Source organism: Macrobrachium nipponense, chromosome 24, assembly GCF_015104395.2.
Source record: "Macrobrachium nipponense isolate FS-2020 chromosome 24, ASM1510439v2, whole genome shotgun sequence".
NCBI lineage: Eukaryota > Metazoa > Arthropoda > Malacostraca > Decapoda > Palaemonidae > Macrobrachium > Macrobrachium nipponense.
The window spans coordinates 64,115,177-64,184,510 of NC_061091.1; the positions used below are offsets into that span (position 1 = coordinate 64,115,177).

General features: G+C 46.1%; 1 protein-coding gene across 1 annotated transcript; it reads left to right on the forward strand.

Moving 5' to 3' along the window:
* Positions 1-23,514: 23,514 nt before the first annotated feature.
* LOC135203241 (VPS35 endosomal protein-sorting factor-like) lies at positions 23,515-58,649 on the forward strand. Its single transcript, XM_064233016.1, has 8 exons — positions 23,515-23,679; positions 24,643-24,814; positions 25,298-25,432; positions 55,206-55,347; positions 55,477-55,658; positions 57,923-58,075; positions 58,196-58,199; positions 58,597-58,649. The coding sequence occupies exons 2-8, from the start codon at positions 24,677-24,679 to the stop codon at positions 58,647-58,649; spliced, it is 807 nt and encodes a 268-aa protein (XP_064089086.1). The 5' UTR covers positions 23,515-23,679; positions 24,643-24,676.
* The last annotated feature ends 10,685 nt before the right edge of the window (positions 58,650-69,334 follow it).

A 69,334-nucleotide genomic window follows, 5' to 3' on the forward strand; every position in this document is an offset into this window, starting at 1 on the left:
CTTCAGGACGCTTACTTTCATGTGCCGATCCATCCTTCTTCACGGAAGTATCTACGATTCATGATGGGAGGAAACATCTTCCAATTCAAGGCCTTGTGCTTCGGGCCTATCGACTGCACCCCAAGTTTTCACAGGGTTAATGAAAAATGTGGCGCAGTGGCTACATTTGGAGGGAGTGAGGGTGTCGCTTTATCTCGACGACTGGCTAATCAGAGCAGAGTCTCAAGAAAGATGTCTGGAGGACCTTCAAAAGACCCTTACATTGGCAAGTTCTCTGGGACTTCTGGTGAACTTCCAGAAGTCTCAATTAATCCCCAGTCAAGAGCGGATCTATCTGGGGATTTGGATAGCTCTCTGGCTTTTCGGGCTTTTCCGTCGCCAGAGAGGATAGCTCGTTGCTACGAGAAAATAACGACCTTCCTAGAGAAAGATGCATGCACAGCGAGGGAGTGGATGAGTCTGCTGGGACACTCTTCTCGTTGGAGCAATTCGTTTTCTCTAGGAAGGTTGCATCTCAGGCCTCTACAGTTCTTCCTATACCAGAAAACTGGAGGCGTCTCTCCCTAGATCTGGAGTTCTCCTTCAAGATCTCAAGGGGAATCAAGAGAGACCTTCGGTGGTGGAACAACCCACTTCGTTTTGAATGGAAGGAATGTCTCTTTACATGCCGAACCCCAACCATGTGTTGTTTTTTCCGACGCATCGGAAGCAGGTTGGGGAGCGGACGCTCGGGACAAGAGAAGTGTCAGGCACCTGGAAGGGGGATCAGGTGTCCTGGCACATCAACAAGAAAGAGTTGATGGCAGTCCTGGATGGCATTGAAAGCCTTCGAGCCCCACGTCCGAAATGCAGTAGTGCAGGTCAATTCGGACAACACAAACAGCCTTGGCGTACATAAAAAAACAGGGGGGGACGCACTTCCTTCTCCTGTACGAAAACAGCAAGGGATCTTCTGCTGTGGTCTCAAACAAGGAAGATCAGTCTTCCTCACACCAGATTCGTACAGGGAGAAAGGAACGTCAGGGCGGATCCGATCCTGAGCAGGAAGAATCAACTCCTGCCTTCCGAGTGGACCCTCCACTCAGAGGTATGCCAAGACCTGTGGAGGAAGATGGGCAGACCTCACATCGATCTCTTTGCAACAGCAAGGAACGCAAGAATCGAACTTTACTGCTCCCCGATCTCAGACCCAGGAGCAGTATCAGTGGATGCGTTTCTCCTAGATTGGACAGGTCTTGACGTTCTACGTTCCTTTCCCCCCTTCAAAGTACTGGGACAAACCCTCAAGAAAATTTGCTATCTCGGAGATGACAAGGAATGACGCTAGTAGCTCCGTTCTGGCCCGCCCAAGATTGGTTCACAGAGGTACTGGAATGGTTGGTGGACTTTCCAAGAGCACTTCCACAAAGACAAGATTTGCTCAACAAACCCACTTCGACAGGTATCACAGAAACCTCCCCGCTCTCAATCTGACTGGCTTCGACTGTCAAAAGTCTTGTCAGAGCGAAGGGGTTTTCGACAAAAGCTGCTAAGGCTATCGCCTCAGCTAGAAGACCTTCGACCCTTAAAGTCTACCAGTCGAAGTGGGACGTCTTTCGCCGGTGGGTGCAGGAACCAGAAGTTTTTCCTCCTTCCAGTACCTCTGTGACTCAGATCAGCAGATTTCCTAGTTTTCCTCAGAGAAAAATGCGGTTTGGCAGTATCTACTATCAAAGGATACCGGAGCATGCTGGCTGCTGTGTTCAGACATAGGAATTTAGATCTTTCGAATAACAAAGATCTTCATGATCTATTAAGATCTTTTGAAAAAAAACTTCCAAGAAAACTTCGAACGAAGTTCCAAGTTGGAATCTGGAACGTGGTTCTTCGTTTCCTGAGGTCCTCTAGGTTTGGAACCACCACATTTAGCCTCCTTCAAAGATCTTACGAGGAAAGCTCTCTTTCTCATGCTTTAGCATCCGCTAAAAGGGTTAGTGAGATTCATGCCCTAGAAGGAAGGGTAGGTTTCAAAGGAGATTCCGTGGTTTGTTCCTTCCTTCCTTCGTTTTTAGCAAAGAATGAGAACCCCTCAAATCCTTGGCCAAGGAACTTTGAGGTTCGTGGATTATCTGCCCTAGTAGGGGAAGAACCTGAAAGAAACTCTTTGCCCTGTTAGGAGTTTAAAATACTACCTTCAGAAGAAGAAAACCCTTAAGGGCATTGAGGACAGACTATGGTGCTCTGTAAAGGACCCCAGCAGACCATTGTCGAAAAATGCGCTGTCTTTCTTCATTAGAAGTCTTGTGAAAGAAGCACATAGATCTTGTAATGAAGAACATTTCAAGCTCCTAAAAGTCAAGGCTCATGAAGTAAGAGCAATTGCCACTTCCTTGGCCTTTAATAAGAATATGTCTCTTCAGAATCTGATGAAAACTACATTCTGGAGATGTAATTCAGTATTCGCCAACATACCTAAAAGACGTCAGTATTACGTATGACGAGTGCTTCGCTTTAGGCCCGTACGTATCGGCGGATTCGGTGCTAGGGCAGGGAGCTGGAACATATCCTTAGTAGTTTTTTCCTTGTTTTGTAATTGAGTTCATAGGTTGTATGAAAAATGATGCAGGTAGGCATCTTTTTTCGTTTCGTAATACAATAATAACTTTAGTTTGGTTAGGTGATCGGATTTGGTTTGAAGCTCCCTGCGTTGGTAGTGGACAGGTTCTGTCATAGAAGAGGGCGAACCCCCATTGACATGATCCGACTTGGATTCTACTAAGTAAGCGGATATCAAGTCCCGTTAGTAGACCCAAAGAGTCTTTTCAGCTGTAGGTCACGCCCTCGCTGTAGCTCTTATGCTATGCAGACTAATAGACAGTATCTATGAAGTCTTCAGCCTAAACAGGTAAGAACAAGGTTATTTTTTATCCTACAACAGGTTTTGTTTACCTTTTCTTGTTATTTTCTGTCTTGTACCCTCCACCAAGGGTGTCAATCAGCTAAGTATATGTCTGACAGGAAAGTTCATGTACAAAAATGATATTGTTATTTTACAATAAAGTTTTTGTACATACTTACCTGGCAGACATATACGATTGATGGCCCGCCCAGCTCCCTCTAGAGACAGGTATAAGAGAGAAAAAATCTGGCAAGAAAGGTATGTTGGTTCTTACACCCGCTTCCCAGTGGCGGGTAAGGTAGATCACCTGACCTACCTGTCGCGTTAGCCGCGAGTTTTGAATTCTGTCGTGACGTCAGAGACGTAAGCTAAGTATATGTCTGCCAGGTAAGTATGTACAAAACTTTATTGTAAAATAACAATATCATTTTCCTCAATAACATTAGATAGTTACATGAATCGTTGTCAGTATCTGAAGCCAGTTTGAGAACGTCATTCAAGAACCATGAAACTGAACTAGGCCTTTCTGAAAGTCTGAGCCTAGCACAGGCTTTAGGAATAGACGTAAAGTAGGAGTCTGTTAAGTCTATCTTAAAGCCAAACTGGAAGATTTTCTTTAAAGCTGACTTATTAGTGGTAATAGTACTAGCTGCTAGACCCTTTTCAAACAGAGATCTGAAAAAGGATATAGCTAAATTAACTGTCATGGTTCGGGTGTTTGTTTCCTTCAGGAAATTTGCCAGTTTCTTAACAGCAGCATCGTACTGGTGTAAAGTTGACTCCCTCTTATCCGATTCTAAGAAAAGGATATTCTGGGGATCAATATTTGCATCTCTCTTAGCCGCAAACTTCATGAAGTCCATAAAGTTAGGGTTTTGAGAATTCCTGAGGAAGCGAACACAGTCCTCATTTGTACTGACTGAGATAGTCTGGGATTGGGAATCCGTCGAGGTCGGAGACCCAATTCCAGGAGGAGAGGATACCAGTTGCTCTTGGGCCAATCCGGGGCTACTAGAGCTACTTGTCCCTTGAATGTCCTGAGTTTGCTCAGGACTTTCAATAGAAGATTCACTGGAGGAAAGATGTATATCTTCCTCCACTGATTCCAATCTATGGACATGGCGTCTATGGCATAAGCCAGAGGGTCCAGGTTGGGGGCCACATAGCATTGCTAGAGAGAAAATGGCTATCATGACATGGTTCACATGCTTTGACTTGGATCCTCCCCTGTTGATGCAGTGTACCACTACTGCGCTGTCCAAAACCAGCTTTATATGGGAATTCTTGGCTGGTAGAAGCCTCTTCAGAGTGAGGAATACTGCCATGGCTTCCAATACGTTTATGTGAAGCCGGCGGAACTGAGGCGACCAAGTCCCTTGAACTTTCTTGAATTGGGAGTATCCTCCCCACCCGCTTAGAGAGGCGTCCGTATGGATAACCAACGCCGGAGGAGGGAACTGGAGAGGAACTGATTTGGACAGATTCTTGGACTCCGCCCAGGGGCAGAAACGTTTGCGAAGAATCGGCAGAATTACTGACAACTTGTCTCGAGATTTGACATTTGCTCTTGAGTGCCAAACTCGATTTATATCCTTCAATTTTGCTTTCAACAGAACGTCTGTGACTGACGCAAACTGGAGGGAACCTAGGATCCTTTCCTGGTTTCTCCTTGACGTTTGTTTGCATTTGAGGAATTGTCTTACTGACTTGGCTATTTCTTTCCTTTTTACCCATGGAATTGACAGAGTGTGGGAGTTCAGGTCCCACTGAAAACGAGACTCCGGTGTTAGCCTGGATTTGGTCTTGTTTATTTGGAACCCCAGATGTTCCAGAAACTGAATTACTTTGTCTGTGGCTTTGAGGCATTCCTCGACGGTTGTTGCCCAAATGAGCCAATCGTCGAGGTACGCTACTACCATTATCCCTTGTGATCTCAGTTGTTTTGACCACTGATTTCGCTATTTTCGTGAACACCCTGGGGGCTACGTTCAGCCCGAAGGGCATCACTTTAAAGAAAGAGAATGCCTGGTCTCCTAGCCTGAAGCCTAGATATGGGCGGAAGTGTCTCGCGACTGGGATATGATAGTATGTGTCTGTAAGATCGATAGAGGTGGTGACAGCCAGACGGGGAAGTAAGGTCCGCACCTGCGAGATAGTCAGCATTTTGAACTTGTCGCAACGAATGAATAAGTTTAGACGGGACAAAGTCTAAGATTATTCTTCTTTTGTTGGAGCCTTTCTTTGGCACGCTGAACAAGCGTCCTTGAAACTTTAAATGTTTGACTCTTGATACTACCCCTTTCTGAAGGAGCTCCTGTGCATACTCTGTCAATTCCTTTGTTGGTATTTGAAGGAATGTTTTGGATGGAGGAGGACCCTTGATCCAACTCCATCCCAGCCCTTTGGACACAATGCTTTGTGCCCAATTGCTGAATCCCCACCGGTGTCGGAAGAGGAACAGCTTCCCTCCTACCTGAGGGTTCTCACTGGGTCTGTGCAGGGACGTGCTCCGCGCCCTCCACGGAAGTGTCTCCCCCTGTTGGGTGCCCTTCCGCCACCACTCTATCGAATGCACCCCTAGCTCTGCTTCCCCTTCCAAACCTATTTGATGGCTTGAACGCCTGGCCTTCGAACACCAGGGTTGAAGACTGGGGAAACAGCGTAGGGAGGTCGAGGGCTGGTATCTGGGACGTCAACAGGAGGATGGGCTGGCTCTGGTTCTTGGAAGTCAACGGTTGCACGGATTGTGATACCGGGACTGCTTGGACAAACTGTTGTTGCTGTTGTGCCTGGAAGGTTGAAAACTTCCTAGGTTTCTTTTAATTTCTTAGAACCAGAGGGGGTGCTTTCTGGTTTCCTTTTGCTAGAAAGTCCCCAGCGGACCCTAAGGCTCTGGTTGAGCCTGGTCGCTTCGTGATGGACCTCGTTTACAGCAACTCAGGGAAGAGGTCAGCTCCCCAGATCGAAGACGAGAGCAACTTGTTAGGCTCATGCCTTATGGTGGCTTCCTGCAGGACATGTTTCTTGCAGTTTCGCCTTGCAACTACGAAGTCGTACAGATCAGACTGTACGGTCTGCGTCTAAGCCTTAGCTAGAAGCTTAAACAGAGGCTCCGTACCATATGTCATGGCGGCAACCTCTGTCATTACTAAGGCATTAAGGGTCCTCCCTAACCTGATCCTTGCGTCGAACTCTGCTTGGATCAGGTTGTCCGGTAGTCTTGGGAGTCTCTCCCCGAACTGGATGGTTACTTCTGCAATTTTTGTGGTGAAGGGGAGTGGTGCCTCCTCCGCCACAAAGATTGTGAATGGGCTCTTGAATGCCTGAAGTTTGGTGTTGGTACAGTCCCATTCTTCAAGGCACCTTACCCATTCTCTCTGGGCTTGCTCCCAACTGTAAATTGCAGTCTCTTTCGGGATCTTGTCCTCTCTGTTCAGAGCTGCCTCCGTCAATCTAGCATACCCCATAAAAGGTGGTTGAAGATCGGTCGGGGTGAGAACTCGAACGTCCTCGATGCGACGAGTTCCACAGTCCGGAATCGAGATCATTCCATCCTTGAAGGGTGCGAAGGCTGCTACCCTCCAAGGATTACTCATGGTGAATGGGGGAAGAGAGTCGTAGTCCGGCATCGGGGCTACTCCGGCGCCTGCCAGAGGAAGAACTGCTGGGGGATGTTCCCTCAGGCCCGCCAGCAAGTTTTCCTGGTTCGTCAGCCGATCCGAAATGTTCTGGATCGACTGACCGGACTGTGCAAACGAGGTTGAGATTTGGGCAAGCATTTGATCCAGCCTGTCATTCATCATGGCCCCCACCATGTTCCCCACCTGTTGCATCACCCCTGCTGTAAAGGAGTCAGGATCGAAGGGGCCAGAGGTACTGGTCGCAGCAGGGGTCTTCGGACGAGCTCCGGTGGACGTTGAAGGTACTGGCTCAGCGGGAGCACGGACCTTCTCTTTAGAGGACTTGCCCCTAGACCCTTTAGAGTGCGAAGAAGAGGATGACTTCGCTTTCTCTGCTCCGGGATGGTGAGCCGGAGACTTATGAGTGGATGAGGCCAAAGTCTTCTGAGAAGACGACCTCTCAAGGGTTTTTTGCTCGCGTTGTCCTTTCACTTTAGGAACAACCGAGACGGAAGACGTCCTAGCCAGAATTTCCGATTCAGAAAAACCTTGGAAAGAAGTGGAAGAAGGGACAGGAGACGAAGATCCAGATGCGCCCGAGGGAAGCCCTTGAGTGCCCAGCAAACCTACCTCAACCATCAACTCACCTTCCCCTACCGTCATAGATTCCACATTAAGGTCCAGGGTGGCAACGTCCTCCGTGATCTCCGGGGCTCCCTCCTCCACCAAGGCCTGCGCCACTTGCAGTTGGATGGCAGCGATAGCCGGAGCTGCCGCTACAGGGTCGACGTAGCCGGTCGACTTGCCGCCTGGGAAGATGCGGACAGCCATATTCTTGTCTAAAATGTACGGCTGCCCCTTCGACACGTTCTTCCCAAAGCCACCTACCCAGGCTTTCAGGGTAGCCGACGCGGCGTCCTTCACGGCGGTAGCCTGAAATAAGGGGTCATTGTAGTCCTTACAACGAAGCCCCGAAGATATATCATTAACAATTATGACTATAAGTCACCTATATACAATTTTACACACAATTATCTGATATACCAAGAACAGAGACGATACCTACGCCGGTATATACTTACTCCGGTAGAAAACTGTTCCACTAACTCGTAGCAAATGGAGCAGGCTTCATGGTGCCACACGATCAAGTCACTATGGCGGGCAGCACAGGGAGCGTGGGTCTGGCAGACCTCATGACCGCAAGGGTCCTGCAGGACGGCGTTACATCCTGCCTCCTGACAGTTGGTAGCCTGTAAGTGAACAGATACATAAGTATCAGCAGATACTAACAGGGCTAACCCGTTAAGAGATATGAAGCTCCGCTGCATGCCGGAGTGAAATAATTTTTGGGCATAATCCTCTCCTGTAATCCGTGTGAGAGAGTCCGTAGGACTCTGTAAACTGGCTTGAAAACTCCGGTACACCGGAGCGAAGATTTCCGCCAAACCAGATACCTGCTCATACACATATAGTACACGAGGTGAGGTACAACACAGCGGAGAACGTGAGAAGATGATCCATAAAGTTAAACAAATAAAACTAAAAACAAAACAAATAACAATGTATGCGGAGCCTAGCTCTCCGCTGTAGAACCCTTCCGTCAACCCACGGAGCACACGGATGGTGAGCGGGTGCTCCGCCGGAAAACGAAAGAGACTACAACAATCATATACAGGGAGCATGTAAGGCTACTCTGTTACCCCCCCCAAAGAGCTGGCGGAGCCAGCTATACATGTAACGATGGGGAGGGAATAGGAGATCTAACCAGAGAGCGCCGGAGAAGACCTGATGCGAGCTGGTGGGGTGGCCAACCCGACCTGAACACACCGGGACCTCCCCGAAGCTCATAGGAAAACGTGACCGGTCCAACACAGGACCCCCCCAAGTCCGTGACTCCCGTATCCCCCCTGGTAGGGAGGAAGAGGGGAGGGGTGCCCGGATGGTTGCCATAGCGACCGTGAGCGAGCGAGGACTAACCCTCCCTCCACGTGGGAGGAAGGAGAGGTGGTGGAGGTGAACTGGGACGAAGGCGATCAGCTGGCCCGACGCGAGCGCAGGTGGACCACGAGGCGATCAATGCAACAAAACATAGCCTAGGCAAAACTGATCGCCCTTAACATGCAACCCAAAAATAATTACATCGTAATAAAATGAAAAGAAGGAAATCATCGAGTGGGGAGAAAAAGAAGGGACGTCCAGGAGAAGTAGGCTAGTCTCCCCGTAAGAAGGGAAGTGCTAACAACTCAGGAGCTGGCCTCAGCCGATACGTAAAACGGAGGGCGACGGCCAAGGATGGCTGGACTAAAGAGCAATATAGCAATAAAATAAATAAAAAAATAAAAGAGCCCACATGCCTAAACACCTAGACAAAGGGACATGCATGCATGAACACTAAGCTGAGGCACAGGCAAAGGATTTCCGAATAGTACGATGTAAAGCAATAGAATGGAAGCAGCAACGTTCCGTACACGTATAAAAAAATATCTCATGATAAAGGCATATACACACAAGAATAGTTACCACGGTATGGGAGGACCGAAGTAGCTAACCAAAACACACGAGGCGAGCCGGTAAGGCGAGCCAGGCGCCAGACAGGATGACCTATTATTGGACCTAAAAAATGGTTAAAACAGCTCCTGGCTGGCTAAAATTAGTATATAACCTTTCGGGGTACTTACTTAGCTGCGGCAATAGCTTGGAATTCCATCTTGATAGAAAAGGTAATCCAAAGTGCACAAAAACACAGAGCAATGGCAAACACGTGCGTACGGAAGTTCGCTAACGAAAAGGATGGCCACGAGAGGCGCTGCGGTTTGCGTGGGAGGTTGTGTAGTAGTAGTTGCTGGCGCAACCGTGTATCAGCTCTCTCAGGGAGAGGGGGTGTGAAGGAGTACTCTAAATGGCAGGAGGTTCGTGGTAGTGGTCTCACGCCCTAGTACCATACCAACACCCTATTTTTTTTTATTTTGGGTGAGCGAGTCAGTTACTCTGACATCCCCCTATTTTTGTTTTTTCTCTGGTAATGTTAGTATCATTTACCTAGAAATAATGAACTTAAGGGATTATTTCACGAAGCGACACGAACTGAGCCCAGAAATTGTATTTTTCCTAACTATACAAACCTGAGGTCCTTTACACATAGTCCCACCTCATGCCACGGACAAGCAGTTAACTACCGAACTCCCTTGTTCGAAGCTTACGACCGGTTCCAGCTGCCGCAAGTTACATTCCTATTGTAAAGAACCTCAGGTTTGTATAGTTAGGAAAAATACAATTTTCGACAAATTGTTATTTTGTCTTTGGAATTTATAAAGAAGCTCTTAGAGCAGAATGGATTTGCATCTAGAGGGCTACCTATATTTATGACATGAAAATTGGTACCATAGTTTAACCCTTTTAATAGCGGGGTTGAAAGTGAAACTCGTCAATAGCGAGCCTTACTCATAAGACCAGAAATTGACTTTTTACAGGATAAAGAAATTGATGGAGACGACTCATTCACAATGGTGATCCCATATAAAAAAAGGGATTTTGACAAAGGAAAAATCTATTTCTGGGTAGTGACCTGTGTCGCCCAGTGAAATGGTTCCTTTAGCACTCATTTCTAGGTATAAATATTGCTAAATATACCAGAGAAAAAAGCTATATGGTAATGCCAGAATATTTCGGGCTCGCTCACTTTATTTAAGGTGTCGGTATGGTATCTGGGGCGAGTGTAACCACTACCAGAGGTCCCTTGCCATTTAGTCTCTTCCTTTCTCAATATCCCTCGTCTACAGAGGAGCCGTTCTAGGCCCCCGCTACCCACTACTGCTACGGCTAGCGCTTTGTTTACCATTCCTGTAGATAGCACCCAAGCTTGGGCCAGATTAGGGTGTGGAAATTAGAGGGTTGGTTATTTCACTGGGCGACACCAGGTCACTGCCCACAATATAGATTTTTCCTTTGTCAAAAATCCCTTTTCTGGGCCTACCCTGTGTCGCTCCGTGAAATCGTACAGAGAATTGGCCCCACCAGCTTGGAAAGTTAGTGTAGATAAATTTACTGTAAGGAAATTGAAACCTGTATAATTATTAAATATTATTTATAATAGTTTTTAGCCAATCTACAATACTTAATAAATTTCCTTAATACTATGAGATTTTCTGGGCTCGTTCGTGTCGCTGCGTGAAATAATCCTTTAATCCATTATTTCTAAGGTAAATGATCTAACAACAAATACCAGAGAATAAACAAAATAAAGAAAAGGTCAGTATAACCGACTCGCTCACCCTCAAGGAGGGCGTCGGTATGAACAATAGGGCGAGTGAGACCACTACCACGAACTTCTTGCCAATTAGAAATCTCCTACAACAAAATCCCACAAGAGGAGAGCCGGACCCACAGAACCAGGGCAGCAACTACTACTACTACAACCCACACTTAGGTGACTGCCGCGCCTCTGGTGGCCATCCTTTTAAAGTTAGAGTCGCGAGACGCTGCATTTTTATTACTCTGTGTTATTTTTCGTTCCCTTTCTGGAGGATTTTGGATCGGAATATGAACGTTCAGCCATCGCATCAGCTAAGTTAAGTATTACGAAAGGTTCCTACTTAGTTTTTTCCTTCCTTGAGTCAGTATTTGCCGTTTTTTAGGTATAAATACGGATTCTCGGTCGGAAGCATGGCGGCATTGTTCTGCCTCGTGGCGGGTTCGTTCTCGGTCTCCCATACCTGGAACCTTCCCTTTATTTTATGCGTCTCTAGACCTGTTTATGACTATTATTCATTAAGGGGATCTAGCCTGCATGGTTTTATGTCATGCATGCACGTCTTTCTTTAACCTTGCTTAGGCATTCTCTCTTCCATCCAGGACCCTAGCCATAGCTCTTAGTATCGGCCCAGGCTAGCTTTGAGTGGTAGACTTTCTCTCGGGTTAGTCGTACACTCCTGGATTTTTTCTCTCACTATATTTATTTCCCCTACTTTATGTTAATTTTATTATCTGTTTGGTGTTGGTTAGCCTAGGGCGTCTGGTTTGTTATCTTAGCCTAGGTTTATAGTTTCATGGTCCCCATTAGTTTTGTTGCTTCCTTATTATCAGTTTTGTTGCATCAGCTGTTGCATCTTGCTGATTACTTGGTCGCATAAACCTAGGCTACCGTTTTCGTTGTTTATATCGTGTTATCGTATCGTGGTCACCCTGTGATCGCGGTACAGCCAGACGCCTGTCCCAGTCACCCTGCCTCCTCCCGCTCTCCCATAGAGTTGGGGGGAGGGAGGTCCGTCCTTGCTCGCTCCATCCGGGCCTGTCTCCCTCTCTCCCTACGCGGAGGGAGTAGGGGAGGCTGGACAGACATTGGACTGGGAGTGACCTTGTCTCTCTGCTTCACGGTGCTTCGTTGGGACAAGTGGGGGGGGGGGGGGGGGGTTAGGCCTCCCTCCCCTCCTTTGTTACTCCGTTGCTCCGCTGTAGGCTCGAGTTCTGTTTTCGCCCTCCCTCGCCCCCGCCCCCTCCCCGGTTGTCGGTGCTCTGTTTTCTTACCGGAGCTCCGTTCGATGCGAGGGAGGGAGCTAGTATCCCGCCTGCGGGCGACCTCAGGACGTACAGTTGGTCTCCTTTGCTTAACCACCCCGTCTCTCCGGCACATCGGCGGAGACGGATACCACCGCGATTCGGAATCGTCTTCCGGAATTTTGTGCTATTTTATGCTTAAGTTAATCATAAGTTTGTTTTAAGCTATCTTAAGCTGGGTCCCTCCCTTGCCCCCTGTTTTCTACTCCGGCTCACACCGGAGCTATAGCCTATTCAGGCGATAGGGGAGGGGTTATGCCCAAAAATTTGTTCACGTCTCCGGCATGACATCGGAGTTCTAAAGTAGCCCTGTAAGTGTTTGTCTTTGATGGTACTCATGTATCCTTCCACTTACAGACACCAACTGTGAGCATTCCAGGATGCAACGCCATGCTCCAGGACCCCTGCGGACATGAAGTCTGTAGGTCCCACGCTCCGTGCGCGACTCCGCATGGGAATCTGCAGGTCTGGTACCATGAGACCGTACGATCTGTTACGATCTGTGGGCAGTTTTGGACGGGGTAAGTATTTCCAGCTGTATATATAGACTGTAAATACTGTATTATATCTTAAGTTTAATTTTAATGGTATCTTTTAAGCTTAAGTTCCTCATATGTTGTGAAATACATCCCCAAATAGTGTAGGTTTAAGCTCTGTTTTAGTTTAAGGTTGAACTTCAACTTTAAACTTGAACTAATAGACGCCCTCTCTTGCAGGCTGCTGTTGTTAGAGAGACCGCCCTTGCAACCCTGAGGGCTTGGGTCGGCGGCTTCGGCAAGAACGCCGCCAAGGGGACAGCCCTACATTCTTGAGAAGAGGATGGCTGTCCTGCTGTTCCCCGGCGGCAAGTCGACGGGATACGTCGACCCGCGGAGGCAGCCCCGACTATGACAGCAATCCAGCAGCAGGCGTCGCTGCATCCATGAAGGAACAGGCCACGATACTCTGCCGAAGTCGCGACGTTGACCCTGAATGTGGAAACCGATGTTAGGTGTTGACGACCTGTTAGTCGAGGTAGATACGTGGACGGCCCAAGGGTTCTTCCCTTGGGCGCCACTGGATCTTCTTCTCCCGCTATTTCTCCTGCTTCCTTCAAGGCTTTACAGGAGCTGAGCTCCAGTACTCTACTTCCTAGTGGCTTTCGGTTAAACCCAAAGTCAAGGGGCAAAGAGTACAAAAAAACCCTAACGAAGACGTCGTCGTCGTCCAAAAAGACTTCGTCGGCGTCATCGTCTCGTAAGTCTTCGGCTGCAAATCCCGGAGCAGAGAAAGCTAACGCTCCGGCTTCTAGCTCTAGGTCCTCAAAGAGCAGGTCCTCCAAGGAGAGGCCCCGTACTCCGGCGGAGCCAACGGTCTCTCCTCTCCCTTTGGTACCTCTGCCGAGTTATCCTTCCACCTCCGCATCGGCTCCGGCTCTGGATCCCAACGCTGGGTTGATGCAACACATGGGGGACTTGGTAGGCTCTTTGAGGAATAGTATGGAGCAGATGTTCTCCCGTTATCCGAAGGATCACAACCCAGACAAACATAATAGCCGGGCTCAATCAGGCTCCTCTGGCTACTCCTCCGGCACTCGGTGCTGGCCTGGTACAGCTTCCTCCCTACGATTCTCTGCCTCCGTTCTCAATGAATAAACCCTGGAGAGTGGCTTCATACGCCCCTTTCCAGGACGGACTTATCTCCATCCCGGAGTGCGGCACTCGAAGGATTGAGGACTTCGAGTTCTATCCGGAGCACCTCCAACCGCCGTTCATTGGCTACGCCAGGCTAACGGAGGCAGCCATGACTAGGGAGGATAAGGTCCCGAGGGAGACAGTACTTTACTCCCGGGACCAGGCTCAAAGGGAGTGGCTCAGGTGTCTGGAAGAAATGGACTGCGCAAACACTAGAATTCAAGCCTTTAAGAGTCCCTTCACCATCTTTACGATGGATGAAGAAAAACCAACTGGCCTCTCCCCTTCTTAACGAAGATCGCCACGGTTACCATTCCGGATGGCCTGAAGGGAGAACCTTACCCCAGTTAAGGGAAGCAGATCCCACCTCTCCTTTGCTCCCTTCGCTTGGAGATTTGTGGACGAATCTGCCAATAATACCTTTCCTCGCAGGTAAGCTCAAGCCGGACTGCGCCATGGACCAGTTCGGCGAGAAGACTGCCTAGACTCCCTGATAGCCTCATTCAAGCAATCTGAGTTTGAGGCCAAGGTCTAGGCTTGCCAGGTCGATGAATAACATGGCAATGACGGAAGTAGCGGCTCTTTCCTATGCTTCAGAACCGCTCTTCAAGCTATTGACCAAGTCACAGACTCATACGGTCCAGTCGGACCTGTTCGAGTTTGTGACTGCCAGAGTCAATTGCCGGAAGCACGTCCTCCAGGAAGCAACTATTCGGCATGAACAGAATAAGCTGCTTTCCTCCAACATCTGGGGAGCAGACCTCTTTCCTGAAACCATGGTCAAGGAGGTCCAGAATGAGGCAACAAGGCTCAATCAGAGCCTTAAGGATCGTTGGGGACTCACGGCTAAGAGGCGCCAAGATCAATCTGCAGTAGGCAAGAGCAGAAGAAACTAAAACGTTACCAGCCTTACCAGAAAAAACAGCAACGTTTTAACCAAGCTGTGTCAGCTGTGCCGATTGTACAATCAGGCCAGCCTTCTACCTCGAAGACTCCGACTCAACCCATTTATGTGATTTCCCCTCAGGCTCAGCTTCCACCTACCTCACTGCTCTCCCCAGCCTTTAACCAAGTGTTCGAGGGCCAAGCCTTCCAACAATATGACGGTTCGGCAGTGGCGGTAGAGCTAGGGGATCCTTTCGTCATAGAGGATCAGGAAGGTCCCTCAACAGGGGAAAGCACTTCCGTGGGGGCCGCGGAGGTCACTCGACCCAGCAGCAGTGAGATCTCCAAGGTAGGAGGGAGCTGTTCTCTTCCGGCATCGGTGGGATTCAGCAATGGGCACAAAGCATTGTTTCGAAGGGCCTGGGTTGGAGTTGGATTGGAGATCCTCCTCCACCCAGACCATTCCTTCAACTTCCATCAAAAGAACTGACGGAGTATGCGGAGGAGCTCCTCCAGAAAGGAGCAATAGCGAGAGTCAACAGATTAAAATTTCTGGGTCGCTTGTTCAGCCTACCAAAGAAAGGCTCACTAAGAAGAAGGGTAATCTTAGACTTGTCCGCTTAACTTGGCCATTCGCTGCGACAAGTTCAAAATGCTGACTATCTCGCAGGTGCGGACCTTACTTCCCCGTGGGGCCGTCACCACCTCTATCGATCTTACAGACGCATACTATCATATCCTATTGCAAGACACTTTCGCCCTTACCTGGGCTTCAAGCTGGGAGATCAACCATTCTCCTTCAAGGTAGTTCCCTTCGGTCTGAATGTAGCACCCAGGGTATTCACAAAGTTGCGGAAGTAGTCGTCCAACAAACTGAGGTCTCAAGGGATAATGGTAGTTAGCGTATCTCGACGATTGGTTGATTTGGCTCCAACAGTCGAGGAATGTCGCAAAGCCACAATGAAAGTCATTCAATTCCTGGAGTATCTGGGGGTTCCAGATAAACAGAGCAAAGTCAAGACTCACTGTGGAGTCCATTTTCGATGGCTGGGCATCCAATGGAATCTATCCTCCCATACTCTGTCGATTCCATCAGCCAAGAGGAAAGAAATAACGAATTGTCAGTGAAAAACAATTCTAAAGTACAAATATGCTTCCAGGAGAAGCCAGGAAAGAATCCTGGGTCCCTCCAGTTTGACCTCAGTGACAAAACATCTTGATGAAAGCCAAACTGAAAGACTTGACCAGGATCTGGCGCTCGCGGGCAAATGTCAGATCCAGGGACAGGCTATCGGCAATACCACAGATTCTACGGAATCGTCTGGGCCCTTGGTCGAAGTTAAAGAACCTGTCCATATCAGTACCTCTTCAGTTTCCCCCTCCCGGAGTCACTATCCACACAGAACGCTTCACTGAGCGGTCTGGGGATGGGTATTCTCAATTCAAGAAAGTTCAGGGAACATGGTCAACCCCATTCCGCCAGCTTCACATAAATGTATTGGAAGCAATGGCAGTGTTCCTGACTCTGAAGAGGTTACGTCCGCCAAAGAACTCTCATATAAAATTAGTTCTGGACAGTGCAGTGGTAGTTCATTGTATAAACAGGGGAGGCTCCAAGTCAAGACACCTGAATCATGTCATGGTAGCCATCTTTTCCCTGGCGGACAAGTTCAGTTGGCATCTCTCCTCCACCCATCTAGCCGGAGTGAGAAACGTCATAGCAGATGCTCTATCCGTTCAGTTCCTCTGGAGTCGGAATTGGTCATGGACAACAGTTCGTTCCAATGGATTCTCCGGAGGGTACCGGGCCTGCAGGTAGATCGTTTGCATCTCAAACGAACACAAACTTCCTTGTTATGTGGCCCCCAACCTGGACCCTCTGGCCTATGCCACGGACGCCCTGTCCATAGATTGGAACAACTGGGAGAAGATTTATGTCTCCTCCGGTGAACCTTCTTCTGAAGGTCCTGAACAAACTCAGGACGTTCAAGGGTCAGATAGCTCTAGTAGCTCCGGACTGGCCGAAGAGCAACTGGTACCCTTGAGATCCTGGAATTGGGTCTTCGTCCTCTTCGAATTCCCAATTCCCAGGCTCTCCCAGTCAGTACAAATGAAGACTGTGTTCGCTTCCTCAGGAATTCTCAAAACCCTAACTTTATGGACTTCATGAAGTTTGCGGGTAAGAGGGATGCAAATATTGATCCACAAAATATCCTTTTCCTAGAATCGGATAAGAGAGATTCAACTTTGAGACAGTATGATGCTGCAGTTAAAAAGTTGGCATCCTTCCTGAGGGAAACAGACGTTAAAATCATGACAATCAATTCAGCTATTTCCTTTGCAGATCCTTATTTGAAAAAGGTCTTAGCAGCTAGTACTATTACGACAAACAAGTCAGCCTTGAAAAAAACTTTTTTTTTTCAAATTGGGTTTTAACATAGACTTAACAGATTCTTACTTTTCGTCTATTCCCAAGGCTTGTGCTAGACTTAGACCTTCAGTAAGGCCTACTTCAGTGTCATGGTTTTTAAATGATGTTCTAAAACTGGCTTCGAATACAAATAATACGACATGTTCATTTATAATGCTCTTAAGAAAAACATTATTTTTATTAAGCTTGGCTTCAGGAGCTAGAATTTCAGAACTGTCGGCGTTATCCAGAGACCCGGGGCATGTAGAATTTCTTCCCTCAGGAGAAGTTCTGGCTTTTCTCCGGATCGCAACTTTTTAGCAACGAATGAGGATCCTTTATTGAGGTGGGAACCGTGGAAGGTTGTACCCCTTCCCCAAGATCTTTCTCTTTGTCCAGTAACGACTTTACGAGCCTTTCTGTCCAGGACATCCTCATCCTCTTCGGGTCCTCTCTTTAGAAGAGAAAAAGGTGGTACTTTATCAATTAAAGGTATCAGGCAACAGATCCTATACTTTATTAAGCAAGCTAACCCTGAATCCTTCCCAAAAGCACACGATGTCAGGGCAGTAGCCACCTCAATCAATTATTTTCAACATATGAATTTTGATGATTTAAAGAAATATACTGGATGGAAATCGCCGACAGTATTTAAGCGTCACTACTTAAAGTCCTTGGAATCTATAAAGTTTTCAGCAGTTGCGGCGGGTAACAGTCTCTCCCGACTCTGCTCAGTAGTTTAGTTGAAGATCCAGATCTCCTTTCGAACCTATCTAAGCAGCCAAACAGTTTGTCTATGCCTACCATGTTCATCTACGTTTGCCCTTGAGTCTTAGCTGCTCTTGTGATGGTTTAGTGGGTGTCCCTTATTTTTTTGCTAGGGTCACCCACAATTGATTGTACATACTGATCTATGTGATGTGGTCCCCTTATTTTTATGCTAGGGTGCCACATCACCAATAACAATGGTTATTGTATTGTTTATTAATGTCTTTGATCTTGTTTAATTTGTCTTTACTTTAAGTTTGATCATGTCATACTTTTCTACATTATGGATATTGTTTATTGTACTGCTTAAAGTGTTTTGACTATGTTTATCATACACATGTTCAGTTCAACATATATCCCATGTAACCCCTTGTATATATGTTAACTATAAGATTACTTTTAAGTATTGTTCTTTATTTACCCTTTATGAACAATTGTGTATGTATATTTTCTTACAATTATAGTATGTAGTTGAATTTTAAGTTTTATTGAGACCTTCTTTATTTCAATCTTGTGCTAATTCTCTGGTACAATTTCGCGCAGCGACACGAACTGAGCCCAGAAAAAGGATTTTGACGTAGGAAAAATCTATTTCTGGGCGATTGGTTCGTGCGCCCAGCGAAATCCCACCTCTTCCCAACCCTTCGCTCAAGATTGATTGCTAACTTCAGGATGGCCACCAGGCGCGGCAGTCACCTAAGCGTGGGTTGTAGTAGTAGTAGTTACGCCCTGTTCTGTGGGTCGGCTCTCCTCTTGTGGGATTTTGTTGTAAGAGATTTCTGATTGGCAAGAAGTTCGTGGTAGTGGTCACTCGCCCCAGTGTTCATACCGACGCCCTCCTTGAGGGTGAGCGAGTCAGTTATACTGACCTTTTCTTTATTATGTTTATTCTCTGGTATTTGTTTGATCATTTACCTTAGAAATATGGATTAAAGGATTATTTCGCTGGGCGACACGAACCAATCGCCCAGATTTAATTTTTCCCTAAACGTCCACAAAATCCTTTTATTACTGCTTATATAGTGTGTAGGTGACAGATGAACTGCGTCTCAACAAAAAAATCACAAACCAGACAAGCGTAAACATGTAATAACTTCTACCCAAGTATAAAACCAGTTGCATAATCATTTACTGTATTTATTTATTTATTCACTTATTACATTTTAGCAAATCAAAGATATGAACACACCGATAAATGAAGGTAAAAAATAAAGCCTTATAGTATCTTTATATATAAAAAACCAAACCAGGGGGGAAAAAGCGAAAAAGCTATTTTTTCTGAGGACAAGAAACTTGAAAAATTAGTTTAGATACCCCTGATGCCCCTAAAGTTGTTTTCTGTGATGAAACTAATCTTAGAGAAAACTTTAGTAGATTTACATCGACCATTTTTGAAAGATATACGATAAAAATTTGCGATTTCCATATTATTGTCGGGGCTTTTCGCTTTGGTTTTTGCTCTTTTTTTTGTTATTACGTGCTTATTTACTGTTCTATTTTGATATACTTTATGTGCATGTTCCGGTGGATATACCAACATTCTGTAAGACCGAATTTCTATTCAAGACTGTAGTTTTCTCACCGACCACCAGTCCCTTGTACAAGGGACACTGAGTTTCACATTTTTTTTCATAAAATCATTTATTTTCCCTGTAGGATGATAAAACTAACAGAGAATATGCATTATTACAATGCTAATAATACCTGATAATTTCATTAGCATGTCTTGATTAGTGTATTTTTGGCAAATATTTTTACGATCGGCACCCCTCCAAACTGGAGTCACTACCGAGAGATTCAGTTTACATTCTGCTCACCCACCCGGTAAAGAAAGGGTTAAACTAAATATACTATCCTTAGTCCAGTATGAATCAAACATGATATAGTCCATCTGACGCTCATGTATCATTATCAAGAATGGTACATACCGGCTCGGAGGTGAGTTCATTCATGAGGCCATAGCAGACCTCACATCCCTCGTGGTGCCAAACCAACAGATCCCCGACCTTGACCGCACAACCAGCGTGGGTCCTGCACACCATGTGCCCACAGGGCTCTTGGAGGACGGCAGTACAACCCGTCTCCAAACACTGCAAGATGTGTAAGTCAAATGATACATGAGTATCACTATTTAGACCCACCGGAGGTGTGTCCGGTGGGGCATGCATTATTCTACAGTCATCGGAGGTGACTCCGGTGACAGAATATTTTTACCACTAGGGTATCATGCGTCCTTGTTCTCACCAGCTCCGGGGTGCAGCTCTTGTTCTTGTCATGCCTTAAGTATAGGGCTGGTGGAACGGGACAGGTTAAGTGAAAACCTGTCCTGACTCCGGTGGCGCCGGAGATGTAAAATCTAGTGAATTAGGATTGCGTCTCAAGCCCGTTCTCCATTCCTCTAGGGTGAGGGATGGAAAGATACAATCAAGACAAATGAACAAGGCCGATGGGCTAGTGTTAACAAGGTACCTCGGTTTGAAATACCCAGCGGAGTAATAAGTCCGCCGTAGTAAACAAACCGAAGTATAAGATAAGATATCTTATTGGATAAAACTAACAGTATATATGGGTATCTAATGTACATAACCACATGTGTACATATATATGTGTGCATGCATAACTAACTGATCCAACAGCAGTGGATCGTTACCTATTCCGTCTAAATAACACCTAGCTATCCCGATACTGGGTCCGGCTTCATGGAACAGAACAGGGGATTGGTAAAACCGAGCCATATCTGGTCAGTAAGGAATCAGAGCTATTTGCATAGCCAATACCTTGAAGCCGGGATCCCGGATCCGCCGGAGCGGGGGACAGGATTGGTGAAAGAAGACCGTGGAAAGGGATATGACAACGTGGGCTGGAGAGCGCACCGCCCGGTTGAGCCAGGTGGCCAGCCGAGGCTCGCCCAAGCAGGGCACCCTCCCCACCACTCATACAGAGCATGGTATGGTGAACCTACCCCCCGATCGCCACTCCCTGCCCCCCCCCCTTATAAGTGAGGGAACTCGGATCAGCTACGTGGCGTAGCGTGAGCGAGTCCTATACCCCACCGAGGTGGGTGCGAGGGGGAGGGGAGGGAGGTCGGCTAGTGGGATGGCTTGCATATGATCAGCTGGTAACCCTCGCAGCCAGGTGTACCACCACGCAGTAGGAAGGATCCAACTGATCGGAATAGAAGGCCTAGGCCTACTAACACCATGCTACTAATAAATATCCGTATACGGGTCTAAACATAAACACATATATATATATACATACTGTCCTAACGCGGGGGAGAAATGAAAAGAAATAATTATAGAGCGAGAGAGAAAGCAACGAGTCCTCTCGAACTGCTGGCCTAACCTTGACAAACCGCAAAGATCTGAACAGGTTGACCTGGCAGACTCTGAGCGGCCTGGCCTAGCTTGCCAAATCGAATTTATTCAACCGAAAGGCTAGAAGACCAGGGTGGCTCGAGGACCGTAATGTGAAGGCTACGGAAGAGCCAGGCTCTTCTGTACGCAGACAAGGGTGTCTTATAGTAGAACTAAAATATATAATATAGCCTATAATACACCTTGATTATAAATATAGGTTGGGATTGCCCACCTCAAGATGTAAATAAGGCTAACTGAACTAGGCTACGTCCTGAGAGTATACGGTAGGTCAGTAGGTTATCCCCCGCGATCGGACAAAATCTAGACGTCAGTCAATAATGAAAGCATCTAACAAACGAATGTGAACTGCTAAATGTTTGAAAATCGACTCCAATTAGGTATAGGGGGACTAATTGGGAATCTAAAGGAGCGTAAATATACGCGGGTAGCGAACCACGAAATGGCGGCGTGGGGATGGCAACGCGCAGAGGCTGCTGCTCCCTCATATATAATCAAATTAAAAATGTTTATATCGCCTATCGCTACCTTAAAACAAGATCAAACATTAATTGCAGTACTCAACTTATATGAAGCAGCAACTTGACGTTCCATGACGATGAGGAAAGAGATAATTCCAAATGGAAACACAGTACGAAAAAACACGTGCAACGTGGAGAGTGCTAACAAAAGGAATGGTAAACAAAGCACTAGCCGTAGCAGTAGTGGGTAGCGGGGTCCTAGAACGGCTCCTCTGTAGACGAGGGACATTGAGAAAGGAAGAGGACTAAATGGCAGGGGACTTTGGTAGTGGTTACACTCGCCCCAGATTCATACCGACACCTTAAATAAAGGGGTGAGAGAGCCAGAATATTCTGGCATTACCATATAGCTTTTTTCTCTGGTATATTTAGCAATATTTATACCTAGAAATGAGTGCTAAAGGAACCATTTCACGGAGCGACACAGGGTAGGCCCAGAAATGGGTTTAAGCTAGGAAGAAGAATGCTAGTTTTGTTTAATTTTCAATGTGAACAGTTTTACATGCTTATAGGATGTTAAAAAAAGGGAACATCAAAAGTAAGAAGTCAAAATCTTATACTACTGATATTTCATACTTTTATATAATCAGAAGCACATATACATGGCGGAAAAGCAATGGTGCACTTTTGTCATCAAAATCAGAAAGGATTAAATAAGTTTATGATATGAGTAGTTTGGTAATGTCACAGGCAATGTTCAGGATTGCAAGGTTTAATGAAGTAAAGGATTTTAATGCCAAGTATATATTTGAAAAGTTACTGGTGAAGAGATGGATAAGGCTGGTTATGCAGTGATGGACAGGCAGACTAGAAGGAGGATTGTTTCTGTTAACTTAGTGACATGCTGCATTGTGAGTCTGGCATTGGGAGGTATTGATGTAGAAAATAAAAAAAAAATGAGAAGGCTGGCGAAAAAGATTATGTATTCCTTTGGTAAATAGCATTGTAAACTTTTGGCAGAAGTGCGACCTGTGATCATGATGCAAGACTGACACTTTATGAACAAATAGAGACTGGAAAGATGTGACAGACTGCTGCTATTCATGACTGGAGTAGGCTAGGGGAAGATGTATTCCAGATGGGGAATTAGCAAAAATATGGACTGCTTAGAGGCATAAAAATCAGTTACGTACTCTCTCAGTTGTTAGAGTGATTTGGGTATGTGATGAGGATATATGAACAGTTAGTTAAGAAAAATAATATTAGATATATGGCAAGGGGTTAGCATGCTGGCTGGAGGACTCCAGAAAACTCAGGATTTATGTCATTACAACTGAATATCCTAGGACACGTTTGAGTTTCTTCTGAACGATTTGATCTTGAATGAGAGGCGAAAATTGAAGATGAGTATGGTGAATGGTACATCAATATATTGATTTTTTTTATAAAGTTTTATTTCACTGCAAATATCAACAGAGCAGACCAACTTTCTATATTTACCTTTCAGGTTTTTTCATTGTCTCGTCTGTTTTAGTTGTTTTGTTTGTAAATTTTGTATCCCCACAAAAGACTAGAAGTGATGGATGTAGCATGTAAAATTGGACACGTTTTTAGTTGTGGGTGCTTGCTCTGAAATCATCAGTTCCCTTCATTCAAGTTAACAATTAGAACTCGGCTAACCATTCTTACCAGGTGGATGTTCATGTATAAATGAAATAAGAATTTACGTAAAGAACATATTTTTTATTTGTTGATTTACAATTTACAGGCTGTACTGTGAGCAACTAGTGCAGAGTGTTGTTGTATTATATTATTTATAATTTATATAAAATATTTCAACACACTTAATAGTGTGTGTGATTGTCTACAAATATCTGTTGATATTCTGTTTAACTTGTTTGCAGTTCTACAAATGGTAGCAGTGACTATGGATTATTAGAAGCACAAGAAACAGCACGCAATTGGTTCTACAAGGTGGCATCAATAAGAGAGTTGCTTCCGAGGCTATACCTTGAAGCTTCTCTATTACCTTGTTATGCTCTTCTTAGTGTCCAGTAAGTGGATATTATATTATATTACAAGAGGGAGTTTGAGATTTTTTGTGAACTCAGAAAGGAGAAACCATAGATTAAGCAGATTTTGATATTGAGCTTATGAAGTTCTTGACATAAAAGTAGTTAAACTTGATGCTGTTTAGTAGTTATTTGTTAAGAGGTCTGAATAAGTAGTACATAGTATATAATTTTGGCCCAGCAAGTCAAGAGAAAGCTGGTACATTTCATGAGAAAATTATTACTAGGCAAAAGTTTTTTGTTTCTCAGTTGCTTGCGCAGAGAGAGGTAAACTTTGATTTGGCATTCATTAACTTGATACATATCCTGAGAGAACAGATGATGTCTCAATGAGTTTTTGGTCATTTTTGTAACTATTTCCCATCTTGCTTCTAATCATAATAGTTGGCCTAGCCTATCATAAGCTGGGCTTTTAATAGCATTCAGTGGAGAGGATAAGCAAAGTTTTATAGTATCCCTAATTGTAGCTATATATCATTCAGAAATGAAGGTTTAAATTAGATTGGGAAAGATACATATTTTCTGTTAGGATGAAGTTATGAAAACAAAGTATATTATTATTACAGTGAGCCACTACTTGTAGGCTGTCCCCATCACCCAAGTTTTTCAGTTATCCAATACCAAAGTCACAAGGCAGTTGGACTACTGGGGTGTGACTGTAATGTAGTCAGAACAAGTATCCTTATAAAAAATCTGGCATAGAAGATAACAAACATTTATACTATTATTGTAGGATATTTAATTAATTACTTCATATTCTCTTTTTTCTTGGAGTATTGTATTTGTGACATGTTGACCACAGTTGTGATTTGATTTTATATAATCAAAAGCCAAATCAGGTACTTTCTGAAATTTTTCTAGTATTTCCTTAAATTTAGCGTAATACTTAGCCTAAATTATGTTATTGTTATCCAAGTGTGGGTTTTTATAGCTTGACTTTTTCAGAGAGGGCGAAGAAGCTTTGTCTCGTCTGACTCGCATGATTAGAGGAATTGGGGATCCTTTAATTGCTTCCTATGCGCGAATGTTTCTATGCCGAATGGGGGTGGAGGTAGCTCCTCAGCTGACACAGTATATCACTGAGAACGTCGAAGATTTTTTGCAGACTTTGAAACAGGTATTGCTTAAGAGTCTCAATAGGAAATGCCTTATACGTATAGTGGTAACCGTTTAGCAGCCTGCTTCTCTAACTTTGGTTTTAAAAAAAATGTTTCATTCACATGAAAGTACGTACATAATTAACCTATATTGATCGAGATAAGGAATGTACTTTATTGTTAATAATGTTAGAACATTGTCTCAAATATATTTTTAAAGCTTTAACTGCACATTTGAACCAAACATATTTACATCTAATTTGTTGAGCATATGAATGTGTTTAGTAGTAAGTGGCTGTGCTGTATAGGGCTTAACTTTTCTTAACATTTGTACATAGTTCATTGAGATGTCATGTTTGCAATTCATTTCAATCTGTAAACCTAATTTTTGCAATTCATTTACATCCATAAACCTTCAAACTTCTAATATCAAAGTGTAAGAGTTCATAAAAGGATTATGTATCTGTCCTAATTGGTATCTGATAATGTCTGTCCTTTACTAGGGGTTGTGGCCTGAGGGGGAAGCTGATGTCAACATGGGAGAAGACAAGGATGCTCTGGCAGTACGCGTCTTGTCTCCTCCCCTCGAGTGGATGATGCAGTGTCTTGCCAGTCGAGCTCCTCATCATGTCCTGCAGGTTAGCTTTTTTCCATTATATTAACATATTACAAATCAAGAAATAGTCTTTTAACTGTGCAGAGTGCAACTTGGTACATGAAGCAAAGCATCGCCTTGAAGATATGCTACTGATATTCATTCTTCTGTGCTCCCTGAGACATGATGCCATTTTCTCCATGGCTTACCACCAGTGTTTCTGCCTACCATTGACAGGATTCTATTTTCAGTGCATATCCATATTCTTGTGTTATGTGATATAATATTGTGAGTTTTTTTAGTTACCTTTCAGCTTTCAATTATTATATTGCTGAGTCATTAATGTGTATAGCCTCTTACTCGTCTGTTTCATTTTTGGCAGTTTTTCCTCACTTAATGATGTCATTTCAGTGACATCATAGTTTATTCAATTGTGATGCTTTTGATGTTCATATAATTTTGATTTGGGGTGAATTTACCATGTTGCCAGTTATTGGTGTCAATTGTCCCCAGACTTGGTCCTAATTGGGGTTCATTGGTTGCACAGTGATGTTTGCTTAGGCCACTCACTTCTTGTTTGGCTTTCTCTGTTCCTCCATAGCTTATTGTGTGATACTGTATTTTGTTCATGAAACTTACCTGTCAGATATATATATAGCTGTATTTTCCGAAGTCCGACAGAATTTAAAAAACTTACGACACACGCAGTGGGAGTCAGGTGGTTAGTACCCATTCCCGCCGCTGGGAGGCGGGTATCAGGAACCATTCCCATTTTCTATTCATATATTTTTCTGTCGCCGGTACTGTAAACACCTGTTTTCAGTACCTCCGTCTTAGGATTTTGAAACTTCATTGCTGCTAAGTATCCTAATTGTCTTTTGATTTATTTACTTGGATTTGTGGTTAGGCATACGCTATCATAAATTGATTTGAATTTGATTCATTGTTCCGACACGGCATACAAAACCTTCGGTCCTTTTACAATAGGAAGGTACTAGCGGCAGCTGGATAGGTCGTAAGCTTTCGAACAAGGGTTCGGTAGTTAACTGCTTGTCCGACAGGCGCGCGCGCGCGACTGGGTGGGAGGTAAACAAATCACTTTTGCTTTCGGCCTCACAGCGAGTGGACGTGTGTGTTCGACGCTCTCTGCCCGCTTCTCGTCGTTTGCTTTCTGAGTATTTGGTTGTGTTGTGTATGAAAGAGTTCATTGTAAGTACAATCATTCTCTCTTTTCATATTAATTCAACTAAATTTGATAATGATGGAATCTCCTCGCCTCGCTACCCAGGAGACTATGCCTGGGTACCGAAGGGCGTAAATGCGGGAAGTTCCGCTCTTTCCCGGAGATAGACCCTCATATTTTGTGTGCTCGGTGTCGGGGCGCGAATGCACCCGAGCGAGCCTTGTGATGTTTGTAATGATTGGTCGGAGGCGCAGTGGACTTTGTATGAGGGCAGGAAGAAGCGAAGGCCTGCAAAGGAGTCGTCGGAAAGCTCTCCCGCGACTCCTTTTGGTGACGGGACACTTCGTCTTCTTTCCTGCCGCCCGCTCAACTTCCATGTCTCGCGCCTTCCCCTTCGGGGGGGTGTCTAGGTCCTTCTCTTCTCCTGACTTGTCGAGTGTGGAGGAGGGCGCTAGATACCCTGACGTCCAGTTGTACTCTGGGTCCTCTATCCGTTCGTCTTCGCGCGACGGGCTAGAGGATCCCCCTAATCACCGACTTTTGCCTCCTCAGGTGCGGTTGCCGCGAAGGATGACCTCGGACAGGTGTGGGCATCGTGGGGTTGCAGGGCGTGCCGAGTGTCCAGGGGCTGCTCTACCATCTCGCTGGCGCCGTGGCGGTCACCCATGCAACGGTCACGACCACCACCACGACCCTTACAACACCCGGCTACGCTTCACCTCCTCACCTGGTGTACACCCAGCACGCGGTCTCTGTGACACCCACTACATCGGTGCAGGGGCCAGTCGCCGTAACTCGGGGGAGTGTGATGCCGCCACCTGGGTTTTGCCGTGCTGCGCGACCGGACTTTGTTGTGCCCGAAGAGCTCGCCCCTGGACCTCCCACCGGTACCTAGGATGTCTGTGCCGCTGGTCCGCCCATCTGGACCGCCTACACAGTCTGCCGTACCTGCCGTGACCACTGCTGCCGTTCCTGTACCTGCTCCTGCTGTCTCTTCTGCCGTTCCTGTGATGCCTGCACCTGCTGATGTTGTTCCTGTTCCTGGCGCCGCTGCTCCCGATGCTGATCTGTTCGGACAGGTGCGTCCGGGCCCTGTTGCTTCGGCAACAGCAGCCCAGGCTCCGTCCTGGATGACAGATCTGACGTCGGTCCTGAGAAGGTTGACGAAGAAGAAGAAGAAGAGGAGGAAGGTGTCGTCGTCGTCTTCATCGTCTTCTTCGTCGTCGTCGTCGTCTGCGCCTCTTCCCCTTCTTCTTCTAGGCTCCCCCGCCGAAGAAGAAGAAGGTCGCCTCCCCCCCCCCTAAGAAGTCTCCTTCGGGAACTTCTAAGGGCCCGTCTCGCTCTGGTGAGACGGGGGGTTCTTCCGCTGGTCACCCTGCTCCTTCGGGGGCAGGACCCGTCTCTTCTTCGCAAGGAAGAAGACTACGGGGACCAGAGGAGTGCCGGCTAACACCGGCACTTCCTCACCTGCTGTCAGTGGTTCGGCCACAGCAGCAGGGTCCGTCTCGGCCCGCTCGTTCGCGAGAGGTACCGAGTGTACGGTCGCCTACCAGCGACCGTGCAGCCAGGAACCAGACCTCTGAGTCCGCTCAGCGTCAGGTTCACGGCACGGAGCGGAAGACTGGTGACAGCCGCTCACGCGACTCTCACCAGACCAGCTCTCGCTCTCGCGGCGAGCAGCTGGCTACCCGGGCGGACGTGACGGTCCATGACCGGCCACGGGCTGAGGCTGGGAAGAGGTCCCCCCGTTCGCCGGCACCAGCCACGGCTGGTACCAGCGAACTGACGCACCGTGAGGATACGCACCGATCTCACCGTGACGTGGAGCTCGCCGGTCGCCTGACCGTCACTCTCACAGAGAGCGATCGGGTACGGCGACCAGCACCAGCTCCTCTGACACACGAGACCGGGGCGCTGTTCTCGGTCCAGCCGTTCTCCACAGCGAGACGCTCGACTAGGTCTGCAGCTCGATCGCCACCGCGGGTTGGCGATCGCCTGCAGTCTTCCAAGCCCGCTGGTTCTGCCAGCGAGCGAGGAGGGAGCGTCAGGTCTTCCTCTCCCATACCTTCAACCTCCTCGGGTTACACCGGGAGGGGCGAGGTATTGAGGAGTGATCGTGAGGGGTGCGCCCTTCAGGATCCCACCACGTCGTCGTACGTACCAGGCTCGGTTCTCGGACCAGCCAGGTCGTACGCACAGGTGGTTGGAGGAGACCGAGAGGGGTCTGTCGCTGCTCCTCTCCTTGAGGGGGGGAGGCAGGGTCTGGGAGGTGCTCCTGTTTGAGGGACTGGACGGTCCGACTCCGCAGGACGCAGTCACTCCTGAGATCCAGAGGAACTTTGCCGAGGTTATTGCGCTGATTCGTCAGCACAACGACCTCGCGGAAGGATCGCCGCTCCCACCATCCGAGCCCACGTCCCGGCTCGAGTCGTTCTGGGGCCCGAAGAGGGAACCCAGACCGACGGTGGGTTTGCCGCGTTCTGAGCTTGCGGACTCAGTGCTGGACCAGGTTGAATCGCTTGTCTCCGGACAAGACGGTTCGCTCAGTCTGGCAGGTCGAGCAAGCTGCTTCCACTCCTCTGCTGCGGACAGCGGCGTTTTTACGTGCCATCTGAAGACCCGATGCCGCCCAAACAGGTGAACCCGGAGTTAGCCAGGCTAACTCCGGGTGTGTCTCTGCAGCAGCTCCTGTCCGAGAACCTGTGGTTCTCGCAGCAAGAGGCACTCGGCCTGGAATCTACCGCCATGGCAGCTTTCCAGGCCGTCTCCTGGCTAGATCTGTGGTCCCTCACAGTATCTAAGGTCGCAGCCAACTCCGGGGGAATTTCTCCCGAAGATGACTCGGCCTTCAGGAGACTTTGCCAGTCTGGGGGAAGAGCCATCTCCTTCCTTGCCCACCAGACGGTGAACCTGTGGGCCAACCTGGCTCTCCGACGAAGGGACCGCTGTCCATTACTCGGGTTTCCAGGGCGGCTGGGCGTGGAAGCGGCGTTGGGACTTCGCAACGGACCTTTACGGAGTTCCACGTCTCTCTTCCCAGGAGAGATGGTGGACGCTGCGGTGGACAGACGGCGCACTGACGACAGTGACCGGCTGGTTCACCAGGCGGTCTCGAAGGCTTCTGGGCAGCCTCGGACTGCGGCCAAGTCTAAGAGCTCGGCTAGCGCTTCCTCGGTGGCTAAGACGGTAGCTGCGTCGAAGCCCCGGGGGAATGACTCTGTCTTCTTCGACTTCTGCAAGGGGAGCCGTAACCAGCCCTCCTCCCAGCCCTCCTCCTCCCGTGGAGGCTCTGGGAAGGAAGAAGTCGAAGAAAGGGGGGGGGGGGAAACGCTAGGGACGGCGTTCCCCCTCACCTGCTGCCGGAAGTGGGGGGGTGCCTGGCCAGCCATTGGGCAAATTAACTTGGCTAGTGCTACGGCGCCGAGACCTGGATTGTAGATGTCCTTCGGGAGGGATATCTATTACCCTTCGAATCTCGGCCGCACCTCACCTCCAACCCGGTCCAACAGCAGTAGTACGTTCCAGGGTCATCGAAGGACGTAGCACTGAGACAGGAGATCAAGACCATGCTGAGCAAGAGAGCTGTAGAAAATCGTCACGGATCAGTCACCGGGCTTTTACAGTCGACTCTTCCTGGTGGAAAAGTCTACGGAGGCTGGCGCCCGGTGATAGATCTCTCTCCCCTGAACCGGTTTGTTCGCCAGACCCGGTTCACGATGGAGACGGCACGCTCAGTGCTCGACTCCATCAGGAGAGAACGATTTCATGCTTTCAGTGGACTGAAGGATGCGTATTTCCAAATACCCATTCATCAGTCCTCCAGAAAGTACCTCCGCCTTCACCTCGACGGGACGGTGTACCAGTTCAGGGCACTTTGCTTCGGTCTCTCAAACCGCCCCACAGGTGTTCACGCGAGTGTTCACTTCTGGTGTGCTGGGCCCATTCGCACGGGATACGTACTGATGAGTATCTCGACGATGGTTAGTCCTGGCGAGCTCCCGCTCGCAGTTGCTACAGGACAGGGATCGAATGCTCGAGTTCTGTCGCGATCTTGGGATCGTTGTGAACTTCGAAAAGTCCGATCTCGAGCCCAAGCAGAGGATGAAGTACCTGGGTATGCTGATCGACCACGGTAGCAGGGCGAGTCTTCCCCGCAGACTCGCGGGATCAGCAGATTCAGGGAGGCAGCCAACCAGTTCCTGTCTCGGCAGGAACAGGCAGCTCAGCGATGGCAAGTCGTGATCGGACACCTGTCGTCACTCGAGAAGTTAGTCCCCTCACGGCGTCTTCACCTGCGGTCTCTTCAGTGGAGACTAAAGGAGAGTTGGTCACAGGCGACGGATCCCCCAAGCTTTCCAGTGTCACTGACACAGGAGGTGAGGCAGGACCTAGCCTGGTGGCTGGACGACAGGAACCTCTTAAGAGGAGTGACCCCTGCGCACTACCCCCCCCGGACATGCAGCTGTTCTCAGACGCATCGATCCGAGGGATGGGGCGCACACCTTGAGGAGTTGCTGACTTCAGGAGTGTGGACGAGAACGACAAGCACCTTCACATCAATGTACTGGAACTCAAGGCAGCGTTCCTCGCTCTCCAAGAGTTTCAGGACCGCTTGATGGGACACTCAGTGGTGTTGATGTGCGACAACACCACGGTGGTGGCTTACGTCAAACAAACAGGGGGGACTAGTGTCTCTCCCGTTGTACCAGTTGACTCGGCAGGTGCACGAGTGGGCCGAGGCACACTCAATAGAGCTGTCGGCACGACGTACATTCCAGGGTGGGGAAGAGGAATGTAGTAGCAGACACGCTCAGCCGTCGGGATCAGGTGATAGGAACCGAATGGTCTCTACACCAGGACGTGGCGGAAAGGCTCTTCGACCTGTGGGGGCGACCAGTCGTGGATCTGTTCGCCACCCGGCACAACAGGAAGCTCCAGGTGTTCTTCTCGGCCGTGCCGGACCCATGGGCAGCTGCAGAGGACGCTCTTCAACACCCGTGGGACAACCTCTTCGCCTATGCCTTTCCCCCGTTCAGCCTGATTCGCAAGGTGATCAGTCGAGCACTGGTCACCCCGAATCTCAGGATTGGATCCTGGTGGCTCCCAAATGGCCACAGGCCATTTGGTATCGGACCTGCTGGCTCTTCTCGCAGGAGAACCGAGAGATTCCCCTTGGCACAACCTTCTCGCCCAGCCACACGTCGAGCGGTACCACCGAGCAGTCCAGTCTCTACGTCTTCACGGCTGGCTGTTATCCACCATCTCTTGCGAACGAGAGGCTTTTCTCGTAGCGCAGCAACAGAGATGGCTGGAAACGTCCGTCAGTCCTCTGCAGCTGTGTACCAGGGGAAGTGGGCCGTCTTCTGTGGTTGGTGTCGTAGACGGGGTCTATCTCCTCTCAGAGCCACTCTTCAGCAGGTAGCGGATTTCCTCGTTTTTCTTCGCCGAGAGAAGCTCCTCTGTCCCCACAGTCAAAGGATACAGAGCCGCCTTGGCGCTCGTCCTGAAACTGAGGGGATTGGACATCTCGAACTCGTTCGAGATCTCCTTGCTTATGAGGAGCTTCGAAAGGTCTTGCCCACCCAGGGAACTCAGGCCCCCTGCGTGGGATGTGACTCTCGTCCTTAGGAGTCTGACTCGAACGCCGTTCGAGCCACTCCGAGAGTCGTCAGACAGGGATCTGACCCTCAAGACCCTCTTCTTGCTGGCCCTGGCATCGCGAAGAGAGTAGGGGAACTTCATCGGTCTTTCCTATGATGTACGGACACTCCAGGGGATGGGGATCTGTGACGCTCGATTTCGTCCCGAACTTCGTTGCGAAGACTCAGAAACCGTCGATCCCTGACGACAGGTTCGAGTCATTCACGATTCCCATCCTATTGGACTTCACCGATAATGATGCGGATGAGATGCTGCTTTGTCCTGTGAGGGGCGCTACGGCGCTATCTGAAGAGAACTCGACACCTCAGGCCTGAGTGTCGACGCTCTTCGTTAGCACCGGGGTCACCAAGAAAGAAGTATCCAAGAACACTCTTTCATTCTGGCTGCGTGAGGTCATCAGGAGGGCGTATGAGGCTGATGGTAGTGACGACATCCGTACGTCCCGTCCGAGAGCTCACGAAGTCAGAAGTATTGGCCCCTCGTTGGCGTTTCGTAAGAACTTCTCCGTGCGCAGGTCCTGAAGGCAGGGGTCTGGTCTAACCAGACTACCTTTAGTCCTTCTACCTTCGGGATATTGCCCACAGGTCCTTGGATACCTTTTCCTTGGGACCCGTGGTGGCTGCTCAACAAGTTGTGTAGCTAACCCAGACCCTCGCAGGCTGAACAGCATCGAGTCCTGGTGTGACTGTGATGGATGTGTAGTGAGTGAGTGACTGGCTCTCTCTTCCCATCTTTTCTCCTCCTCTACCTGTGGGCAGAGGGCCACGGTCGTCACTACGCTGGATGAGGACGAGATGCAGGTGTAGCTATATGACAGAGCCCCATCCTATCCCTTTCACTAGGGATAGGAGCAGAATATCCACCATCCTTCTACAAGGGGGGGAAGTGGATGCCTACAAGAGTCTAAACCCATGACTTTATATTTGCTCCTGTACAGGAACAAGTTCTTACATTGCATGGTACGAAGAGATACGCATGCCTCTCTCTTAGTACTCGGTCCAGAGGTACTGACCATTGATCCTGCGGTGCACACCCCGATCAATCGGACAGAGGCTTGGATTCCCTCGCTCTTACGACAGGGAGGCTTCCAAGGTGGCGCGAACACCAGTCTGTTCACAAAAGACTCAGATTCCTCCCACCAAGAAGTGAGTCTTCCTATTGTAAAAGGACCGAAGGTTTGTATGGCCGTGTCGGAACAAATGACAATTTGTCTAAAATTGCATTTTTCCTAACTATACAAACCTGAGGTCCCTTTACAACATAGCCCCACCTCATGCCACCCCTCACTCTGCAGTTTTTGCTTTGGGCCAAAAGCAAAAGTGATTGTTTACCTCCCAGTCGCGCGCGCGCGCCTGTCGGACAAGCAGTTAACTACCGACCCCTTGTTCGAAAGCTTACGACCTATCCAGCTGCCGCTAGTACCTTCCTATTGTAAAAGGACCTCAGGTTTGTATAGTTAGGAAAAATGCAATTTAGACAAATTGTCATATTTTTGCATAAGATATCTGAATCTAGTTAGGCTAGTTTCAGAGGGTGTTGTCTGCAAAGATAGGGTCGTGGATACCGAAAGCTTCGGTAGATCCGCAACTTGGTATGCACGAGGGGTACGGGTCTTGCTTCTTTGTTGAGATATGTCATGTAAGGACAGTGCGAGACTTTGTCTGATTCCGATAAGGAAGACGTATGATTCGTATGTACGCAAATTAGAGCGTGATTGAATCAGGTGGTCTTCCTCATAGACTGCATCAGTAAACAAAAGTCAGGGTAGTGAACCTACTAACCTTCCTGTAGACTTTATTTTGCCTAACCCTGTAGTATGGCCTACGGGCTATGAGCTTATGAGCTTAGTTATTATAGATTCCATCTGTATCTTGGAATCTTAAGTGCTCGCTCTCCAATCATTGTTGTGAAGTGTAGTGCCCCTAGTGTTGTGGAGGGGGCGTCAGATCGGCCCCATTTCGCCTCTAGGCCTGGACCTCTGTCGGACTCCCAGGAACACAGGGAGTGGGCAAGTCGAAAGCCGAAGGAGGGTTACGGGGACTCCCCACCGATCTGAAGACACTCCCAGGCTGCCAAAGTGCGTGCACGTGCACGAATCCTGAAGGATTGCTTCTCGTCCTCCGAAGCGTCCTCCCCGCGCAGGGGTTGGAGCTTTCGGAAGGACTCGCGCCCTCTAATAGAAGCTTTATAGAAGAGGATGCTTCACGTCCTCTCTCTCTCTCGTCATGCGTTGCAGTGAGAAGTAAGAAGGCGAACGTCGCCTGAACATGTGTACGTCTTTCCACCGAGAAAAGGAAAAAGAAGTCATCGTAGCAGGACGCTTTTGAGCGCGGACGTCCGAGCTTTGTTACTGTGAGAAGTAAGAAGGCGTCCTCTCGCCCCTCGTATTCTCACACGATCAGCCCTTCTCCTGAGACTGCTTCGTGCAGTCGGATTTCTCTCCGAGATGTCTCTCGTTCTTCCCTGAAGGCAGTTTCTCTTGCTTGTTTTGACGCCTGTCAGGAGCGTGACGCTTTTCTGCACGCTTCTGTTGACGCTCGGCTTGAACTGGACGCTCGGATGGACGCCGGGCGCGCGCCAGTGGACGCCAGGAGCGTGCCAGCGCACTTCAGGCGTGACGCCTGGCTGAACGTTTCTGTTGAACTCTCCAAACTCTCCTCGCCTTCAAGAGGCGCACCGTGTTTCTTTGATTTAGCAAGCTTCTACTTCTGTACCTGTTCATGCTTCGGAGTTTTTTTTTAAAAGACTCTCGCTACTGCTTTGCCTTCGTCTTCGCAACACGCTCTTGTTTAAGATTTGGGCCTAAAGGTCTTTTACCTCTACCTTCGGTAATCCCTTCTACCTCACCTGCAAAAGAATGTGAAGTAAGCAGTGCTTCGGAGGAAGCTTAAAATGAACAAGCAACTTCGTCTTCGAAACCCAGTAAGACCACGGGCTTCGTGAAATCAAGAGGTCTCTGTCAATTAATAGTGCTTTTCGCAAAGTCCAGGATTGGATGGAGTTAAGGAAAGCTCAAGAGAAGATCTCTTTTGCACTACCGCCGTCAAGACTTTGCAGTAAGGCAGGTATGTGGTATGTAGAAGCTCGGCGTCCTGCATGTCATGACGCTCGACAGAGCACTTGCCAAGGCGCCCTACATGACAAGACGTTCAGTAGGATTCTTGCAAGGACACTCATCAAGAGGACGCTCTTCAGGACGCTCTTCAGGACGCTCCACGGGACGCGCCTTCGGCTCCTTAGAATGCTCTACAGAAGCTTCTTTTACCGGAATGAATACGCCTTCTGTAAGACTCTTTTCCTGACAACTTCTAGAATCCATGACTTGATGAACTTCAGGAAAGCGCAAGACAGGACTTCCTTTGCCATACTGCCAATAAATTTAAGAGTTAGCAGGCATTCGATGTGATACGGGAGAGGAAGCTGGTTGGAGAGTTCCTTCCTCTTCCCAGGATAATTTTGTCAGGCTTTTAGTCCATTGAAAGGTTTTCTTTTCAGATGATAGATTTTGTTAGCTCCTAGATTAGTATTTCGGGGAGCGAGAATGTCGAAGGTGAACATCGGGGTCCTACCTGCCGTAAGCCCAGTCTTTTAACAGGAATCTTGCCCCTTCCTTGATTGATACGGGAATCGGGAAAATTATATGCTCGACTTCCTGGATTACGTTTTGTCAATTCAGTGACTTTCCCCCATTGACAAGATACTTTCGTTTTGTCAAGTAAGTGGGTATCCCCTCATTGACAAAATAACTCTTTGTCCCGTAAATGGGTTAGTTCTCATTGACAAAGATCTCAATAACTTTATATTGCATAAGCGGATAAGCTCTTATTGACAAGTTTCGGAAGAGCTCTCATTCATCAATCGCAGACTCGTACAAGAAAAAGACTTGTAGACTACGTACGTCCATGAACGCTTATGTCCAATAACATAAGAAGCTTGAGCTGTCCGCTTCGGTTCTTGGTTCTCACTTGAAGATCCCATTTGGCTAATTCTATCTCGTTCTCTTGCCAAAGAGAACGAAGGCATTCGATTTCCATTCTCTCTCTCCCTCATCGAGGAAAGAATGTAGTAGAGAATTAGCTGTCTAAGGGACTGCAATACTCTACGTTTTGTTCATGAAACTTGCCTGTCAGATATATATATAGCTGTATCTCCGAATTCAGCTATATATATGTCTGCCAGGTAAGTATGAACAAACTTTATTGTATCATAACAATATCATATTTTCCCTTTGCGTTATATTACTACTGTTTGGTTCAAGTCATATACGCATACTGTAGTTACCTCTACGGATGGCAACCGAGAGGACTATTATTTTAAGTGCATTTAATCGGTACTCCCTGCAACCTTCCAGGAGTATCCGATTTATCTTTTACCTGTTTATAGTAGTGTTATGACAACACAAACGCAGCTCTGTATTTAGCGATTTCTGTTTCGCTTAAATATACCAGCTTGAGAGTCTTTCTGCTCAAATAAAGGATGTTTTGACGTAGGAAAAATCTATTTCTGGGCGATTGGCTCGTGTCGCCAGCGAAATATCCTTTAATCTATTATTTCTAGGGTAAATGTACTAACACATACCAGAGAATAAATAAAATAAAGAAAAAGGTCAGTATGGACTGACTCGCTCACCCTCTAGGAGGGTGTCGGTATGAAACACTAGGCGAGTGAGACCACTACCACGAGCCAAATGCCAATAGAAATCTCCCACTACAAAACCCTCCAAGAGGGGAGCCGTTCCCACAGAGGGAGCAGCTCGTACTACTACTACACCATCCCATGCTTGCGACTGCTGCGCCTCTAGTGGCCATCCTGAAGTTAGCAGACAATCTTGAGCGAAGGGATGGGTGGGTAGGGGGGTATTTCGCTGGCGACACGAGCCAATCGCCCAGAAATAGATTTTTCCTTACGTCAAAATCCCCTTTTTCTGGGCTCAGCTCGTGTCGCTTGCGCGAAATCGTCCAGAGAAACAGCACAAGATTGTAAACAAAGTAAAATAAAATATAATAAAACAAAAATAGGTCTCCAAATGAAAGATACAAAATAAAAAAAAGAATGAATATAATTGCTAAAAAGATACAAGTACACAGTAAAGCAAAATCAGAATAATATGCTTAAATTACCCTTAAATCTAATTATGTTAATAATATAAGGTAATTTACATATATACAAAATAGGTACATATTACCTATCACAATAAATCTGTGTAACAACATGTATCAAAAATAGAAATAGCAATTAGTATAAATTTACATAAATATTTGATCAATGATAAAATAAAATATCTTAGGAATGTATATGACTTAATATACAAAACCCGTAACCATTGCATTATGATGTATCCCCTAGCATAAAATAAGGGGATAACATCTATGAGATCAGTATGGTAATCAGATGTGAGTGTCCCTAAACAGACAAAAGGGGCACTTATACAATCATAAAGCAGCTAAGACACAAGGTAAATGTTAATGAACAAGGCAGGAATAGACGAACTGTTGGGTGCAGGCAGGTAGAAAGGCAAGACGAATCTACTATAATCTAGCTAGAGTCAGGGGAAACTATGTTACCGCTGCTACTGCTGGGAATTTCAGAGCTTCCAAGGACTTAAGGTAGTGACGTTTGAAACACTGTCGGCGATTTCCATCCGGTAATACTTCTTTTAAATCAGCAAAATTCATATGTTGGAAGTAATTAATTGAGGTGGCTACTGCCCTGACATCATGTGCTTTTGGAAAGGAGTCAGGATTGGCTTGTTTGATAAAGTACAGGATTTGTTGCCTGATGCCTTTAGTGGATAAAGTACCACCTTTTTCCCCCCCTAAAGAGGGGCCCCGATGAGGAAGAGGAGGTCCTGGATAGAAAGGCTCGTAAGGTTGAAACCGGACAAAGGGAAACATCGTGTGGAAGGGGTAGTACCTTCCAAGGTTCCCACCTCATCAAAGGATCTTCATTCTTTGCTAAAAAGCTACGTTCCGGAGAAAGTAGCACTTCCCCCGTGGGAAGGAATTGAATATGATCCGGATCTCTGGATAAAGCCGACAGTTCTGAAATTCTGCTCCTGAAGCTAGCTTAATAAAAACAGAGTTTTTCTTAGGAGCATCATAAACGAGCATGTGTCATTATCGGTTTCGGAAGCCAGTTTTAGAACATCGTTTTAAGAAAACCATGAAACTGACGTAGCCTGACAGAGGGCCTAAGTCTAGCACATGCTTTAGGAATAGACGAGAAAATAGGTATCTGTCAAGTCTATGTTAAATCCAAATTGAAATATCTTTTTCAATGCTGACTGTTTGACGTAATCGTGCTAGCTGCTAAACCCTTTTCAAATAAAGATCTGAAAAAGGATATAGCAGAATTAACTGTCATGATTCTGATATCTGACTCTCTCAGGAAGATTGCTAACTTTTGACGGCAGCATCATACTGCCTCAAAGTTGAATCCCTTTTATCGGATTCCAGGAAAAGAATATCCTGAGGGTCAATATTCGCATCTCTTTTTGCCGCAAACTTCATGAAATCCATAAAGTTAGGGTTTTGAGAATCCCTGAGGAAGCGAACACAGTCTTCGTTTGTACTGACTGGGAGAGCTTGGGACTGGGGATCCGAAGGGGACGAAGACCCAGTTCCAGGATCAGGGGGTACCAATTGCTCTTCGGCCAGTCTGGGGGCTACTAGAGCCACTTGACCCCTGAATGTCCTGAGTTTGTCTAAGACCTTCATAAGGAGATTCACTGGAGGGAAGACGTAAATCTTCCTCCCAGTTGTTCCAGTCCAGAGCCAGGGCGTCCGTGGCGTAAGCCAGAGGGTCCAGGTTGGGGGCTACATAACACGGTAGTTTGTGGTTTCGCTTGTGATGCAAGAGATCCACCTGTAGCCCTGGGACTCTTTGAAGGATCCATTGGAACGAACTCACGTCTAGAGACCATTCCGACTCTAGGGGTACTGATCGGGATAGGGCGTCTGCTATGACGTTTCTTACTCCAGCTATGTGGGTGGAGGAAAGATGCCAACTGAATTTGTCTGCCAGGGAGAAGATGGCTAACATGACGTGATTTAGATGACGTGACTTGGAGCCTCCTCTGTTTTATGCAATGTACTATCCACTGCGCTGTCCAAGACTAGCTTTATGTGGGAGTACCTTGGGTGGGGCGTAATCTTTTCAGAGTCAAGAAGACTGCCATTGCCTCCAGTACGTTTATATGGAACTGACGGAACTGGGGTGACCAAATTCCTTGCACCTTTTTGACCTGGGAGTACCCTCCCCGCCAGCGTTAAGGACGCGGCTGTGTGGATGGTAATCCCTGGTGGAGGGAACTGAAGAGGGACTGACACTGACAGATTCTTGACTTTTGCCCACGGCGAAGCCGGTTCTTTAGAATCAGAGGTACTGAGGATAGCTTGTCCCTGGACCTGACATTTGCTCGAGAGCGCCAGATCCTGGTTAGATCTTTCAGTTTGGCTTTCATTAAGATGTTCGTTACTGAAGCAAACTGGAGAGAGCCGAGGATTCTTTCCTGAGCTCTCCTCGATGCTAGTTTGTGACTTAGAAAATTGCTTGACTGACTTCGCTATTTCTTTCCTTTTGGTGGATGGAATCGACAGAGTGTGTGAGGATAGATTCCATTGAATGCCTAGCCACTCGAAAGTTTGACTCTGGGGTGAGTCTGGACTTGGATCTGTTTATCTGAATCCTAGATATTCTAGGAATTGGATCACTTTCAGTGTGGCCTTGTTGCATTTTCTTCGGACTGATGGGGCCCAGATCAACCAATCGTCGAGATACGCTACTACCATAATACTTGAGCTCTGAGCTGTTGCACTACTACTTCCGCTAGCTTCGTGAACACCCTGGGTGCCACGTTTGAGCCCGAACGGGACTACCTTGAAGGAGAACGTCTGGTCTCCTATCTTGAATCCCAGAAACGGACGGAAGTGCCTTGCAATAGGGATATGATAGTAGGCGTCTGTAAGATCGATAGAGGTGGTGACAGCCCCACGGGGAAGTAAGGTCCGCACCTGTGAGATCGTGAGCATCTTGAACTTGTCGCAGCGGATGGCTAAGTTTAAGCGGGACAAGTCTAAGATTACCCTTCTTTTGTTTGAGCCTTTTTTCTTTGGGACGCTGAACAAGCGACTTGAAATTTTAATCTCTTGACTTTGACTATAGCTCCTTTCTGAAGGAGGTCCTCTGCGTACTCTGTCAATTCCTTGGAAGGAAGTTGACGGAAAGGTCTGGCTGGAGGTGGGTTCGTCAACCAGCTCCAACCCAGCCCTTTTGACACTATGCTCTGAGCCCACTGGCTGAAGTTCCACCGGTGGCGAAAGTGAAACAGCCTCCCTCCTACCTGAAGTTCCTCATTGGTTCTGGTAACCCCCTCGACCTCCCCTGAAGTGCTTTCCCCTATTGAAGGGGCCTCCCGATCCTCTCCCACGAAAGGACCGCTTACCTCTGCCTCCCTTGTTCGAGCGTCATACTTCTGAGAAGCTTGACTCTCGAAGGCTGGATTGTAAGCTGGAGAGATGGCGTATGAGGTGGAGGGTTGAGGCTGAGGGGATATCACATAAATAGGCTCGTGATTGCCCTTTAGACGTGGAGGGCTGAGCTGTCTGCACTAACGGCACTGTAGGAACTTGTTGAGGGAAGCGCGGCTGCTTCTTTTGGTAAGGTTGGAAACGTCTAGGCTTCCTTTGTCCCTTACCTTTTGGTGTCAAGTCTTGCTTCTCCTAGCCGTAAGACCCCAACGGTCCTTAAGGCTTTGGTTCAACCTCGTAGCCTCCTGCTTGTACTTCCTTTACCATAGCCTCTGGGAAGAGATCTGCGCCCCAGATGTTAGAAGAAAGTAACCTATTCGGTTCATGCCGAATGTTGCCTCTAGCAATACATGCTTTCTGCAATTTGTTCTAGCAGTGGCAAACTCGAACATGTCTGACTGCACCGTTGAGTCAGGGCTTGGTCATAAGCTTAAAAATTGGTTCTGAACCATAAGCCATGGTTGCTACCTCAGACATAGCCATCAGGTTGATTGACGGTGGCTAGTCGTGTTTTCGAGTCAAACTCCGCTTGAATAAGACTATCAGGGAGCCTGGGCAGCTTTTGCACCAAACTGCTCCATAGCACAGTCAGGTTTGAGTTTGCCAGCTGTGAAAGTGTTAGCAAGTCCATGCCCATAATTCTCCAATTGACGGGAGCAACGAGGAAAGTGGGGTCTGCTTCTTTCAGCTGAGGCATGGGTTCCCCTTTCTTGAGCTGCTGAGATGGTCGACCTCGCTATCTTGGTAAGGAAAGGGAGCGGGGTACCTTCGTCCATCGTGAAAATGGTAAAGGGACTTTTGAATGGTTGGATCTTGGTATTCGAACAGTCCATGTCGTCTAGACATCTACGCCATTCTCGTTGGGCCTGGTCCCGAGAATAGAGGACTGTCTCCTTTGGTACCCTGTCATCTCTAACATAGCCGAAGGCGTGAGGCCTAGCGTAGGCCTATGAAGGGAGGCTGTAGGCCTTCCGGGTAGAAACTCGAAGTCCTCTATTCTTCGAGTTCCAAACTCCGGTACGGAGATGAGACCATCTTGGAAGGGAGCATATGACGCTACTCTCCAAGGATTGTTCATGAGAAAGCGGGCAGCGAGTCATACGGGGGAAGCTGAGATCCACTAGTGTTAGAGGTTGAGGGAGAGGCAAGAGGGGCTTCTCTTAGGCCGGCTATAATAGTATCCTGAGAAGTTATCTATCCGACAGGCGAGATATCATATGTTCATACTCGTCTTAAGGGAGCCTACCAAGTCGCCCACCTGTTGCAACAGGCCAGCATTGGTGTCCAGAGCCGGAGCTGCTGCGGAGGTGGAGGGGAGACTCTGAATAGGCACCAAATGTAGTGGAACTGGTGATACTGCCGGGGTGCGGGATTTCTCCTTAGGCTTACTCTTTGAGGACTTTGAGCCGGAGCTATGACCCTTTAGACCTGTCTGGGCCGGGATTACGAGCCGGAGACTTACGCGAAGAAAGAAGACGAGGACGTCTTCTTCGAGGACGATGACGTCTTAGTCAAGGTCATATACTTAGACTTGATCTTAGGCCTAACCGAAGCCTCTGGAGGAGTATATAACTCATCACCGGTAAAGCCTGGGAAGGATGGTGAAGTTGCAGGGGTATGAAAGAAAACAGTCACTCCAATGGGGACCCTTGGGTACCTGCATTACGTACCCGACCAACAGGTCGTCTATACCTACCATAGGTTCAACATTATATCCAGGGTTGCGACATCCGTGGAGATATCCTGGTCTTGTTCAGTCAAGGAGGCCGCCAGCTGTTGTTGGATAAAGGCAATAGAGGGGTCCGCCTCTACCGGGTCGACGTACCCAGTCGCCTTGCCTCCGGGGAAGATTAACAAAGCTAAAACGCTTCTCCAGTATGTAGGGCTGACCCTGGCGGCGTTCTTGCCAAAACCTCCGACCCAGGCCCGCAGGGTAGCCAATGCCGTATCTCTTACTGCCGGAGCCTGTAAGAAGAGGATATATTTTAGATTTAAGAACCACTTAAAACTAAAAACTTAGGATATAACTTAAACTAGATGCCTTAAGTTAAAGTAATGATGAAAACTTAAGAACTAAAAGAAGAAGCGGAGCGGCAGCGGAGATGGAATACTTACGCCTTCCAAAAGCTGGCTCACCAGATCGTAACATATGGTACACGTCTCATGGTACCAGACCTGATGTCCCCGTGCGGAGTCGCGCATGGAGCATGGGACCGGCAAACTTCGTGTCCACAGGGGTCCTGAAGTGTAGCGGAACATCCCGGATGCTCACAGTTGGAGGCCTGTAAGTGGGAAGACACATGAGTATCTTAAAGGGGTAACACTTACAGACTAAGGCAAAAGACAAAAGAACTCCGTTACGTGGCGGAGCTCGGAAAAAAATTTGGGCATAACCCCTCCCTGCATTGCCTGAATAGGCTATAATCCCGGAGAGATCCGGTAAATACTAAGGGAAGGGAGGGGTGGGGATGGTTTAAGAACTTAAGATAAAAACTTAAAGATAACTTAAACCTACATGCAAGTAACCGGACTAGGTCCAGTGAAGCGGAGTGTAGTAACTCAGCAATACGGTACGGTTAGTAAAGACCTATTGTATGCTCCGGTCCAACTATGGTGGACTATACCCTTCCGCTGGATATCAGGACTCCGATAGGGAGGAGCTCTAGTAAGGGGAGGGTAAGGCGAGATGACATACAGACTCGCGCTAACCCGGAGCGACAAGGAAGTAACGGAGGGGGGGAAGGCCAGAGCCCCCCACAACGTACCACCCTGGCCGAGCCGAGAAGCGGAGAGGTCGGAACCAGTCAGGGACGTCGGACTCCCAGGCCCCTACCGGTGGAGGGGAAGGGGGAGGCAGGCTCGGGCATGCTGGCGAGCAAGGACAGACCGACCCACCCCCGCCCGACTCTATGGGAGAGAGCGGGAGAGGGGGAAGGGGACTGGCAGGCGCCTGGCTGACTCGTGATCACGTAGTGACCACGAGGCGGTAAACTAAGATACGGTAACCAAGCCTAGGCCAACCAACTGATCAGAGAGAAGCTATCGGGAAGCAACCAGAACTGAAAAGCGGTAGCATATAGGCCCATAGGGCGAAAACCAACTGATCAGAGAGAAGCTATGAGGAAGCGACCGAACTGATCAACGGTAGACTAGGCTCTACGAGCCAGGACCTAGGCTAAGCCAGACGCCAACTAACCTAACAATAACAAAACATAAAAATATATATATAATAAAAATGAAAGAAAGAAGGTAAAATAGCAGGAGAAAAATCCAGGAGTGTGCGACTAGCCCGAAGGCAAGTCTACCACTCAAAGCTAGTCAGGGGCCGATACTAAGAACCTGGACTAGGGTCTGGATAGAAAAAGCCTACATAAGGTGAAATACATACATGTATAACAACTTGAGTAGACGTAATAATGCGGATAATCAAAATAGAGCGTAAAATAATAAGGGATGTTCTAGGTACGGGAGACCAAGAACGAACCCAACATGCGGCAGGACCATGCTGCCATGCTTCCAGCCCCCGAGAACGTATCTATACCTAAAAAACGGCAAATACCGTCTCGGGGACGGAAAAAAACTCGCTAACCGTAAATATGAGTACTTAACTTAGCTGCTGCAATAGCTGCACGCTCCATTATCGAAAAAATCCGAAGAAATGGCACAAAATACACAGAGAGAAAAATAGCACTTGTGCTCGTGAGTGCTAACTGAAAAGGATGGCCACTAGAGGCGCAGCAGTCGCAAGCATGGGATGGTGTAGTAGTAGTACGAGCTGCTCCCTCTGTGGGACGGCTCCCCTCTTGGAGGGTTTTGTAGTGGGAGATTTCTATTGGCATTTGGCTCGTGGTAGTGGTCTCACTCGCCTAGTGTTCATACCGACACCCTCCTAGAGGGTGAGCGAGTCAGTCATACTGACCTTTTCTTTATTTTATTTATTTATTCTCTGGTATGTGTTAGTACATTTACCCTAGAAATAATAGATTAAAGGATATTTCGCGCAAGCGACACGAGCTGAGCCCAGAAAATACAGACCTATTCCTTCGTAGTAGAGTACCTGGCAACCCAGGCATAAGCGTAAGAGACGACGAACGTAAGCTGCTGTCACTGTACTCCAACCGAGCCAGTACCAGCTAGTTCGCTGTCATGCGCGGGTGGTTACGTCTCTCTCTCCTGCGGGATTGACTGACTAACCGTATCTCTGCGCGGGTACGTTACTCTCTCTCCTCGCGGGATTGACTGACTAACTGTCTCTCTGCCCTACAATCACGGACTTTAGCCTAAGATTGAGGGGAATTCTAACATGCATGAATAAACATTGCCTTCGTTTTGCAAAACTATGTTCAACAGAGATATCTCTTACTTCTTTCGGTGCTCATTACCGCACTGTAATAGGACTCTACGAGTCTACCGCGACATCGCACTATTATATGCTCTCCTGCTTAGGCAAAGCGCAGCCTTATTAGGGAAGTAAGCATGCTCGGTGAGGGAATGGATGAGCCTGCTGGGGAACATTTTCTTCCTGAAGAAGTTTGTTTCCCTGAATAGACTGCACTTCAGACCTCTACAGTTTTTTCCTGCCGGAAAACTGAAATATTATCCAAGATCTAGAAATGATTCTGAACATCTCTCAGTGCTTCAAGTATCACCTGAGGTGATAGCGAGAAGGTGCCAGGCATCTGGAGAGGGTTTCAGATGTCCTAGCACATAATCTGAAAGAATTGGAAGTAATTCGGTCGTCCCTCCAGTCCCTCGAAGAACGAGTTTTTGGAACCAGTGGTCCAGATCAACTCGGACAATTCCACAGCTCTCTCATATCTCAAGAAGTATCATCTCTCGGTCCCTGTTCGAGTTAACGAGAAAGAGCCTACTATGACAACAGGCATAGAACGTAATGATCCTCAAGAGGTTCGTTACAGGATTGCACAACGTCCGTACGAATCTTCTCGATCGACGGCAGCAACTACTGACTTCTGAGTGGAATCTTTGATTAGAAGTATGTTGAGAGTTGTGGAGACTTTAGGGGACGTCCTTTGATACATCTCTTCGCTATGTTGAGGATGAAGAGGCTTCATCTACTCTGCTCCCTTATTCTCGATCCGGGATGGGGCGGTAGCATGACACATCATCCTATGGTATTGAACGGGGATGGATGTTTAGTCTCTTCTCCCCTTTTTCAAACTTAGGAAATGTAATAAGATGATTTATGACGTCACAGGGAGCGAGAATGACGCTGATCGCCCCATGTTGGCATTCAAGATGCTGGATTCACAGAGGTCACGTCCGTCCTAGAACACTTTCCAAGGACCTTTTCCAAGAGAGTCGGTCTACTCTTAACAGCCTCACTTCGAAAGGTACCTCTAAACCTCTCCGCTCTGAGTCTGACTACGTTCAGACTGTCGAGAAGTTGACCGGAATAAGAGGTTTTTCAAAGACTAATGGCAAGTGTCATTGCCAAGGCAAAGAATGCTGCCTTTCTTGTGGGGTACCAATCGGAGTGGGCCGTTTTGGAGATAGTGCAGGAAGAATGGCTTTTCCTCCACCATCGACCTCTGTAAATTACATTACCATGTTCCCTTTCCGTCTAAAGAAGAATGGATAAGCTGCAGTCACAAACTATTAAAGAATACACAAATATGTTGTTGACGGCTTTGGGCTCAGAGATTTGCAATCATCTGTCAAACACAAAACCCTTCACGATCTTTGAGGTCTGTGGAATCTCGAAACTGTCCAGATCGAAGCTTTCGGTATGGAACTTAGACGTAGTCTGAAGTTCTTGATGTCAAAGCATTTCGAACCTCTCCTTTCTGTAAACTTAATGCACGTGACCAGAAAGGCTAATTTTCTAACCACTCTAGCTACGACAAAGAGGGCTAGTGAGGTTTTTTTTAAGCCATCGTCAGACGTTTTGGGGTTCTTTAGAGAAACACAATGCGGTGTGTTCTCTAAGGCCTTCCGTTTGTGGCCTAAGAATGGAACCGTCTAATCCTTGAGCCAGGAGCTTGGAATCAAGGGATGGGCACAAGTTATTGGGCAAGAGCCAGAGAGAGTCCTGTGCCTGTCGGATCTCTCAAGTTTTATCTACATAAAACTAAAGAAAGTCGAACTCCTTCGGTTTTTTTTACAATCTGCAGTGTTCCGAAAAAGACCAGACTTGCCCACATCAAAGAACACCCTGGCTTTATTGTTAAGGAGTTCTTTCAAAGAGGCTCTTTCGTTGTGTTTGCACAAAGATTTGAAATCTTTTGATCTGAATGCTCACGAGGTGAGGGCGCGGCCTCGGAAGCATTTCAACAGAACATGGCACTCAGTTATATCCTGAGTACCGTGTTTTAGCGAAGCAACTCTGTGTTCGCTTCACACTCCCTGAGGGATGGGAAGACGTCATATGAGATCTGCTGCTTGCTAGGGCCATACGTGTCCGCAGACACAATCTTGGGGGCAAGAAGTACCACTCATCCTATCCTGTCGAAAATGGTTAGGAAGAGCTCTTAATTTTAGTTGTTGAGTCGCCGCCAATGGCGGACTTCTTAACTCTTAAGCCTTAGTTAAAACACCTTAACTTTGGCTAGGTTGGTCAGGTGGTGATATATATTTATTTTACTTCTTAGCCCTCATGGTATGGTCAATATGGTCTAGTCACATTGTGGTCACGCCCAGCTACACAGGTCACTACCTTGCTGGCAACTCTAGTAAAGCAGAAGCAGACTTGGGTGACAGTAATCACGAAGTCAGCTATGCTAACAGGTGGAACCAAGATGTAAATCATCTGCATGCAATTTGTTTCCCAAAATCCTTCTATTCTGTCCCTTCCCACCTCCAACGGTGGGATTCAGCTATATATACAGTGGTCCCCCCGTATTCGCGGGGGGATGCGTACCAGACCCCCCCGTGAATAGTTAGAACCCGCGAATGTTTGGAACCCCTATGAAAATGCTAAAAACAGCCTATTTTGTTAGTTAAAACTCAAGAAAAACCACTAAAAATTTTCATACTTGGTTTTTTTAATAGTTTTATCACAAACAGTGCATTTTATGATGAAATTCATCAAAACAACCAGGAATTGTGGATATTTTTCATTAGAAAATACCGCGAATTATGCGCGAATTTTAATTTTCCGCGAATAATGCGGGGAAACGTTCCCCAGAGAAATCCGCAAATGTGTGAGTCCGCGAATCTGGAGAACGCGAATACGGGGGGTCCACTGTATATCTGACAGGTAAGTTTCATGAACAAAATGATATTGTTATGATACAATAAAGTTTGTTCATACTTACCTGGCAGATATATATAATCAAGTACCCACCACCTTCCACTCAGGGGACAGTGGGAATAAAAATATGAATAGAAAATGGGAATGGTTCCTGATACCCGCCTCCCAGCGGCGGGAATGGGTACTAACCACCTGATTCCCACTGCGTGTGTCGTAAGTTTTTTAAATTCTGTCGGACTTCGGAAAATACAGCTATATATATATCTGCCAGGTAAGTATGAACAAACTTTATCGTATCATAACAATATCATTTTTCACTGTGAGTACTGTATTTTGTTTTGGCTTACTTATTCTCATTACCATTATACTTTAGCTGCCTTAGAGAAGGATGCCCATTTGCATTGTCTTTCTTGTGGAAACCATGTTTACGCTTCTGACTTCGGTTACAATCTGTAGATTTAAGACAAGTCCATTTATCTAGTTTGGTAGGAAATTGTTTATTGCCAAATTTGTGAAATGATAAGTTATATGTATGCAACTTACCAAGAAGTTACATAGCTATAGTTTCTAAAACCGTCGGCAGCTAGAATTTTTGAAATTCGCGGAAGCGCTAGTTTGTTTTGGTCAGGTGATACCCCGCCCACTATGGGGGAGTGAGGAACCAACACCATCTGAAAATCAGTTGTTTCTGCCGGCTGGTACTGTCAACACAGTTTCAGTAGCGGCGGAATTTTTGGAATTCTTTGCCGTCACTCTTTATTGGAGTTATTTGGTGAAGTACTCTGAATATTGGAAGTTTTGTTTTTGGTGATAGCTATTTAGGAATTGATAATAGCTTTAAATAGTTTTGCACCAAAATTCACTAGTTTTGAATTGGTCTACATAATGTCAGACACTAGTTCATCTGGGATTAGGTATTGTAGTAAAGGCTGCAACACTAGGATCACTAAAGTGGGTAATGATCCACATTCAATTTGCACAGGTTGTAGGGGACAGACTTGTACACCAGATCAAACTGGTGGGGAGTGTATTAATTGGGATCAAAGAAATTGGAAGATCTTGACTAGTTACACGAACAAGTTAGAGAGAGATAAAAAGAGAAAAGCAGCTTCTAGAGCTAAAGCAAAAAACTTAATTAGTCAGGAATTGTCTAATGATAATTTGTCTTTCTGAACCTTCCCTCCACCTGTCATTGCCCAGTCCTAATCTTGGCTCTCTCCACACCGTACCTGATGCTGTGACCAATTTTAGAGGCAAGAGTCGATCAGAAATTTTCTATCATGCTCCAAGCGATGGAGAAATTAGGAGCGTCTGTAAAAACTCTAATGGATAAGGTAAGTGGTGAAGTGAGTGCAAGTGTAAGTGTTGTAGAGGAGGTGGCTGATCGTCCCACTGATTCTCCTAGGCAAAGGTCCCTGTCAAAACTCCCCAGAAAACCTGGTAGCCCAAGGGAGGTTTAGTGGGGTCTTTGCCCACGAGCAGTCGCCCCTCAGGCGATTCTGTTGACAAATCCCAGATCACAACAGAGCGCCATCGTCTAGTGCTTCCAGCTCCGGGGAGTCCTCTTCCAGGCGCCAGTGGCAATTCCATGACGAGTCCCATCCATTGAAAAGGAGGGCTCGTAAGTTGTCTCCCTCTCCAGTCCCCTGTAAAAAGGCTAGCCATTTACGGAAGGAACAGCGTTCGTGTAGTTTTTGGGACTCAGGATATGGCAGGAGAGGGACGTCGTAGTGAGAGGATTACATCCTCTAAGTCGAAGTCGTCATCGAGAAAGTCTTTCTCTAGCAGATGTTCAGAGGTGAAGAGTATGGGGAAGAGTAGACTCTCGGAGATGTCTTCAGCACCGGTCCGCACATGTAATACTGAAGGACAGGTAAGACTGCCACCAGTCCCTCCTGTAATCCCCGAGACTCCTGGGAGACATCTTCAACATTCGGAGCATGAGAACATGCCGACTCCTGAGCGCCCATCGGCGCCACAGTTTGCCCGCTCGCCAGAGCAGCCTTTGGCGCCCGGAACTTCCGCAGCGACACTAGAACAACCTTTGGCTCCCGAGCGTCCATTGGCGCCCAGGAATACAGTTGCAACCGAGCGCCCACTAGCGCCCGGGAATCCATGAGCACCCGAGTGTCCAATAGCGCCCACTAGCGCCCAAACGTCCGCTAGCGCCCGAGCGCCCACTAGCGCCTGAGCATCCGCTAGCGCCCGAGCATCTGCTAGTGCCCGAGCATCCACAGGTATATATGCAACCAAGTGCACAGAGGGACCAGTCTGAAGCGCTCGGACAGCCTATGTCGTCAGTTTCAGCTTCGGGCCTACCGACAGGACTTCAGGTGATGGCTGCCCCCAATCATTCTCTGTCAGCCATCCAGAATAAGTTAGACAGCATTTTGGGCTTTATTCAATCTGCGGCGCCCCCTATCCAACCTGTAGACTTTTTCACCTATTTCTTCAGCCGAAGAAGAAGAGAAAGGAGAAGAGGAGAATAAAGAGTCTTCTCTCACTGCCTACAAAGCATTGCTTTTTTACTTTGTAGACAATTTTTCTGATTCATTCTCGCCAGTAACCCCCACGTCTCCAGTGTCTTCTTACATGAGGGACAACCAGGAAGATTCCAGGAAATTACCGAAACTAGTACTGTCTTTTTCAGCTCGAAAAGTGTTAAAGGAAATTAACCTTTGGCTTGAGGATAAGAGGGATCAAGGCAAGGTCAACTTCTACTTCCCTTCTTCTCGTCTTTCAACTAGGAGACACTTGTGTTACAAAACAGGAGAAGCTCTCTCTTTGGGTGTGTCTGCCTACGCCCAGGGAGACTTCTCCGCGCTTATTGACTCGGCGAGAAGATCGGCTTTCAACTCGGCCAAGATTATGTTTACGGCGTCAGAATTAGACCACCTCATTACGAATATCTTTTAGGTATTCAAAGTTTTTAGCTTCCTGGACTGGACAGTAAGAGCCTTGGGACGTAAACTGAAGAGCTATTCAATGTTGAGTGAGGAAGCTTTTACAGACATTTAGGGAGTGATCTCCTGTTTAGATAAGGGGATTAGAGACGGTTCTGCGGAACTAGCCTCTCTCTTCATGTTAGGTATCCTAAAAAAGAGAGAGCTATGGTGTTCTTTTACATCCAAGGGAGTTTCTCTTACCCAAAAGTCTGCCTTGTTATATTTGCCCTTGGATAAGAAGCACCTGTTTCCAGAAGTGACAGTAGTGCTAGTTGCCTCCAAATTGCAGAAGAAAGCAACACAGGATTTTCTCTCGCATTCCACTAAACGGACTAGAGAAAATATCCCTAGTGTACGCTCCTCGCCAGCCAGCCGAGGACAACTCTTTCGGGGCAGGGGATTTGGTAGATATTTCCCAAGATCAAGGGGCAGAGCACGTTTCACCCTTAAATCTTTTAAAAAATCCTCAACCAACCCCTCGACCAAGAAGTAGTGTATCAGTCCTTCGTGCGCCAGTAGGAGCGAGGCTCCATCAGTTTTGGGAAGAATGGGAAGCAAGAGGGGCAGAACCTTGGATCGTAAAGGTTTTAAGAGAAGGTTACGATATTCCCTTCAAGAGAAAGCCACTGTTATCAGGCTCTCCGATAGCTTTGACAGCCTACTCAGAAAATTCAAAGAAGTTCATCGCCCTTTCGGAGGAGGTTTTGTCTCTCTTGCAAAAGAAAGCAATAGATTTAGTAGAGGAGCCACTAACACTGGGGTTTTACAATCGTCTGTTCGTTGTTCCCAAGTCATTGGGGGGATGGAAACCCGTATTGGACGTAAGCACTCTGAACTTGTATGTGCAAAAGACAAAGTTCAAGATGGAGACGAATCAGTCTGTCCTTTCATCAATCCGTCAAGGGGATTGGATGATCTCCATCGATATGGAGGACACATATTTTCACATCCCAATACACCAAAACTCAAAGAGGTTTCTGCATTTTGTCTTCAGGGACAAAATATACCAGTTCAGAGCGCTGTGTTTCGGGGTTTCGACCGCACCACAAGTGTTCACCCGAGTGCTAGCTCCCATTGCGAAATGGTTACATCTAGTTGGGATAAGGATATCCCTTTACTTGGACGATTGGCTTCTCCGGTCACAAACAAAGGAGAGGTGCACGGAGGACCTTCAGAAAACCCTGACTTTAGCTCAGGATCTAGAACTGTTAATAAACAGACGAAAGTCGCAGTTACTCCCCAGTCAGGAATTAGTCTATTTTGGGGTGAGGATCAACTCAGTGAGTTTTCAGGCTTTTCCATCCCCACGAAGAATCGAGTTGTGCCTGCAGAAGGTAGTAAAATTTTTAGTTCTCCAGGAATGCTCTGCAAAGGAATGGATGAGTCTTTTGGGCACTCTATCCTCAATAGAACAGTTTGTGACACTAGGGAGACTGCATATGAGGAACCTACAGTTTTTCCTCAGCGCGATTGGAACGAAAAGAAGTTTCCGGGACTTGTGTTCCCTATACACAGGAAATAAAAGAGGACCTGCAATGGTGGAAGTTAAGAGACAGACTTGCGGAAGGGAGATCCCTCCTTCCGCAGATCCCCCAACCTAGTGTTCTTTTCAGACGCATCCGATCAAGGTTGGGGAGTGATTCTGGGGGAAAAAGAAGTATCAGGAAATTGGAATGCAGAACAAAAACAGTGGCATATAAATCGAAAGGAACTGACCGCTATCCACTGGGGATTGCTGAAGTTCGCATCAAAGTAGTGGCGATACACTCGGACAGCACAACAGTGCTTTCCTACATAAAGAAACAAGGAGGGACACACTCGTTTTCTCTTTGCAAGACGGCAAGGAGCCTGCTGGTATGGGCGAATTGGAATCAAACCACATTAATTCCGAGGTTCGTTCAGGGGAAACTCAATGTTCTCGTGGACAAACTGAGCCGCAGGAGGCAAGTGCTTCACACAGAATGGATGATGAATCTAGTGGTATGCCTCGAATTGTGGAAACTCTGGGGGAAACCTATGATGGATCTGTTTGCTACAGCAAGAAACTATCGTCTCCCCCTTTACTGTTCACCAGCACCGGACCCGAAAGCATGGTTGACAGATGCGATGCTTTTGGACTGGTCGAACAAAAAGACTTGTACGCTTTCCTCCATTCAGGATGGTGAGAGAAGTCATCAACAAATTCGGAACGCATCACAACGTTTTCGATTTGACTCTCATTGCTCCCATTCTGGCCAGCGCAGGAATAGTTTCCAGATCTTTTTTAGATCTTCTAGTGGATTGGAACCCAAGGTTACTTCCTCAGAGAACAGATCTACTCAGACAACCCCACTTCAGGAGGTTCCATCAAGGACTATCCACTCTGTCTCTAACTGCTTACAGACTGTCCGACAACTCTTACGAGCGAAGGGTTTTCCAAGACAAGCGGCGATAGCTATTGCGCGGTGCAGAAGGGAATCTCCAAGTAAAGTCTATCAGGCAAAGTGGGCTGTGTTTAGAGCCTGGTGTAAAGAGCATAATGTTTCGTCTTCTAAAAACAACTATAACCAAGAAATAGCAGATTTTCTTTATATTTGAGAACAGATGAAATCTGTCTACTGCGACTATCAAAGCTATACGGCTATGTTGGGATCTGTTTTCAAGCACAGAGGATTGGAAGTGTCGTCGAATAGAGATCTTGCAGATCTCATTAAGTCCTTCGATATAGAAAAACCCAAAGGTTCAAAGATATTATCTTGGAACCTAGATGTAATACTTACGTGGTTGCAGGAAACTCCGTGTGAGCCCATTGCAAAGAGCATCGTTAAGAGATTTGACGAGAAAACCTTATTCCTAGTAGCTCTGTCTACAGCTAAAAGAGTGAGTGAAATAAATGCCATGGAGAAGAGAATAGGCTTTGCACAGGGTAATGCGGTTTGCGCATTAACCGTTGGGTTTTTGGCAAAAAACGAGATCCCGTCCAAACCATGGCCTCGTTCGTTCAGTATAAAAAAACCTCACGGACTTGGTAGGACCGGAAGATGAGGAGAAGTTGCTCTGCCTGGAGCTCTGAAATGTTATTTACAAAGGACAGAGAAGGTTCGGGGCCTGTCCGACCGTTTATGGTGTTCGGTAAGGAATCCGGCGCGCCCAATGTCTAAAAACGCCCTGGCGTTCTTCTTGCGTAGTGTGATTGTAGATGCTCATTCACAAGTGAAAGAAACCGACCTTAATAAACTTAAAGTGAAAGCTCACGAGGTAAGAGCAGTGGCAACCTCTCTCTCGTTTAAACACAATCTCTCTTTGGACTAGATTATTCAAGCAACGTGTTGGAAATGTAAATCGGTGTTCGCCTCGCATTACTTGCGTGATATTGAAACAGTACATATATGAAAATTGCAGTACCCTAGGTCCGTATTTAGCGGCGGGCACAGCATTGGGTAAGGATGTGTAGGAAGTCATACCTTTCTCGCCTATCTCTTCACCTTGAACAAGGTTGTTGAGTTTTTTACGGGAGCCTGGAGGTACTATGTATGTACTAGGAGTACCCTGCAGTCAAGTGTAGAGTTGGATATGAATTTTATGGTTATGGTTGAGGTGATATGTTTTTTACTCTGGTAACATTTGATTATTTGGTACCACGCCCTGGGCAGGGCATGATTTGGTTGACCATGCTAGCCACGGGACTTCCTTAGCTGCATGGGTCCCACTGTTTTAGAGTTAAGACGAGCGACTTCCAGAGGCAGTAATCAACTGTTCAGCTCTCTTAACAGGTAAGGAACCAACAAGCATCTGCATGGATGCTAGCTCTAAATATATATTTTGTATTATTAAATTTTAAAAAGTTATGAGCATATCCATGGATCCCACCTCCTACAATGTGAGATTCAGCTATGTAACTACTTGGTAAGTTGTATACATAAAAATGACTTTTTTATGATAAAATAGGATTTTATGTATATACTTACCAAGTAGTTTTACATGATCAAAGCCCGCCCTCCCTCCCCCCTCCCCACATGGATAATAGGGCATAAACAAACTGATTTTCGGAACGGTGTTGGTTCCTCACTCCCCTGATAGTGGGCTGGGGGTATCAAACCTGACCACCACAAAACTAGTGCTTCCGCTAATTTCAAAAAAATTTCTAGTTGCTGACGGTTTTAGAAACTATAGCTATGTAACTACTTGGTAAGTATACATAAAATCTTATTTTGTCATAAAAAAGTCATATTTTGGTGAATCTACTTACCTAAATTTTTAAAAGTATTTTTTCTCTTTTTTTTTGTTTTTTTTTTATTTTTCCTCAGACTGTGTTACAGCATTGTGAAGGAGGGGAAGGACTCGGACAGAACTTGTTAGTTGCAGCATTACTTACTACATTCCCACATGGCTTCATTGCTGTCAATGCTATGCCTCTCACTCACCTTATAGCAGGTTGTTCTTACCCAGGTTAGTATCTGAGTAACATTCGTAAAAGTGAAGCATCACAGAAACACTGCTCAGTTTAAAACATGATGCATTAGAAGTATTCATTTAGAAAGTGGTGTTAGAGGTTTAGCTCATTTTGATATTTGACAGGGAAGAGTCAGCACGAGCTGGTTTCAGCTCTTGGCGTTTGTGTGAATGATGCTGTTCCAGCCCCACAGCAGCACTTGCCACTTCTTAATGCTGTATGGAAGCTCATCACTAGAATTCCACTTACCAAGGATTATCTCTCCACTGCTGGCATTTGGCTTGAATTTACTGCAAAGCACTTTACGGTTTGTATTTTCCAACTACGTATTGATAAATGTAGCATAAAATCAATTGTCTCTTGATTATCAATTTTTACAGAAAGTTTGATTATATGCTGTATTTTACACATTTGCAAGGCAGTTGCCATATGTATGATAGATTGATAAAATATTAGAATGAGGGGAAAACAAAATATTTTACAATGTGAAAATCTTCAATCATCTTCATACATCTAAAGTTTTTCACTTGCTTATGAAAATATTGTAATGTAGATGTAAAAGGTCTCCTTAATATGTACAGATATTTCATGAAGTGAAAGCTTGTAAAATGGATCTCAAAACTTTTTCAGATTTTTGCTGTGATTTTGAGATCTGTGGAAATTGAACATCAAGTGTTATGAAATGTACAGTGGTACCTCGAGATACGAAATTAATCCGTTCCGAGACGGCCTTCGTATCATGAGTTTTTCGTATCTTGGAATACATTTTACATGTAAAAATGGCTAATCCGTTCCAAGCCCTCCAAAAACACCCCAGTAAATTATATTTCCAGGCCTAAAACACATGTTCTAGGGTTACGACGGAAGAAATATGACTCCAAAAAGGCAAAATACTGTACATACTTGAATAATATTCAACTGGATGTAATGTTCAACCCCATTTTTACTGCATATATTAGGACTTTAGCATATGTCCCTTAGCAATAAGCCTAGCCTATGTTAGCGGTTGCTACTGTAGCCTAGTCTATGATTCTGACATCTAAACCTAAGAGCTAAAAGCTTAGAATATGCCAATAAAATGTATAAATAATCAGTATGTACTCATTTCAAATAATTATTAATTAATCATCAACTATAATACACAAACAAACAAAAAACAAACCTTCCAATCGATTGTTTACATTGAGCTCTTACCCGTCTTACGAGTATCGAACGAGCGCCAAGCAATCATTTTTCCTAGCACACAGTAAGCCATAAATTGTCATTAGTATCTCTCTTCAACTAATGAAACCACCAAACAGTATAATAACCATTAATTTCTTTTCTTTATTCTATCTTTACCTAATGGAGATACCGAGTTACTGACAGCTATAATGAAACATACGTATACGTAACGTAATAATAAAACAGAAGAAGAAATCTAAAAAATACGTAGTATTTGATGGCAGTCTGATTTATTTTATATTTGATGATATCTAATTCACAATTTTTTTTATTAAATGTATTGCATGTACTCATTTCAAATAATTATTAAGTAACCATTAACTATAATAAACAAACAAAAAAAAGCTTCCAAACGTCTGTCTACATCCAGCACTTACGAGTATCGAACGATCGCCAAGCAATCACTTTTACACAGTAAGCCATAAATTTTCATTATCTCTCTTCAACTACTGAAACTACCAAACAGTATAATAACCATTCATTTCTATTCTTTATTCTATCTTTACCTAATGTTTTTTTTTTTTTAAATGTATTGCATGAATAAGTTTTTCAACTTACAGCAACCTTTTACCAATAGAATACTTAAAGCACAAGGGGTAGATGCTGACCAATAGGAGAGCAGGACCTTATGGGGTGACTAGCATCAGGAACCAATGGGAGAGCGGGAGGATGGTGGCGAGTTTACTCAGTTGGCAGCGCGGGAGTTTTAAAATTGTTCTCGGTGGTCCGGGCGAATCTCGGGACTTTACAGCAACAACCTTTCGTATCTTGAAAACTTTTCGTATGTAGAGCAGTAAAATTTTTCGCATTGGCTTTCGTATCTCGAGTTTTTCGTAAGTACTAGAGCCTTTCGTATCTCGAGGTACTACTGTATTACAAAATTACCTGTGTATATCAGAATATGTAACAATACATGGCACCAGTAGCATGAAAGCTAGCAGTCATAAATACATCACATTGAAATTTTAAATAAATCTGATACGCATTGGCATGGTAATGCAGTGCAAACTACTTTGTTGTCTGGGCTTATTTTATCATATTGTTACTAACATACAGTAGATGCTTGAAAAAATCAGGTTGCTAAATAATAAGTTTTTTTCAGCAAAATTTTATAGGGACATTGTTATATTCTCATTATCCTTAATTAGTTGAATAGGTTTTTATTAGGCTAGGAAACTTAAAGCTAGAAAAATATTTTTATATTTAATGTTAGGCATTCTTTGCTTTATTCTAATGTAAGATTGTTAACCTATCTGATAGATTTGTAGCTCTGCAGAGTAAGTTGTTACAGTTTGTATTAAGACGATAACTAGCTCTTTATACTTAATGTTGGTCTTCATTTTGCAGGCAACAGAAGTAAACACTTTACTTGGAGATGTATTGAAACGTGTGAGATCAGCACACAATCAAGAACAGTTGCCCTTTTCCTTATCCGTCCTCTTAAAGCTTATTTCTACAGCTCTTACCAATTCTCCCGATCCTCAGTCCCTTTTTCCAATGGTAAGTAGATTTTATTATGATGCAGTAACATTTATGGAACCAAGTGAATTGACTTTTACCTGTATTTTCATGGCACCGTGTTATGTATGAACAGCTAATTTGGAATATCATTCTCTGCAGGAATGTTAGTTTTTCATGAAGCATTGTTTGTGTTTGGATGACTCTTGCTACAAATACCAGTCAAAAGAATCACAAAAGCTTATGATATCTTGTACTATTGTGCACAAAATTCCATTCCCTTAGCCATCCAGAGAGTGAACATGAATGCGCTGACTGCAAAACACCGAAGCAGTTGAATAAGTAACTAATGGAAGACCCAGCAGATGTCGCACTATAAAGTGACTTGGGAATGGGAAGGAGGAGTGGGAAGCAGGTATTTTTCTCCATATTCTAATATCGTTAAGAAAGTGATTGTAAAGTTTTTGTTGTTAACGATAGTGGGTTTGAGTGTAAAATGAGAACAAAGTGCTTAGAAAGTCCATTCATGAATTAGCATTTCTTATATCATATCTTATCAATAGACATGACTGTCCATAAGATTGATGCAAAACATATCAGTAACAATGTTCAATAAAGAAGAGAACTATGTGCAACCTTCTCACACAAAAGTAAAAAAGCTCTTATAGCTGTTTAAGGCTCTAAATGTTTTAATGTTTATAGATACTAGCTAGTCATTGCTCAAGCAATATTAACACTGATCAATGCCCATTCACACAACACTGGTTTGCTTTGATCAGAATTGAAAGGGGTGAATAATGGTAAAGAACTCCGTAAATATGATGTTACATTTCCTGCTGCCGGGGTATCAAGTGATTTAAGTCAGTAGCAATAGGTGGTAAGGTGCGGAATAAGTCACTGGCATTTGTGAGTGTCCCAAGTCACCTACCAAAGGAATACCTCTTACCACAGGTATGGGTAGTGTCATCCTTAAACCTTTGGTTAATTTAAAAAGTGTCAACCCCATAATATTGTTTGTTGATTAATAGTTTCCATGACCATGGCATTCTACATTAACAATAATCACAATTGGATTGGTAGAAGATTATTCAATTCACAAAGCATTTTTGTTGCTCTAACCTCACACCAACAACAAAATCACCAGTCAGTACATATACTGAATAAATCGCTTGCTAGTTACGTCTATTAGACTACCACTTACCAAGATTCTCTCTCTCTCCCTCTCTCTCTCTCTCTCTCTCCTATACATTTTTTGTCTCTATCTCTGTGCAATTATTAATCTATCTGAATCTTTCATATTGTGTTAGTATTTCAAAAAAATTACATATAGTGTCTAAAAACTGGTATTCGATTTTCATCACCCATATCGCCCACCTTCACTGTGGATGTTGGCCAATCACGCAATAGAACTAAATATAAGAGCTCTATGAATGTTTCCATATAGAGAATGCTCCAACAGCAGTTTGTGGTTGCTACCTCAATAATACAAGTGAACTCAAAATTTTGCTAATTTTGCTGCTATAAATGTTATTTTTTTTATAAGAGGTGGCTTGCAGGTTATAGAACATCACCATAAACACTGTTGCTGAAATGTTTTGTATCGATCTTGTGGACAGTCATGTCTATTGATAAGATACGATAATCTATAGGAAATACTAATTCATGAACACTGACTTCCTAAGCACTTTTATTTTCATATTTATTTCGCATATTTCCTTAAGTGCACATTATACACTCAAACCCAGTATGGTCAACAACAAAAGCTTCACAATCACTTTCTTAACGATGTTAGAATATGCTCAAGAAAAATACTGGCTTCCAACTCCCCCCTTCCTGTTCCCGTATGCTTTTACAGCGTGACATCTTTTGGGTCTTCCATTAATTACTTGTTTAACTGCTTCAGTGTTTCATAGTCAGTGGACTACTGTTCACTCCCTGGGTGGCTAAGGGAGCAGACTTTTGTGCGCGATAGTACATATCTGGTGTAATCAAAGCCAGAGAAAGTTAGAGTACAGTATGTAATATTCATTGTACGTATATCCATAAATACAATTTAAAAGATAATGAAAATGAGAAGCCAAAATTTTGAACTGAGAATAAGTCATCACATATATCTTGTATGAAGTAATAGGAGAATGACACTTGTTTAAAATCATAGCAATGGCAATCTTCTGAATGAAAGAATATTCTTTAAAAAATATTGACAATGGAGGATTAGCTTTGGTGATACACAGTAAGTGATCAATAATCACTTTCCAGTAATTTCCTTTGAAGGTTTTCTTATGCTGTGAAATAAATATCATAATCTTTCACTTTCAGATTTCAAACTGACCCTTTGAAAAAAAATAATTACTGTGTTTTTGAATAGCTAAATATGTTGTTTGTTTAGGTGGTACTACAGTATATACTTCAGTTTGGCAAGTGTGCTATCATGTAATGCAGGAACACTTTATAGCTTGTCAGTTTTCTCATAGTCCAGTAGTAAGAGGATGCTTCATGTCAGCCAGCAGTTATCTCTATTTTTCTCTCTCTCGCCATATTGATTGTATTCTGGGCTCAGCTCGTGTCGGCCTATGAAAGGATCCTTAATATCATACTTTCTAGGTAAAATTAATCTAAAATTACCAGAGAAAAAACAAAATTAAGAAAATGTCAGTAAAACTGACTCGCTCACTCTTAAAAAGAAGTGTCGGTGATGTGATAGGGCGATTGTGGGAACACTACCACGAGACATTCACCAATTAGAACTTCCAATCAGAATCCCCACAGAGAGAGCTGATACCAACGGGCGATGCAGCCGCTACTACTACTACTAGAGGACGCCACAGGACAGCAGCCGCCCCTAGCGGACATCCTTAATATTTAGCGCTAGCGTCCAGACGCATTTTTCTCTGTGCTGTGCCTTTTACGGGATTTATTATCTTCTTCGATATGGAACGTTCTGCAATCGAACAGGCTAAGTTAAGTGCCTCATAAGTAATGTTTTACTATATTTTTGTCTTCCGGGAACCAGTATTTTCCTTCTAATAGGTCATATACGGTTTCCCGGTTGTCTCGTGGCGGCGCCATGCTGCCTCGTTAAGAATTCCCAGGTCCTCCATACTGGGACTTCTTATACTTATGGGCTTACCTTTTACGTTCATCGTTTTTACATCGAGTTTTAGCTAGATTAGCCCCCTTACCATTTCTCTTAGTTTGGTATTTAGGGCTATTATTATTGTTCCAGCCCAGCATCCCGGCTCTTGCTCTTCATCGGCTTTCGCTGGCTCCGAGTAGGCTTCTGTTCCTCGGAACAGTTTGCCTCCTCCTGGGCTTCTTTTTCTTCTACTAAAATGTCTTTTCCATCTTTACGATGTAATTTTATTCTATTTAGGGTGTAGGCTAGCCTAGGTGCATGTTCCATGGTTTGGTACAGCCTGGTTCACGTGGCCCTCCCACGGTTGTGTTGCTCGCGGCTTAGGCCACTTGCGGTCACGTGTTCCATCGCACCTTACCCTTCCCCTTCCCTCCCTACCAGGTATAGGGAGGTGCTGGGGGACCCCTTGGTTGTCATGACAACCTCAGTTGCCTTCCTCCCTCCTCTCTGAGGTGGCCAGGGGTTCCTCCCAGCGGGGGGTATAGGGCGACCACTCATAGGGTACCTGTGTCTCCGAGCGGGTAGTTGTTGAGACGGGGGAGGAGTAGGCCAACCCCCCCCCCTCTCTCTCTCCCGCCGTGTTACGCCGAGAACCCTCCCCCCCTTCCCCAGTTGCTCAGCCACCTTCCCTTTCTATAACGAACGGAGCCTTCCGTCGCAGCCGGGGCACCTTTGGTTATAGATTACTGGCTCCGCCAGCGGGCGGGGTGGTCACTACTAGTGGTCGGTTGCTTGCCTACTATATCCTTATATCTCTCCCCCGCTACCGGAAGGGAGCTTGCTTCTTACCCGGGCACTCTTCTAGTAGACGGGTGGAGGAAGGTTTGATATTATTGTTATTTTAAGGATATACCCTAATTTACGATGATTTGTTTAATTTTTATTATTCATATGCTTACCATCCCCGCCATTTTTCGTCGTGGTTTCCTTTTACCACCACTCCTGGTTGGATTCTATCTTTTGTCCCGCCGTCAGCGGAGCATAGCCTAGGACAACCAACCAACCTTGTTACCACACGTATTATGGCGGGGCTCTGGTTTAATCTAACTTTCTCGCTCCGGCACCAGCGGAGCAACTGTTAGACTGTAAGTGTTCTCCTGATACTCATGTAATTTTTCCACTTACAGGCTACCAACTGTCAGGTCCCGGCGTGCAACGCGACGTTTGTACGACCCCTGCGGCCACGATGAGAGCAGGTCTCACGCTCCTTGTGCCACGTCATTCAACGATATGATCGTCTGGCACCCGGAAGCCTGCGCCATCTGCTCGACCTAGTCAGTCAGACTGGTGGAGGGGGTAAGTCGATTTATAGGCTTCTTTACATTTACTAACAACTCTTAGACATAAGTTTGTTTAACCCGTTCCGCCATTAGAAGCTCATCTCGCCCTTTCTTCCAGGCTACTGGTGAGGGAGGTCGCCCTTGCTACCCTGAAAGCGTGTGGGTGGGCGGCTTCGGGAAGAACGCCGCCAAAGGCCAGCGTACATCCTTGACAAGAAGCTGGCCGTCCAGATCTTCCCGGCGGGCAAGTCAACAAGTCATGTTGACTTGTCCGCAGCCCCTCTCATAGCCTCCATCCAGCAAGATCTCCAGCAATCTTTCGGGGTCGTAGCTTCACAGGAGTCCCCCTCGGTCCACGGACGTCGCTGCCCTGGACCTAAACATCGAGCCGATGGCGGTTGGAGTAGAGGATTTGTTGGTTGCAGGTAGGTTGTGTCGGGCGCCCAAGGTCTTTCCTTGGGTGGTTCCTGGAATCTTCTTCCTGTCCCTTCTTCGAGCGCTTCTTTCCAAGGCTTTGTGGGATCTGAGATCACCCTACCCGCTCTCCCGCTCTCTGTACCCCCTAAGGTGAAGGGACAGAGAGAAACCGAAGACTCTATCTAAGACGACTTCTAAGAAGTCGTCTTCGTCTTCTTCGGCTAGGAAGTCTTCGACTTCTTACGCTGACGCGGTGAAGGCCAAGCCGAGCTCTTCTTACTCGAAGAGCTCTAGAAGCAAGGCTTCTAAGGAGGAAGGAAGGCGCGCTACCCGCCGAGCCAGTGCCTTCTCCTGCCTCCACCGCATCCACTCCGGCAACGCCGGTGGGAGGAGCGGGACCCAGCACCTTTGATCCCACTGCTTTCTCAGCAGTGGTGATGCAACAGGTGGGTGAGATGGTTGGTTCGCAAGTCTCCGCCCTGGGGACGAAATTTGAGCAGATGTTTGCACAACTGTCAAGCACTCTGTCTCAATCAGGCCAATCCATCCAGGATCTCTCTAACAGGGTTAGAGAGAATGAGGACCGAGTGGCTGGGCTCTCTCAGGTCTTCCAGTCTCCCCATGCCAAGTGCTGGTATTTTCCAGCTCCCGCCATACGACTCTCTGCCAGCTTTCTCTATGGAGACCCTTGGAGAGTAGCCGCCTACGCTCCATTTAAGGATGGGATGATCTCTATCCCGGAGTGTGGAACTCGAAGGATTGAGGACTTCGAGTTTTATCCTCCGGGTCTGGCGCAGCCTTTCATCGGCTATGCTAGGCTGACTGTAGCGCTCTTACTAGGGAAGACAAGATCTCTAGGGAGGATGTTCTCTACAGTAGGGATCATGCCCAACGGGAATGGGTTCACTGCCTTGAGGACTGGGAGTGCACAAACACTAAGCTCCAGGCCTATAAGAGTCCTTTCACTATTTTTGCGACGGAAGAAGAGGCTTCTCTTCCGTTCGCCACGAAAAATAGTAGAGAGGACTCTTCAGGCAGTCCTCAAGGATGAGCCCATGCCACAGCTAAGGGAGGCGGAGTCTACTTCTCCGCTCTTCCCAGCTTTTGGAGAATTGTGGGAGAACTTGCCAGCCACATTCACGCTTGGCAAGCTCAAACCGGACTGCGCCATGGACCAGTTTCGGCGAGAAGCTTCCAAGGCTGCCTGATTCCTTGATTCAGGCGGAGTTCGACGCCGCGAACTAGGTTTGGCAGGTCCCTCCAATCTCTGATAATAACGGAAATGGTGCTCTTTCATATGCTACAGAACCGCTGTTTAAGATCTTGGCCAAATCCCAGCTTCAGACGGTTCAGACAGATGCTTTCGACTTCTTTCCAAGCTAGGAGGAATTGCCGAAAGCACGTTCTGCAGGAGTGCACTATTAGGCACGAGCCTAATAGGACTCCTGGCTTCTAGCATGTGGGGAGCGGATCTCTTCCCAGAATCCGCTGTAAATGAAGTGCACCACGAGGCTGCTAGGCTCAACCAGAGCCTTAGAGCTAGGTGGGGAATTTCATCTAAGAGGAAGCAAGAATCCGCCCCCACTGCTGGTAAGAAACCAAAGAAGTCTGGTAAAAGGTTCCAGCCTTACCAGAAACACCAGCAACAGCAGCAATTTGTTCAGGCCGTCCCGGTTACCCCAACAGGACAAACCTGGTAGTTCGAAACAGAACCCAGCCATCCTCCTGCTGTCTCCTCAATCACAAACCGTCGACCTCCTACGCACTCTCGCCGGCCGTTCAACCCTACGTATGAAGGTCAGGGCTACACTCCCTTTAACAAGCAACCGAGAGGTAGGGCGGGAGAGGCTACTTTCGCCAGCGTGGCGCAGGACTGGGCGACAAGGAGCAGGCAGTTCAGAGGAGGGCGTGGTGGTCAACCCGCCCATCAACAATGAGGCTCCCCAGGTAGGAGGGAGGCTGTTCCTCTTCCGTCACAGGGTGGGGGTTCAGCAATTGGGCACAGAGCATAGTGTCCAAAGGGTTGGGTTGGAGTTGGATCAAAGATCCTCCTCCAATCAAATCATTCCACCAAATACCATCAGAGGAATTGACAGATTACGCGGAGGAACTCCTTCAGAAAGGAGCTATTGCGAGAGTCAAGCATCTAAAATTTCAAGGTCGCTTATTCAGCGTGCCAAAGAAAGGCTCAACAAAAAGAAGGGTAATCTTAGACTTGTCAAAGCTAAACTCTTTCATTCGTTGCGACAAGTTCAAGATGCTTACCCTCTCGCAAGTAAGGACCTTACTTCCGCGTGGAGCCGTCACATGCTCCATCGATCTTACAGACGCATACTATCATATCCCTATAGCCAGACACTTCCGCCCATTCCTAGGATTCAGGCTAGGAAATCAGACATTCTCATTCAAAGTGATGCCCTTCGGTCTGAATGTAGCCCACAGGGTATTCACGAAAATAGCAGAGTGGGTTGTACACAATTGAGAACTCAGGGAATCATGGTAGCAGCTTACCTCGACGATTAGTTGATCTGGGCACCAACCGTCGAGGAATGTCTCAATGCCACCAAAAAGGTAGTTCACTTTCTGGAACATCTGGGGTTCCAGATAAACAAAACGAAATCCAGACTTACCCCGGAGTCTCGTTTTCAGTGGCTGGGTGGGAATCAATGGGATTTGTCTTCACAATCTGTCAATTCCAGTGGCCAAACGGAAGGAAATAGCAAAATCTATCAGGCAATTTCTCAAATGCAAACAAACATCAAGGAGAAACCAGGAAAGAATCCTAGGGTCCCTTCAGTTTGCTTCGGTAACAGATATCCTCCTCCGAAAGCAAGGCTAAAAGATTTAAATCGAGTTTGGCGATCGAGAGCAAACACCAAATCTCGAGACAAGTTGTCAGTAATTCCACAGATCCTCGCAATCAACTCCGTCCATGGTCGAAAGTAAAGAACTTAGCCAAGCAGGTACCCCTTCAATATCCCCTTCCAGTGTTAACCATTCACACGGATGCCTCCCTGTCCGGGTGGGGGGGATATTCTCAGTTCAAACAGTTCAGGGGACTTGGTCAGTTCAATTTCGCCAGCTCCACATAAAAACGTTCTGGAAGCAATGGCAGTATTTCTTACCTTGAAGAGACTGCTTCCCCCGAAAAGTCTCATCTAAGGCTAGTTTTGGACAGTGCAGTGGTAGTTTATTGCATCAACAGAGGAGGGTCCAAATCCAAGCATTGTGAACCATGTCATGATAGCCATTTTTGCCCTAGCAAACAAACACAAATGGCATCTGTCCGCCACTCACCTGGCGGGGGGGTAAGAAATGTGATAGCAGACGCTTTGTCCCGCCCGGTCAGTGCCTCTGGAATCAGAATGGTCCCTAGACGACGGGTCATTCCAGTGGATAAGCCGGAGAGTCCCAGGTCTCCAAGTAGATCTCTTCGCCTCACAAGCGAACCACAAGCTCCCTTGCTATGTGGCCCCCAACCTGGACCCTCTGGCTTATGCCACGACGCCCTGTCGTTAGATTGGGATCAGTGGAGAAAAATTTATGTTTTTCCTCCAGTGAATCTTCTCTTGAAAGTCTTAAGCAAGCTGAGGACTTTCAAAGGAAATAGTAGCTCTGATGCACCGGACTGGACCCAAGAGCAACTGGTATCCTCTTCTTCTGGAATTGGGTCTCTGACCTCAAACGGATTCCCAATCCCAAGCTGTCACAATCAGTACAAATGAGGACTGTGTTCGCTTCCTCAGGAATTCTTCAGACCCTAACTTTATGGACTTCATGAAGTTTGCGGCTAATAAGATGCTAATATTGATCCACAAAATATTCTCTTCCTAGAATCAGATAAGAGAGAGTCAACCATTAGACATATGACTCAGCTGTTAAAAAATTAGCATCTTTCCTGAAAGAATCAAACACTACAACCATGACAGTTAATCTAGCTATATCCTTTTTCAGGTCCTTGTTTGAAAAAGGTTTAGCAGCTAGCACTATTACTACTCATAAATCGGCTTTGAAGAAGATCTTTCATTAGGTTTTCAGATAGATCTGACTGAATCTTATTTCACTCTATTCCTAAAGCCTGTGCTAGACTTAGACCTTCTCAAAGGCCTACTGCAGTTTCATGGTTCTTAAATGATGTCCTCAAACTAGCTTCAGATACTGACAACGCGTCTTGTACATTCATAATGCTTCTTAGGAAGACATTATTCTTATTAAGCCTAGCTTCAGGAGCTAGAATTTCAGAACTGTCGGCTCTATCCAGAGATGCGGGTCATGTGGAATTCCTCCCCTCAGGAGAAGTTCTGCTTGCTCCGGATCGTAGCTTTTTAGCTAAAAATGAGGATCCTCTGGCAAGGTGGGCCCCTTGGAAAGTCATCCCACTTCCCCAAGATCCTTCTCTCTGCCCAGTATCAACTTTAAGAGCCTTTCTATCTCGTACATCCTCAAGATCCTCAGGTCCTCTCTTCATGAGAGAAAAAGGTGGTACTTTGTCAGTAAAAGGTATTAGACAACAAATCCTTTACTTCATTAAAACAAGCCAATCCTGATTCATTCCCAAAAGCACATGACATCAGGGGAGTAGCCACCTCAATTAATTACTTTCAACATATGACTTTGAGGATCTTGAAAAAGTATACGGATGGAAATCCCCGACAGTCTTTAAACGTCATTATCTAAAGTCCTTGGAATCTTTAAAATTTTCAGCAGTAGCAGCGGGAAACATTGTTTCTCCTGATACTGTATAGTAGTCGTAGTATAGATCCAGGTCTCCTTCTACCTACCTCATCCAACATGCATTCACCCTATCGCCATGCTACTCGGATATCCTAGCCTTAGCCGCTGAATCATACTAGTGGATTGTCCCTTATTTTTTTGCTAGGGACATCCACACTTGTACTGATATTGTACTTCAGTGTACCTACCCTTATTTTTATGCTAGGGTAGGACACAATGTGTTTGTATATTTTGTAAATAATTTTCTAAGTAAATCTATTTGTTAATATTATACTGCATTATTATATTTTACTATGTTTATTGTAATTTTAAGTACTTTACATTACTAACGTTCTTTTATGTTACTATTTAGAATAAGTTAGGTTAAGTACTTAGTTTGTATGCTGTAATTGATTTACTTATATATATCCCTCGTTTTACAACTGCTTTTCATTTGTCCTTTTTCCCCATCTTGTCTGTTTCTCTGGTACTCTTTCATAGGCCGACACGAGCTGAGCCCAGAAAAGGGATTTTGACGAAGGAAAAATCTATTTCTGGGTGATTGGCTCGTGTCGCCCTATGAAACCCACCCTATATTGTTTACCCCCCCCCCCCCATGCAGGACAAGATGTTTTTTTAGATTAAGGATGTCCGCTAGGGGCGCTGCTGTCCGTGGGCGTGGCTCCTCTAGTAGTAGTAGTAGCGGCTGCATCGCCCGTTGGTATCAGCTCTCTCTTGTGGGGATTCTGATTGGAAGTTCTATTGGTGAATGTCTCGTGGTAGTGTTCCCACTCGCCCCTATCATCATACCGACACTTCTTTTTAAGAGTGAGCGAGTCAGTTTTACTGACATTTCTTAATTTTGTTTTTTTCTCTGGTAATTTTAGATTAATTTTACCTAGAAAGTATGATATTAAGGATCCTTTCATAGGGCGACACGAGCCAATCACCCAGAAATAGATTTTTCCTTCGTCAAAATCCCTTTTTTCATATTATCATCATTGGTGGTGGGGTATGTGTGATTGTGTCAGCATCATGAGCAAAATGTGAGTTTGTCCATTTGTTTTTTATATTTACATTACCTGCTGGTGTGGTAGATCAACTTTGTGCTTGATTCAGTAGTACCTATTAGGTTGATCCTTGAAATACATTATTATTATTATTATATACTCTTAAATTGATGTTCCTCACTTATCTAGTCTTAAGCTACACTATTGAGGATCGATGTGTTATTACACAGTAGTTGTTTAACAAGATTACGGAGTCCCATTTGTAGACACCAATAGGGTCTGCACAGAGGATTTATCGTAAAAGCAAAAGGCAAAAATTTTAGTTATGCAAAATGAAAGATATTAGACTGAGAAAAAATGTAGAGCAACATAATTTACTTGATATAAGTACATGTGGAATGGCATGATGATAACCGTTACTTATGACAGGTCAGATAAAAATGTAGCCATTACTTATGGCAGGTCAGATAAACTAGTATCGTATAAAGTAGGCAGAAGAGAAGTCACTAGATTTCTCCTAGGCTAGGCCAGCCCAAAAACAATTAAGTTGAATAGCTAGGTGGGAGCAAAACCAAAGATATGCTTTAAGAACTATTAGTAAGGCCTGCAGTGATCCTCCCAAAGCTATGTCTGGAGGATTAGCAGGTATATAAGTTTATACAAATTTACAATAAAAGAAAGTTTATCTACCAAATTAAAAGAAGGTGATGTGAAAAACTTTCCATGTGGAAGTCATTTCTTGAAT

Excerpts from the sequence above, each read along its gene's own strand:
- LOC135203241 (XM_064233016.1), top strand. The coding sequence starts at position 24,677 with ATGATTAGAGGAATTGGGGATCCTTTAATTGCTTCCTATGCGCGAATG. Across the intron at positions 24,815-25,297 it reads TTTTGCAGACTTTGAAACAG|GGGTTGTGGCCTGAGGGGGA; the intron begins GTATTGCTTAAG and ends GTCCTTTACTAG. Across the intron at positions 55,348-55,476 it reads AGCAGGTTGTTCTTACCCAG|GGAAGAGTCAGCACGAGCTG; the intron begins GTTAGTATCTGA and ends GATATTTGACAG.